The sequence below is a fragment of the Amblyomma maculatum genome, chromosome 9 (assembly GCF_055883805.1).
Source record: "Amblyomma maculatum isolate TAMU_Amacu chromosome 9, ASM5588380v1, whole genome shotgun sequence".
Taxonomy (NCBI): Eukaryota; Metazoa; Arthropoda; class Arachnida; order Ixodida; family Ixodidae; genus Amblyomma; species Amblyomma maculatum.
Window position 1 is genome coordinate 51,542,904 of NC_139352.1, and position 72,089 is coordinate 51,614,992.

At 48.0% G+C, this 72,089-nt stretch overlaps 1 protein-coding gene across 1 annotated transcript; it reads right to left on the minus strand.

Annotated features, from left to right (window-relative positions):
- Positions 1-37,475: 37,475 nt before the first annotated feature.
- On the minus strand, positions 37,476-41,353 carry LOC146179058 (DNA-binding protein inhibitor ID-1-like). Its single transcript, XM_084579839.1, has 5 exons — positions 40,859-41,353; positions 39,413-39,775; positions 39,200-39,276; positions 38,572-38,675; positions 37,476-37,962 (listed from the first exon to the last, which is right to left on the minus strand). Exons 1-2 carry the CDS (start codon positions 41,192-41,194, stop codon positions 39,692-39,694), a joined length of 420 nt encoding a protein of 139 aa, XP_084435965.1. The 5' UTR covers positions 41,195-41,353; the 3' UTR covers positions 37,476-37,962; positions 38,572-38,675; positions 39,200-39,276; positions 39,413-39,691.
- Between the last annotated feature and the right edge of the window lie 30,736 nt (positions 41,354-72,089).

Here is a 72,089-nt window from a genome sequence, read left to right on the forward strand (position 1 = left end):
CTTGGGAACAGTAGTCGAGCGCCGTAATTTCACCTTTGGGATTCACCTAAAATATTCAATCAGTAGATTTTCAATGACGTAATCTGGCAAGTTTATGTCAATATGAAAAAAAAAAAAAAACTTCAAAATTTTCAATCACAATCGCAGGAATTCGGCTCCTCTTTTGTGTCCTCCCATCGATTTGAATGCGCAGTGGAATTTTTCGCATAGTTGAAAGGCAATGAATTATGAAGGCAAATTTTAACTCACTACTTCCTCTCATTCTACATTTCCTTACTCCCTCTACAAGTTTTTCATTTTGACTCCTGCCTTCTGCTTGTACCATCACAGCAACATCAAAACATAACAGTTGGCTTAACGTGGAGTTCAGAAGTTAACACTTATTATATGACGCGGTCGCTGTATTTTCACTATTTTACCCTTTATTTTTATAATAATAATTGGTTCACAGAAAGGGAAAGGCGCAGTATCTGTCACACTTGTTTCTCTGGACATCTGAACCGCGCCGTAAGAGAAGGGAGGAAGGTGGGAGTGAAAGTGGAAAGAGAGAAAGTGGAGTGGTAGTGGAGGTCTACGGAGTAATTTTGACCACCTGGGAGTCTTTAACGTGCACTCACATCGCACAGCACACGGACGCCACTTCGTTTCGCCTCCATCGAAACGCAGCCGCCACGGTCGGGATCGAACCCGGGTACTCCGGCAGAGTAGTCGGGCGTCTTACCACTGCACCACCGCGGCGGGACTACCCTTCATTTTTTATTTTCATAATGCGATACCGTCGCCCACAAGGATGTTCGTGCTAGCCTCTGCAGCGCCACAAGCCGATAAAACTCGCGGCTTTTTGCTCACTTCGCAGTGACTGACGCCCTCTGACGGCTGCCAAGGGAGTCTGATGCGCGAAGTTTCTAGCCTCCGAGATTACTAGCGGAGGAAAGTTTCTCGGACGCCTTGGTAACTGCAATCAGAAAAGACGATGGCTTGTACGGTGTAGGAATTGCACTATACATTTGGGGAGGTTGTTTCCCGGGGTTAATTTTGAAGCTTGCGAAGCGAGCCGCATTAGCCGCATCAGGTGCATCTGCGCGTCAATTTCATTATTTATGTTCAAATGCCCAAACTCACTGCCCAAATCAACACTCACTACCCACAACTTTTATACATGAAGGGCCACTGACAGGGTGGTTGCACCACGTCCAGAACGGGGCACGTGGCGGTCCAGTCGCTTTGGCATTCGGCTCTTGACTGCAAGCACGCGTATTTGATCCTGGGTGTACTGGTCGTGTTTTAATATCGGTGAAATGTAAAAAAAAAATAATAATAATAAAAAAAAATAAAAAGCACTGCGCAACGCGATATTCAGCACACGTTAAGAACCCTAGGTTGTTCAAACTATCCAGTGCTCTCATAGAGTTCACGAGTCGCCAAAATGTATTCACTGAAGTATCTCACGTACCTCTTTTCCTACCTTCATCCTACCTAAGACCTGTAATACTGATCAGTGAAAATGAAATCTTTGGTCCTCTGTTTCAGTTATTATGGAGTTAACACTAACTTTTCGGCTGCTGGAAAAAGGCTGCACACCTGCTTTCCACATTGCCCTTCTAATCGTGACTCTGTAACACCTTGTGCACGTAAGCATGACTAAGTGGACATTCGTGAAAGCCATTATGCGTGAGCTACGTCTTCTCAATTGATATCTTGCCTTCCTGAGGTCAGCACTGTAACGTACCTGTAATCTCGCTGCGCGCCGTTTTTGGGTGCTCTTTGCCTCATTTACCAGCCACTACTATCCGGCAAATCCAGCGGCTTTCAGACAATGTATGTTTTCCGGATTGACCATCCCTGTCGAATCAGTTGTACCCGTCCAAATATTCATCCAGAAGAAACGATGTCTTCTCGCTCTTGCGTTCGAGACTACACTCGTTAAAGTAGCAAGTTACCTCAGCTTAATGAACCGAACTTAACCGCAGCAACGAGGAATCTCACAGGGCTGTTCGGCTACACATCACTTGTTTGCGACACTTTCATAAACACCATCCCCCTCTTTCACCGCTCCTCCGCTTACAAGGCTATCGTATCCTCAGTAGACGATGTGGGTAGGGCATAACCGGTCCTACTTGCAGTCAGCAGCGATAGATCTGCCTTTCAGTCATTTTTTTTTTTTTTTTTTTTTTGGGGGGGGGGGGGGGGGGGGGGGGGGGGCAGGCTCCTCCAGTGTGTTGAAGAAGCCTCTATAATGTATAGCTGTAATATATTTAACAGTTGTGAGGAGGAGATGGCAGCGAGCCTCACTACGACACCGGAGAAATGTTTGCCGAAGAGGTCAAACTTTAGGTCTGCAAGGTCACATATAAGTTGCATAACGTAGCAGAGAAATTCCTTAAAACAGACGACTGTGTTAATTAACCTATCGCTTCAACCATCTCATTTCGAGCATTCCTTGCTTTTCGTTATTTGTTATTTTCTGCTCTTGTTCGTACAGCTCCTTTTTAACCTCAAGCCGGCTGTAGTCATAGAGGCTGCCCTCTTCCGGTTACACAATAATACCCGTAATTTAATTCGGATACCTTTGTTCAGAGACTACACAGATCGTATAGTTGGCAATCTTGTTTACGAGAAGAATTACGCCTAAATAAAAAAAAAAAACTGCAGCAGTGCACAACACGAATACAATAATAATACACACTTCAGCAATACACAGATCAACGCAAATTATTCATCGTGCACCCGACCCTCTGTCGACTTGAGGGCGCTGAAATGGCCGCCCCGAAGCCACTAGGCGCGCGCTTTTCGTCGCTGAACCGTTTACTCAGCAACAGCCGACCCGAAAGTTATGCACTAGCTCCTTCATAAAACCACAAATGTTTAAATAGCATTTTAAATTGTTAACAATAATAGGAACATTTGTCACCAGGCTTTGGCACAGTGTCTCTTGGTAATTGATTGCTCAATAATCTTTTTCTGTAATTCATTGCTGTTAATCCATTGCTTTTCGCGAGAAAAAATAAATAAATAAAAAATGTAAGAGTACTTTCACACAAAATGTAGAAAGGAAGGCATATAGAATAAGCGTCAAACTGCGCGTTATCGCGGCTGCCAATATGGCGCTCCGTTTCCTTTGTGCAGCCGCCGGTTCAAATCGTCGTCGTCTTCCTAGCTCCTCGCGCTTACAAACGCATACGCGAAATTTCCAACAAGCTTTTCTACCTATTTATTTATGCCAGTGCTGCAGGCTTAGCCACCTCTTTGAAGAATTGGAACATCTGCTGGCATCTGTTACAATTCCTCGATTTAAATCCAGTGAAGCATGACGTCAGGTGCTCCACCAGCTCTTGGCCGAAGAATTGAACCGGACGCCCTTGTTATCGTTCCACGCAGGAAACCGCATCTGATGCTCCCAAGAAAACATGTACAGTCCTAACAACGAAGTCCAGCGCTTCATAGATGATGTATAAATATTGTCATCGAAGTATCCCGTAAATACGAGACGATGCGCAAGGTGTCCCTACTGTAGCGCTCTCATTGAGAGAGTGTTCGGTGCAGCGGCTGACGTCTTTACGAAGAAAAGTTCCAAAATCAACGACAACTTTGAAAAACAACTGCTGATGCGAATTAACAATTAATGGGTAAAAAATTCAAACACAGAAGCAATTGCAGCTGCGAAGCCGCACAGTTCTAGCCAAGTTGTAATTGGTTTGAACGCGACTCGCAGTTGGAACGAGTAAAGTCCAGAGCAAAGTAACACATAAGTAATCGATTAGTGTTTTGTAATTATTCAATTACTTTTCTGTGGCTGCAATTGACCCCTCTAATCAGTTGCATTTCAGATAGAGTAGTTGTATCTATAATTGGGGACTTATTTCCTGTAAAGCGTACAAGACCGGTGTGGCGCATCGTTGTAGGTGCGAAAGCGCGGGCGGTCATGAAAGAGTGGGCAAAACAGTGAGAGGGAGAGGGGTGTTGTTGCTGTTCCACTGTTCGCGGAAGTTGCGACAACTGTGAAAAAGCAACCCAAAGGATCTTTCACGGGCGCCCGCGCGACATCCACCCCAGGCACTCTGGCACTCTTCCCAGGCAGTGAAAGCGGAAGAAAATAGAAAAATAGTAGAAGAAAAGCAGAAAGAGAGCGTGTAGAAACAGAGAAGGAAAGAAGGAGAGAGTCGTCGGGCGTCGCCAGTCTGTCTGGAGCGCACCTGGGCCGTCGGCGAAGGCGCGCCCCCCACCGCTTTCTGGGAGGGAGGAAGGAGACTGGCGCGCCGGCATGCAGTGTGTTCGGTTGGGTCTCCGCGGGGTGGGAGTGGTGTGGGAAGACGATGATCCCATCGCGCGGACAAGTGTTTTCCAGCAGTCAGTGACGGACGGACCCGCTCTCAGGCACCAGGCACGCGTGTGTGCGTGCGTATGTGCACCCTCCGAGGGCATATTCTCTGGAATTCTGCACGTGCAACGAGATCATGCTCTCTTTCGTTTGCGGCGAGGTCAACAAAGGCCGCGGATCATTTTTTATCTGTTTCTATAGTTGCTTGAACTACTACAGAGCGAGGCGCCTGCGAGACAGCTTGATTGCGTTTCGGCGCGTTTAAGCTAATCGTGAATGCCAATCAACTTTGGGTGCTTAGAACAGGTGGTAGCGTTCCGCTTAAAGTCGATTGCCTTTTCGGTTTTAAATAAACATCACAAATGCTACGCGTCATCGGCATCTGGGCAAGCTTCGCTTTAAACAGCGTAGAAAAGACGAGCTGCGCAGTGGTCTTCGACACCGCCGCGTTTAAATATATACTGCTCAAGTAGAGCTGCGTTAAAAACAGTGTTCATATCAATCACCCATCGATATGTAGGCTAGGGAAGACTAATATTTTTGTTGTCGGTATGGTACCTTGCGGAAAGAATTGAGTGAGTGCTAATTTGATGTGTGAAAGCTTTGGGTTGTATAAAGGGAAAAGGAAGATTTCGAAGAGGAAACTTTCCGCTGATATGGCGGAAAACCGGTTAGAAACGCGTACTTCGGCGATGTCAATCGCACAGCAGCATATTATTAAAAAGTAGGCTCCAAAAAGAAAAGGTCAAGCAACATAAGCAAACAGGATCAATGTGAAAACACAAACACAAAATATGTTTTGTGCATAGGTGCCCAACCAAGAGCTATTTTTTTTTTTTAATTCGGAAACTCTACCAAAACAGAAACTCAAAAAAAAAACAGAAATGCAATTCCTCATGTACCATATCTGTCGCCAAGTTAGAGTTCCTTTCTGCATGCCTTTCCAAATAAATGCATTTTCATGGGCAGTGCATTTACGAGTAGTGAAATACTGGATATTTGATCAAGTGGCCGATGGTTGAATCAAAAGTCGGAGCACTTTTCAACGTTAAGGTCGAAATCTTTTTCCGAACTCACAGGTTTTTTTAGAAGGTTTTGTGTTTGAAACGCAGTAGTTTTCTGTTTATGAGGCCTACTTACCGTTGTTAACTTCCACAAAAAAAAAAAAAAAACGCACTTTTTGGGACGGGATTAACGCATAGCAATAGCTCCCCATACTAATGACGAAGAGGGCCCAGGGAACTTGCGATAATAAACGGTTTCGCAAAGACGAAAAAAAAAACGTTTTGCGTACACTTGTTCCACACACATTTACACCGCCCTGCAGACTTGCATTTTGCAAACAGTTTTTGTGGCTTAGATTTTTGTTTACACAGGACATGATAAACGACTGGGACGCGCGCTTGGGTGCACTAGCTGTTCTTTCTGACACTCTCGCAACGTGCTCCCGTCCCAAAAATAGCGTTGCCTGTTTCTTGTTAGGTTACTTTTCCATTCAAACTTCACATTTTTACTTATCTTCTTCTGCGGCCGCCGACCTGCAGTTTCCTGGGAGTGGAAGAGGATACAGACGATCGTTCTTGAGCCGAGCGGCATCATCTGCGATGCGTTCGCGTGCACGTGTTTCTCCGCCACGCTTCGTTCATCACACCAGGCGCGTTGCAGGACGTGAAAGCCGTCGCCGACTAGATGTACACGTTAGAAGAAGAAAAAAACGGCTAAGGGGGAGGAAAGGAAAGGATGAACAAATAAAAAGCAGTCAAAAGGCCACAAAGATCGAATAGCCGGGGGGTGACGCTAAATCACAAATGTTTTCGTGAAAGTCGGCGATAGGGGCAGAAAGAAAATACGTTAGATGGCGTTTACTGTCGAACAGTGTGTGGCGATGATGCGTACTCCCAGATCGGATGTGCAGAGAGCATGTGTTTGAGCAGGAGATGCAAGCCAGACCTGCTTGGGTCGTCGCCTTCAACAACACGGCGCGCTGTCGTCTGCTACAGGCAGCGAACGAGCGAGCCGGATGCGAACGTGCACAGAGCCGTAGCTTGACTGCGATCCTCGGCTCGGTCTTGACCTTGCCAGTCAGGCAGAGAGGTCTGCATCATGCATGGCAGTGCTAAATAGCCGCTTTTATATCGCGCAGCACCGCGCAGGATGAAGAAGACAAAAATTTTCGTTAGGTCCACGGCACATCACGAAGCTTATAACGCCTGTTGGTCGTATATGAAATGCATAACACAAAATCGCACAGTTTGTAGTTGCCTTTTTTTTTATATATATACGAGGGCATTACTTCGCTATGTTCACAGATTTCTGTCCGCAGACCACGTCCGCAGGCCGCGTCCACAAAATCGTGTCCGCAGCCGTTTTAATTGAGAAATGGTAGAGGTTAATGAGTGGTGTCAATCGATAGAGGGTGACGTAATGTTTTAAGATGAAATAGAGAGCATAATGGGGCCCCAATATACTTTTCTTTTTTTTTTTTTTTTTTTTGCTGGGCTAGTTGGTGTGATATTGTGTTTAGCCAAAGGAAAAAACAGCGCTAAATATTAGACAGAACACACAGAAAGACGAACGTTTTTTTCTGTCAGTCTGGCCTTTGCAGGCCATTAGTTGTTCGAAACTTTAAGCCCTCGAAGGAGCACAGCAGGGTTAGCAGAGCCTCTTCCAAACGCACACCCCTGAAAGAGCCGGGCGCCGGGTCGGGGGACGCTTGTACCCAATTTTACCGGTGGGTGTCCGGCGGCGGGTTTCGAACAGATAACCTCCCGCAGCCGAGACTTATTTTAACTTATGTGTCTAACATTTAGCGCTGTTTTTTCTTTTGGTTAAACACAAAGATAATTCCTGTCTCACGGGATGTCAGCAGTCGGGACAATATGTGAGACAATGCCTCCGGAACACCAGGCATTTCGCTCAAATGTTTTTTTAAGAAATTTTCTTTTTTTCTGTGAAAATCTATTATCATTTTAACTTATTTGATGCCCCGCTTTTGTCAGTATATAACATCTGTTGCACATGGTGAAGTACGTTGGGCTCCCGTTAAGCAAGGGCTCCCGAAATCAGGTTTTCCCCTTGCTTAACAGCCCCGCCGGGGTGGTGCAGTGGTAAGACGCCCGACTACTGTGCCGGAGTTCCCGGGTTCGAACCCGACCACGGCGGCTGCGTTTCGATGGAGGCGAAACGAAGAGGCGTCGTGTGCTGTGCGATGTCAGCGCACGTTAAAGATCCCCAGGTGGTCGAAATTACTCCGTAGCCCTCCACTACGGCTCCTCTTTCTCTCTTTCCACTTTCATTCCCACCTTCCTCCCTTCCCTTACGGCGCGGTTCGGGTGTCCACAGAGCAAGTGTGACAGTTACTGCGCCTTTCCCTTCCTGTGAACCAATTTAACTTAACTTAACTTAACTTGCTTAACGCATCATGTATCTGCTTTGGTTTATTTTGGTTTGCGGGTAAAAGCAAATTGTTCGTGTTCCTCCCTGCGCAACGAACCAAGCGAGAAGATAAACTTGCACACAATCAGTGTACTGGCTGTTGTTATATGTTGTGACCCAAACAACCTCAGCATCACCATTCTTTGAGATCCCGCGAACCCTCGTCACTCCCGAATGTTATTCCGCGGCCGAAGCTGGACATTTGCGTTTCAAAACATCCTCTTCCATCCGAAGGAACACGAATAACGCTTCGCCTAAACACCCAGGTCCCATTCCTCTCGTTCGGGAAGGTTTTGGGCAGTCTGTCCAACTGTGACATCGTTGTTAGCTCCGCAGGGATCCGCATATTGGAAGGCGGAGCACTAAGAATCCAATGTGCCGCCGGATGCCTTCGTTGAATGCCCTCTTTACGCTCGGATGAACCCGGCTCGCCCACAGAATCACACGCCCAGAAACTCTGCCGGCGAGCTGAAAATGCATACACGCCGGCTTCGCAATGGGCGGCTTTCACTGGGAAACTTTCGTGCGCTTCTTTTTCCTTCTATTCGCAGGGCCTGCTTTGCATTGTCCGAGGAGGTCCGCGTTCCGGGGCCAAGGGACAGGCGGCGACTCTTGACCGCGGAGCCAGTGGAGAGGTCGGAGGTCGCGGACTGGTGAAGCAGGGTCGTGGTTCCGCGAAGGCTACGGCTTGAATGGCAGGTGTGCTTCCCAGGTGGCTCTGAGAGGCGTCTCGCCGCCATCGCTGAATGCGGGGGCCCCTATTGTGGCGGCGTTAAAATGAGGCTCTCATGCCAGGCAATGTAGCTGTTGTGTTGTTGACCGTGTGCATCCAGATAGCCGGGTGTGAATGCTGTTTACATGTCAGACTTCCACGGCACAAAACTGCAGACATAGAAGGTTGTAAGCATATAGATTGCTGCAGGCGTAGAATGCTGCGTTCCTAGCCTGCAGCATATGAGGAGCGATTATGCATAGGTAGTATCTGTTTAGCAGTATCTGCTAGACAACATTATTAGCATAGGTGTTGTAAGCATGCAGTAATAAAAGGAGAGAACAAGAAATAAAGAAGGTAAGAAATGAGAAAAGGAAGGAAAGAGAAAAAATGAATGATGGAGAGAATGAAAAACAAAAACAAAAAATAAACAGCGAGAAAAAATGAAACAAAAAGAAACAGAAAAACGAAGACAGAGGAAGAAAGGGATGGAAATAGGAGGCAGCAAGAAATGAAGGAAAGTAAGAGGAAAAATCAAAATTAAAGACAAAGAAAATGAGGGAAACGGGGAAGGAAGGAAGGAAGAAAGGAAGAAAGGAAGGAAGGAAGGAAGGAAGGAAGGAAGGAAGGAAGGAAGGAAGGAAGGAAGGAAGGAAGGAAGGAAGGAAGGAAGGAAGGAAGGAAGGAAGGAAGGAAGGAAGGAAGGAAGGAAGGAAGGAAGGGGAAAGGAGCAAGGAGAGGGAGGGAAAAAGGAAGGAAGGAGGAAGAAACGAAAAGGAAAAGAAGGGAGATAGGGAGGAAGGAAAGAGAAAGAAAGGAAAAGGGAGGGGGGAGGAGGGAGGGAGGAACATATATTGAATAAAGGAAAAGAGAAGGAAAGAATGGCAAAAACATGACTGAGAACACCACCAATGTACACGTCGTTCGTATCATTGGTACGTTGCCTCGCCTTCGCCGCCTGACTGCATAATCTGCTTGCCTCAGCTCAGCAAAAACGCTGCCACCGACAGCAGCGGTTTCGCCGATCGACGCGCGGCTGACTACCGAGTCACGATCGGCGCGCGCCGTGTCAGCCCCGCGTCGGATCGTGGGCGACCCCGACTGCCCTTGGCCGCAGGTGAAGTCGTGCCTCTTCTTTAGACAACCGCGCGGAACCTTGTCCAGAAGAAGCAACGCAAAGTGAGACGGGGAACGGAGGGTGCGAGAGGAGACGGCGGACGTGGGAAACACCTGAAAGCGGATTGTATGGGGCCCACCCTCTGACGATCGAACACCTGTGGACCGGCTTCAGTCGTTGTTGCTACGTGCGATTCCTTTACTCCGCGAAATCTTTTCTTTACCTCCATTTGTCTACTGGCCTTCCACAGATCATGGCCAAACACTGACAATGAAATGGTACAAGAAAAAAAAAAATCAGGGGCACTGAGTGGATCCCAACTAGCATTGCGTCCAGCGCATGTGCTCTCTCTACTGCAGCAGGGTTTGCAGCCAGTCGCCTGGTATAAAGCTTTTCATAGCCCCCCAGAAAGGAGGATGGCAGCCCCAATGAGAATACGAAAGGAGCGCGGGGACATTCAACAAGTCAGGGAATTTTTCATTTATCTGTTTTAGTGGCTGCGAATATTTGAGAACTTGAGTAGCGAAACGAATAACCACCTGTTCCATTGTTTGAACGAGTGAAATAGTTCGTAATTGAGCTTATTATATATGAATCGTATATATACTAATTTTTGGGGTACCTGTCGAATAATTTTCACGGTATTCTGATAAAATTCACCGCATTTTTCTTCGACGAATATCCCAAAAACAGCGCCCTGATCAACGGTTCGTGCTATCGTTCTGCGGTCAGTCTCGCGGGAGGAACGTTCAGCGACGCGTGATGAGATTAACAGCGTGCGCAGGACGAGTAGAAAAGGCCACTGGTTATCAGCACGATTCTCGTGAACTGTTTGACAACAGCGACTAGCAAAGACTCTGTGACTAATGGCATGCTGGTGGTCGCGGTGCTCGACCAGTATCGCCAACTTGGCTTTTCACTTCCTTTATTTGTCAGCCTTTTTGAACGGTATTTCGGCTAAAAACATGTTTCGTAATAAAGCCTAAAGGGTAACATGCGCTCAAGGAATGCATAAATTGTTTTACGCGCTGCTTATTGCATTGTGTCAATATGTCCGTACTGCAACAGTTGGCGTCGCCTTCTGGCGCAGCTATGCGATCTGGCACAGCTTCGCATGCAACTGCTTTAACGTCGTACGAGGTTATTGTTTTTCACGTCTTATCTCGAAAGCTCGTTGCCAGATTTACACTAAGCGCGGCCTAGAACAACGGACAATCTGTTCTTCGACAACCGTCGAGCACGCTGGTTGCTGTCGCCACCGCCGAAATGTTCAGTTCTTTGCAGACGCAAGCCTCCCAGCACGCTGTTTGTTTTGAAAGCCTTTCGCTCTTTTCTTGACCCTCGTACTATTATCACTCAGCACATTCTATCTGCTTCAGAGAGCGAACAAGTTCAGATCATAATAAAGAAGTCATAGGAGAAATAATCACCTTAAATATCTTTGTCAACTTCGGGCGTTCTAAGATTTTAGAGAACCGCTGCCGATAATCTCTCGAAGAAATATACATGGAGCGCAGAGCATCACGCTACTTTTCAACATCATTGTCATCAGTATCAGTCAATAGACTCAATATATACGTCCACTGCAAATGCCATTGCATGTGGTCCCTACCTCCTCTTCTGCCCTAGTCATATTCGACCGCTCTATCATGTGAATCTTTGTATAATATCCTTCGTCCACTTCGCTATCTTCCGTCCCCTTCTGTGTTTGTATACTGCACGTCTTGGAATCTGCTATGCTGCCAAAATAAACAATCGCTCATCTCCATTTATATTACATAGGTCCTGTCCACACATTATACGAGGCCGAAAACGATCGAGAGACTATAAAAAATTTCTTGACATTAAATTCACAATAGTCCATCAAGATATAGAAAGCGAAATGGCTCAAGAAATACTAAAGGAGTATTTAGTACAATTTATCGCTTTCGAGTTCTTCTTTACTATCACATGTTAGGCATTGTTACATATATATTACAACAAGGTGTTGAATGAAACCACAAAACACGTTACGACCAAATTTTCTTTTAATGAGTTTCAGTTACACATATTCAACCGCCACCGTTGGTGATGACGTTAAGGTTAAGCATACATCGCACGAGGCAGAAGAAAAAAGTCATGTAATCGTTGCTTGGTCGTTTTATTCTGCTATAGCTTATCTGGCTGTCTAAATAGTCGGAATGATATTAGAAGAAGGATGAAGCATTCTCATATCAGTTTTTGTGTGTGTGTGTGTGCTTTGAGGCGCCTCTACTCTCCTTTGATAGATAGGGATGAGGATGGAAGGCAGGGATGTTAACCAGAAATGCCCCCGGTTGGCTACCCTACACTGGAGAAAAGGGGTAAGTGGATTAAAGAGGGGAAGAAAAAGGGGGACGTGGAGCACAGTCAGAACTTGTCACTCAAGCCTTTGGCTGTTAGATAACTAAACAGTGCTCTGTATGCCTTGACTGCAGGAGCCACGGGCCTAGGATCTTTTCCGCTGTTAAAGGGCGAGTATCGAGGCGGTCCAGCGCACAACGCAGCTCATGCCTTTTACTCACAAATGTAGGGCATTCGCATAGGAGATGTTCGAGTGTCTCTTCACAGTCGCAATTATTACACGCAGGGCTTTCGGCTGTCCTTTGAAGTTAGAGTCATCGATAAGCTCTTGAGCCCTAAGCTGAAATGATATAGTGTAAAAAACAAAAAACAGCAGTGAATTATTTATTGATTCCTGAGAAATATCATATGGTGTCCGAAGCAATATTAATGTCCTTCCGTGTCATTTAAAAAAACGATACGCATACTCAAACAGCTTCAACAGAACATGTTGCGCAGGCCCGTGCCTGTCGCCTTTCAAATACTTGTGTACCTTTAATAAATACTAGTTAAGAAGGATTCCTTTCGGCACCTTCATCACCGATAACCAACCGCCCCTGTTCCATACCAACTTAGCAGTGCTGATATCTCGAGCTGGCGGGGTTGTTGAGCGTGGTGTAACACGAAGCACATTTCCACGCCTGTAGCTTCGGCATCCACTTGGGTCTAGGAATGTAATTTATCAGTGTTCTTACGCGTTGGCCCTTGTAACGTGGCTTGAGAACCACGCCTGTAGCTTCGTCATCCACTTGGGTGTAGGAATGTAATTTATCAGTGTTCTTACGCGTTGGCCCTTGTAATGTGGCTTGAGAACCCCGGCTTGAAAAGCCCACATGTTCGCCACCTGGACCTGGTTTGCACCGACCGTGGCAACGAGGAAGATCACGCGAACCAAAACGAGCATTTAGCCTGCGTTGTAAAAACAGACTTCTCCAACCTTTTCACAAAGAAACGCCATTGTCTTGAAAGCAACCCAAGCAGCTGCCGAAAAGATGCGTACATATCATCGTCCACCTCCTGTAGCAATTTCACGCTAGTATGACTCCCGCAAACACCCGCTGCCTCATATCAGCTTGTTCCCAGAACTTTTTAAAAGTGAAAAGGACAAGGACGCATTTTTGTGCCATGCCGGAAACGAATACCTTCCGGAGGTGAGGAGGCAGCGAAGGGGGGGGGGGGGGGGGAGGTGTTACGTCGAAGTATGCTCCAGGAGACCACCGGAAGACGGTTCGAAGGGAAGGGCAGTGATCACTCAAAAAGCGACATCTGTGTAAACAAAACATGTGTGAGAAAATTAAGAAACGGAACTATAGCAAGCAAGCAAAATCAAAGGAGAGGAGTTGCGGACGTTTACCGGACAAAGGCTTCGCTCTGTTCCTTTCAAAACAGGGTGCTTCACACTGCCACTGCAAAGTTTGTGACGTAGATGAACAAACTGCAAGCCACGCGCGAAAAAGTAGTTATTCGAAGAGACACAGAATGAGAAAAAGACGAATGCCGCCTACTTTTAGTTGGTTGGTTGGTTTGTGGGGTTTAACGTCCCAAAGCAACTCAGGCTATGAGAGACGCCGTAGTGGAGGACTCCGGAGATTTCGACCACCTGGGGTTCTTTAACGTGCACTGACATCGCACAGCACACGGGCGCCTTGCTTTCTGAGGCTGGGATTTGATCCCGCGTCCTTGGGAACAGTGGTCGAGCGCCGTAACCACTGCGCCACACCGGCGGGGCCTACTTTTCTTTACATCTCTCGAAGACCGCGACCGGTCGAGGTCGATTGTGGGGAACCAGAGCCAGGCGTCGTTGCACCGAGTGGCGAGGTTAGTGCACGAGCAGAACTGTGCGCCGTGCAAACAAGCATATGTGGGAAAAGGCAGTGACCAAAGAAAAGTGATAAAGAAGCATTCACTTCAATCGAGAAAACCTAAACACCATTGCTATCACTTTCAATTTTTCGGCAGATGTAAGACGCGTTATGCATATACACGGCCTTTGATAAGTTGGCACGGATGAAATCTGAGAACACTATACTTCTTCGTAATCACTGCAACTTCGGCCCCGTCAGTGAACACACCTCACGCCCACCAGCACAAAAATGTTTTCTGCAAAGGAATGACGATTGAAATACATCACGGCTAAGCGTTATATCAGTTTAGTATGTAATTTTGTGGAAGAGATTGAACAGTGTTTCGAAGGCCACATTCTCGAACTTCGCGCTCGGATGAGCCCTTAGGGATTAAAAAAAAAAAAAAGTACACTCCTTTCAATGGCACTCCAGAAGTGTTTCCGAAGAGAGTGAATGAACATATGTAACACAGACGCAGAAGGAATGTATAGCTGACACAGAGTCTCAACAACCGCACGAGTATGATATAGCTCACTAAGTGGTGCACCTTTGAATGTTTCAAGATTAGGCGTGTAAAGTTAGGTAATCTGTAATAATCTAAGGTAGAAATCCGGTAAGACGACTAGTTTTCGACCGTATTCGATGTTTTCTATTTCCATCTCACCATCCCAGCTCACGGGATGTTCCAGAGTTGGCCGCTCCTTCCAACTCGGCCATGTCACGTGGTCTTGTGACGTCACACAACCCGACGACCAATCAGCGCCCTGTCCTATCACCTGCCAACTACCCCCTACCATGCACATACATGCTCACGATTTCTTGCCCCTCAATGCCAATACGGACAAAACCGACGACGGATTTTCTGCAGAGCGGGTCCTTACGCCTCATCGCGCTCAAAGTTGGCCCTTCCTGAAGTGAATAGCACTTGACGACTATACAACGCTGAGAGAGCAGGCTGTTAAAACTGGTGACGTTGACCCGACTTTTTTTTTTTTTTTTTGACATCGATCAGAGAGAACAACGGGAAAGTTCCAGCTCAGAAGAATTTCACTGCACCACAGTTTGTTCTTGCAGTCCTCTCAGCATTGTGCATATTTAGAGTTATGTGTGCGCAATGTTCAAAGCATCTATCTGCAATGTCTCCCTTTGGTTTCCCCGCTATCTTTGCTGTTGGGAAATTCAGAGACTTCAAACTGACGCTAGTGCATTTCGCCTTGGTCTATTACATTTGCTTATTTACCTATTTTGTTAGAAGTAAAATCAGCTTAACCAAAAATAAAAATAAAAGGCGTTGCTCACGCGGGAATCTTTTATTGTGTCGCAAAGTGTAATTTACGGTGCAAAAAAAAAAAAAAAAAAAAAAAAAAAAGCCTACAATCGAGCAAGCGTGTCTCAGTTCATTTTACGAGCTGGCTACGAGTGTACTCCTTCTCTGGACCTTTGGCCCCTGAGGTTCCCCCGTCTCCGGTGCACTCAGTAAACCTCAAGCGAACCGACTCCCCGCTAACTTTACAGCCTGACTTCAAATCTAATCTTTGCAGAAACGACAAGTGGACTCCACGTTCTTCAACAGTATGGGACATAGCTTCCACAAAAAGCGTGTACAAACCATGAGCCGCCAATAATGGCACGTTAGAAAGCCTTCATGTGCGCGCCTTCTTTTCAGAAAAAGGCGCACGAAGGATCCCTGGGGCAAGTGAGCAGAGGGCTAGTTCTCCCTCTTCTGATTCCGTTCCTAGTTCTCCTTTCGCGTCGTAAAACTGCAGTGTTTGACCTCAAGACACGGCTTTCCGTCTTTCCGCGTAAACGCCACAGGCTGCATGGTAAGACGAGCATGCAAGGCCCTGTCTACTTTGTTGACACGCTGGGTCGTACGTATTTGTCTTCGCCGCTGGCTCGTACCTTGGCACCCCGCCGCCAAGATCCCCGCGGCGCCGAGTGAGTGCCCGTGGGAGCAAGGCGTTTCTCAGTTCGCGTTAAAAACGTGCAGCGTATGTAGAGCGATCCGGCTGGCGTCTTAGAAACAGTAACTGCATGCACAACATCTAGCTCGTATTAACATTTGTTAAGCCGCACGTGCGTCCACAAAGCCGCATTGGACGATGTTACAATTTACTTCATTCATGTCCAAGCACTTATTGCGACTCAGGGTTGGGGACGCAGTTTCTACGCACACAGCACAACGCTGTTTCACAGAAACTGACTGCAACTGTCCTGGTGGTGTCTTACGCGCGGTAAACGCCCCCTGGTCGGTTCTGGGTCAGCGCTCACGAACTCCAGCCACGCCCGGAGACGGCGCTCGCTTTAGAAGCCAGTGACCGACGACAAGTCGGGCGTGACGGGCCACCGTGTATTCGGTGTGAACTCGGCAAGAACGCTTATTTTGCATGCGATAGCACTGTCGGAGACTTTCGCCGATGTGGAAGGCGCAGCGCGGTGTGGTATGCAATAGTCGAGGGCATCCATGTTCATCTACGCCACGTGAACAGCGAGCAGTCTTGAAGGCGCGTTGCAGAAAACGAGTCTCAATTGCGATTATTTCATCAGTACTGTAACTGGTTTCAGGGGTCAGCCAGTGACAGCCACACGTTGCGGAAAGCATCAGCACAAATGAAGGAAAGTAATCAGTTAGTTTGGCATAGTGCAAATGCAATAGTGTAGACGTATGTCAGTTAACTAGACCATGGCCGGTCTCGAGGCGAGACCGGCTGTGACCAGACACCTCCAGTGCAAGCTAGAGTGGCATATAGGAGATACCAGTCGTCCGGTAAGCCTGTAAGCATCTAGGCTAATAGGTCTGCGGCGCCATACATGGCAAAATTACTTTAGAAAAAGAATTTAATGACATTACTAATTAATTTGCTGATAATCGCGGAAATCTAATTAAATTACATTACTAATTATTGTTACGAAAAGGGAATGAAATGGCATTACGATTTCTTTTGTTGAGTAATTCAATTACTTCTAAATTACTTTCTAGTTTTCATTTATGCGAAAACTAAGTACACCGAGTAAACAAAACAACTTCTCTCCTGACAAGACACACACATTCATTCGTATTCCCGCCAAATTCTGTCCCATGCAGCTATATCCCTCCTTCATTATTACAGCACGTGTCATTACAAGAGTAAGACGCTGGCAACAAAACAAGAGTAGAAGCATGGTCGAACGTCGCTGGGCCAGAGCTATTTCCGCTGTTTGAAGTCCCCGAAGAAGATCGTTATTTATTTACTGCTCATGATTTGGCCCCTGGAAAGGCGATGTAGTAGAGTAATATTTTTTTTCTGTTCGCGTTGCTTCGTTCGTGTAGTTCTTACAAGCTAAAATATCTGGTAAAAGTATAATTTACTTCCTATAGGCGTTGATTCATCTTCCCCTTGGAAGATACCAGGGCCAGCTTTTTTTTATATTTTCATTCCGTGGCTCTATATATTCTACGCTCAATCAGCTGTAGCGATTCTATGATTAGAGCCGCCTAATCATGTTATCTTTGTGGTTGGTGTGATGCCCGGCAGTAGGCCGATACCACCCCCATTATGACCGAGTCGTACGCACGTAAATACAAAACAACTGAAAACAAAATAAATATGAGCATAGTCCAGAATCTTCCGCGCTCTTAAAGGAATTACAGGCACTTTCCTAATTAGTTGTAGGTTTTCCGCCTGTAAATACTGTGTTGTGAAACACTACTACTCTAAAAAACGCCACCTATGCCCCAAGCATTTCTAAGAAATTCCTTCAATACCGATATCAGCAGGGAAGGTTACATTTCCACCGAGCACCAAGAAAAGAAGAACAGTGTTTCTAACTTTCATAAAGTAATGCTAATTTCTCGATCTAGAAGACCGTAGCTGGTAGCAGGAGAGTCAAGTATACGCGACCCAAAGTTTATGACACCTGCAAACGGATGGACAAAAGCAGACCAACAAAAAACCAAGTGGTTTGCATTGGTTTCATTGGACGCTGTAGTGGAAAACGTACAAATTTTTTACTACCTAGGCTTCTTTAGTAGACGGGCGGACGCCTTGTATTCGCCCTCATTGGAATGCCGCCGCGGACGGCACCGATAACGGCTCTCCGCTGGTCGAGCGCCCCGACTACTGCACCCTATTGGTGGGGCGATATCGAAATAGCTTCAGGTGCCTTTCTTTTTTAGCTTTGATTTTTCGAATTAACAATCGTGGGAGGTTTTAATTAGGCACTCCTTTCTGGAAGCGGAACTGATCGAGCAACGCCAGGATACATAGCATAACAAAGGAAACTAAGCGATAACGTCCGAGCACTCCGGCGCTCATAACATCCGCATGCATGCGCTTGTAGTGCCCGCCCCCTACATAGAACACGCAGGTGTTCAACCGACCTGTACAGCTTTGCACATGGAAGTCGAATGCGGTGATCAGTTCCTGCTGCCAAAGCTAATGGAGCCTGCGTCTCGCAGTTCGTTCTGGAATAGCCACAGGTGCGCATATGGCCCCCACGGCAAGCTCGCCGCAAAGTGGGGGACCGACTGCAAACGAAACAAGAAAAAAATGAAACATTGAAGAAGACCACAGAACAGACACGCCCCCTCATGACCGAGATGCGTTTTTCTTTTTACTGCAGTTGCTTCTAGAGGTAGAAAACTGCACGTTTCTTTTCTGGAGGTAGTAGGGGGGAAGGAACGGCCTGGTTACCCCGCTAATAGATCCGGTAATTGCCGCTGGAGTCGGAGGACCGTTGCTCTGCCACTGCTTGCGGTACAAGGGGGACGGACCCAGTGAGGGAGAGCTCGCTTAAGTTCACTTCAAAACGTTCTCGATGCGCCACGTGCATGTGCCCTCTCACTAAATTAAGGATCGTCTCGGTTCGAAGCTCCACAAACTAGCTCGGGTAATCAGAGAGTGAGTAAGTGGTGCAACCAAGAAACATCCGTGTTCGACTTCTGCGTGCGTTGTTTTTCGGCCTTCGTTTCGTTTTCCCCCTCTTGTTGGTTTTATTTTTATTTTCAAACGGTGGTCGTCTTCCTAAATATAAGCGCGCATACATTACTCAAATGAGCGACCATATATGAGGGGCAAAGTAAGTGCAATGATCGCTGACCTACATACGCGCCGCTTAAGCGTGGATTGATGCTTGCCAAAAGCGTTCCTAGCGATTACGATCTGGCTATCTTTTCGCTCGAAACAAGAACCCATGTTGATGTCCTCTTTTATGGGAAGTGCGCGGATACTAAAGCGCAGGGAAACATGCATGACATAGCAGGACTGAAGTAAATACAAAAAAAAAAACAGCTTCAATCCTGGTTTCTGGGATGGTGGCTCCCTCTCCCCGAGAATGGTTTTTTCGTTTTGTTACACATGAAACGACTATATAAGGCAAGGCTGACAGTCAAGAACGCGAGAATCCTTTTTGAACACGACGTTTCTGCGAGAGGCAAGCGAACAGTAGGCCTGCCATGTTACCTTCTACTTAAAGACTTCCCCGCCACCTCCGCCCGGCGCATTTAGGTATCTTTAGAGCATTAGCTCTAATTCGTCCATTTGTTGCTTTTGCATTATTCCTGGGCCGACCAGTGACCTCGGAGGTATACTGAACAGAAAACATCAGTTATAAAGAAGATGCATGCATGTGACAAAGGATATAACGAATACCTAATCTCGGTTAAAAGTTATAACGAAGATGCATGCACGTGACAACGGATATAACGAACTTATGACCTCGGTTATAATGAAGATACATGCATATTCTTCATAACGGAAGTTAACTAACATTGAATATTCATGTTCATCAGCGTGCAACTGCTCAATTGTTTTATGTTTTTATTTTCACCTGCTGCCTTTCCGCGATCTTTCTCTTGCGTCTTTGACTTTACTTGAGTTTTATTTAGACATCAATAAAAACAACAGTTCACAAACTACAATCAAGCGCGTGCCATCAAACGGTTGCGACAGGTGGAAAGCAATACAGCGGGGAAAGAAGGCACAAAATGGATTCCAAAGTGAATTTACTCATGTACGTATTATATACAGGACAATGAAGGAGAATCAGATCGTTACACGCCTTTCGGAACAACTTTGTTTAAAACGGCAACTTCAACGTGGAAAATATCTGCGAATGCGAAAAGCGCTCATTCATAAAGTAGCAACATTTCGCGACACTTCCGTGACAGCGACAGGCAAGCAGAAGCAGAACGTTGGCGCCCAACCAGTTTGTGTTTCCGTTCTACCCTCTATTCATCAATTAAAAACAATGATTTAAGAAGGCGTGTTTGAATTGGCTGCACTTGCTGCGCTTTTTGCGCAGTTGCTGTGGCTGTAGGAAGAAGGAAAAGAAAATGCGCGGGCCTGCTACTGGCTCTGTAGCTGAGCCACATCCACTGCGTCGTGCGGACAGAAGAGAAAATAGAGAAGAAAGAAAAAGAAGAGGGAGAGGAAGACGCGCGCCTCAACAACAGCCGTCGTCCATCACCGAAGTGGTGGCGGGTGCAATGACGGCCTACAACAGATAAAAATTTGGTGACTGGCTAGCCCCCGCCGCAAGCGGCGTTGACCTATCGTCCCAGCCCCGTAGGGCCCTTTTTGCGGAGTGCAGCACTTGGTAATATATGTTCTGCCAGTGCCAGCGCAGCGCGCGCCGTCTGCGGTTCCACATTCATATCGCGGCAGTGCGCGCCCAGTGCAGCACGTGTTCTTTGCTGGCTTGCACTTATCGAGGAGAAAGCCCACCTCAAGTTGAATAAGATGGCTGCGCCCCGGATTTGGTCGGAGAAAGTACGACCGTCTTCTTAAAACAGTGGCAGTGTTTTCGGGATCAGAAGGGGCGTTTTTAAGGCGTCACTATATTGTCAACCAGAGGGATAAAATCAATCTCCCTGGGCAGCATTTCAGGGGGTATTTGAAAAAAAGTTATGTATGTGTAGCGTATGGAGCAGCCTTATTGTTGAGAAAATCTAAGTTTTCTTGGCCTTGTTGATGGCCACAAATAGTATCATAAGCAGGATTATTTTCTTTTTTCCTTTTTTTTGTAGCACTTCAGGATGTTCAGGCCCATTGATGCAAGCGCAACGAAACTGGCGGCGACACAATTGGGAATAGACGAATTTAACCTTTATATAAATGACATTGTCAATATCAACCAGGTTGCCAAATTTATCATATACGCAAACGACACTAGCATATTTTTCTCTGGTAATAACATCAATCACCTTATCTCTAATTGTAATGACACAATAGTTCAGCTAGAACAATGGTCCTCATATAATTCTATGGAGGTTAACGAAAATAAAACAAAAGTGGTTACCTTTCGGGCAAAGAATAAGCCACTCCTTCCTCATGCCGATATTGTTTTTAACTCTCGTCCTGTTCACATAGTTAACCCTTTCAAATGCCTTGGTGTTACATTTACTGCACACATGTCCTGGGAACCGGATGTGAACGTACTAGTGACAAATCTAGCTCGAATAACAGGAATAATCGGTGGTCTCAGATACATTCTTTATGCAAAACATAAATTATTGGTCTATAATTCGTTTTTTGCTCACATGTTAACTATTGCTAATATGTCTGGGGTACGACCACATCCTCCAACCTACAAAAAGTTTGCGTTATTTAGAAACGATACCTACGCCGTATGTACAACACTGGTTACAATTCAACAACTGCAGATTTTTTCATAGAGCTCATTTTAGTACGGCTCACAATCTATACCACTATCGTTTGAGTACTAGGTTCAAATATGAAGTCAGGTATAATATACATAACCTTGATACTCTGGCGCATTTTGAAAAGAATGAGCAGTATTAGGCTACCAGACACGGAGAATATTGGAAAGTCGTTGTACCCCATTTGAGCTCTGGCATTGAGAGCTTATGTTATTCTTTACCATCACTGTTCAACCATTATCTGTCTACTAACTTTGATTTATTTATCTGCGCCATTGCGAAGCTTCGATCTATGTTGACAGAGGATGAAAACTGATTTTGCTTACCTGGGATTTCGTTTTTCGGGCTGCCCTGTTTTACTTTTGTTCTGCACGGATCAAGTGTTTTTCATTTGCTTGACTGTATTTCATCGCTGTTGCCCGAACGCCACTCATTGAGTAGGGCTGCGGACTCGTCAAGCCGCCTATTGGCAGCTTTTTTTCCGTCGTGCTCCATCTGTGTAATGTGCATGGTGGAAATAAAGATTTGATTTCAAAAACTTACTAGACCGTTTGTTTCAGAATTTTGGAAAAAGCCAGAGCCATGCTGCACTTGAACGGAATGGGAAGACCATAATATCGTCATGCACTAACCTATAGAAAAAGAAAATGTTTACATCACTAATGGAATCCTTTTCGAGAGCTTCTGAATACAATTTTCTTTTTTTTTTTTTTTTGTATTCGTATCCTTCCTTCCTTTCCACCGTCCTGGGTAGCTGCGGCGAACGAATTCCCTTCTCTCCTCTCCAAGTGAGAGGAGGACGACACCGAGCTGTCTGGCATGCACCTGTGTCGGTGCTGCAGCAGGAGCCGGTGTTCACAGATTCAAGCTTGCTCGGCAACTAAAACCTCTCTCTCTCTCTCTCTCTCTCTCTGAGTAGTCTCTCATTCCCCTTCCACCCCGCCGGGGTGGCGCAGTGGTTACGGCGCTAGACTACTGTCCCCAAGGACATGGGATTGAATCCCGGCCTCGGCGGCCGCTTTTCGATGGAGGCGAAAAGCAAGGCGTCCGTGTGCTGTGCGATGTCAGTGCAAGTTAAAGAACCCGAGGTGGTCGAAATTTCCGGAGTCCTCCATTCCAACCATTCTCCTTCCCCGGCGTGGCGCACGGTGCATCGAGCTCCAGTTCCGGACCGGCGAAGAAGGGGAGGTGAAGACGACGCACCTAATTTGTTCCTAAATATTTTGTTCCCAGGCTCGTTGGAAGGCAGTGTGTTCGCCAAGAAAGTGTGCCTCGCTAACTTGCCGGAGAGGCCTATTTTCGGCAGGCGAAAGGCCGGCCCTTGGAACTGAAATATGTATTACTCTTGCTATTTTCAGTAGCGGTTCTTTCAGATAAAAAGGAAGGAATTTTATATCGCTTTATAACGATTTATTTACTTTCTCATGCACAGATAGCGTCTCTTACGGTCCTTGTGGTTATTTCACCGTGATAATCTTTGAAGTGTCATATTTGAGTTCGCGACATCGTTATTGTAGAAGTTGCTGTTGTATAATGTTGGTGTAGCAGTGGTAGCAGAAGTAGCACGAATATTAGTAGTGATAAAAGCTGTAATTGCAGTAACACTATCAGAAGCAATAGCAAGAGGGGGGGGGGGGGGGGACTATTTGGCGACCCTCTCAGGAAGTGGAACTAAATGTCGCTAGCACTGGGTTGAGCATAATTCAACACTGCTTAGAGCAGGGTGCACAACTAAAGCAATCCCATTTCATTGCCACCGTGGAGTGCACTTGGTGCACTATGGTGCAATATGGTGTCATATTGTCTTTCTTTTTTGGTATGGTATGGTATGGTATGGTATGGTATGGTATGGTATGGTATGGTATGGTATGGTATGGTATGGTATGGTATGGTATGGTATGGTATGGTATGGTATGGTATGGTATGGTATGGTGTGGTGTGGTATGGTATGGGGGGGGGGGGGGCATACTGTCGGTCCCACACATGGAACTCCAGGGGATTTCGAAATAGTTCGATATATCGACAATTCGATAAATAAATTACGTCAATAGATGAGATTCTCTAATCCAGAAGTTTGCATACGGTGTACCCACGAGCTGCACGCTTCCTGCTGCGATACGCGTCCAGCCGCATGTTGACAGCCGACGCGTACGCCACGGGTGCGATTTCTTGCGTGGTGCACGCGCGCGCATCCGCGCGTCAAGCGTCACTTCCCACCAGGCGTTGGAAAGAGGGGCGCTCCTCTGCATGTCGCTTATAAGGACATTTATATGGACAGATGGGGGTGCCAGGGCTCGCGTCTTGCGCCGCGTGGCACGAGAGTCTTTGTGGTTGGTGTTGCGCATCAAGCTCGTGCACTTAGTGTTTCTGGAAAATCCATTGCTGATCACAAGAGGTATAATTCTGATGCTGGTACACTATAAACGCAACTCAATTACGGTACAAAATATTTATTTTCCTCATTGAGCCACAAAGCAGGCCACGCGTGAGCCACCGCAATCTTTCGGTCCGCAAGGCTGGCTTCGCTGCACCACCATGCATCAAACTTCGGCTTCTCCGTATGGGAGCAGTGTCGCAAGCATGTCAGACCGAAAGCTATTTTCAATCGGGCTCGCAGTTTTAGAGCTTTAACGCTGTCGGCAAGCGGTCAAGGCTGCGCAGCCAGCCTTACTCCACGCGCGAAAATTTATCGTGGATCACCATTACCAGATGCACTATCTGGAAATCAACACGCGGTTTCATTTATCGAATGTTCCGTTGATCAGGATTTTGATAAAGGCGAGCATCATTCCTACATGGGATTTTCAAGAAGATATTTCCAGAGTTCGATATAAGCAATAACTCGATATATCTGGGATCGACTGTGCTATTGTCTTGCATTGTATTGTATGCTGTGGTGTGGCATGATATGCTATGGTATGATATATGATTACTATGGTATTGTAAGGCAAGGTATGGTACGTATATTACATGCCGTATAGAATGCCACAGCATGGATGGTATGGTGCAGTATAGCATGGTATGGTTTGGTAATCTATGTGAGGATCAAAATTCCTTTTTCATAGAGACCATGTGAGGCGCTATATAAGCAGTCTTCTGATTGCTTAACGAGTAAAAAAGTACCGGAAATGTAATGAATACAAATTTTCCTCATGCGGAGAAACCTGCAGTATGTAGCCGTATCACTGCATCAAATGTCAATTAATGGCGAAAGTAGCCCACAATTAGTGGCCCAAAGCACCACACAGCATCCACTACCAGCCCGAACAAGCTGGGCCCACAATCTGTCTAGCTTACTCAACGACCGCTTTCGCCCCGTTTTTTCCCACGATGAGTCTCGCATATGGTCGGTTAACGTAAACGGAAGGGAAGTAGAGAGTAAAGAAAGCACCGAACACTATCAAGCAGGAAAAAAAGCGTATCAAAGAAAGCTAACGGTAGAGCTGGCCGCGAGAGTAGCAGGCCACCCGGCTCCCCGTCATACCACCGCGTGTAATCTGCACGTGCAAGACTCCTCGAACCGGCCGCAGCTTGCGGACGCGCTGAAGGAAGTGGGGAGAAGTCCCGGCGCGCACACATGCACAGAAAAAACAGCAAAGGGCTCTGTCCTTTTTATGGGCCACCTGCACGGACGATGCTCCGTGCAATATAGCGGCAGCCTGAGAGAAGTACGCAACCCGCCAGCCTGCTTCTACCCCCCCCCCCCCCCCCCACCTACTTACCGCCGCGGTTTTCCAGGCGATCCCCGCACCTCATTTTGACGCCACCTGGGGTGCACATTGCGTCACCGGGACAACAACAGTGGCCCTTTGAAGATTGAGCGCATGTGCGCCGCCGAACAAGCACAGGTAGAACCAGCAGGGGGGCGCAGGGGGACGGTAGATACGACAGAGCAAGCCGACAGCGTGCATGAACTGCCGACGGAAAGTCAACGGGGAAGAGTCGATGATTCATCAATGCCTGTGGAATAGAGCTTTTTAAGTTTGTGCGGTAGGGCCGATGCTTTGCTTCTTTAATGCATCGTTCTTGCCTCCACTTATATTGCCCCTTTTTCTTTTTTCAAGACTTGATCACAAGTTCTTTCTCCAACGAACGCGCTGCATGTAGCTTTCGTTCTAGTTGCTGCAGCTGTAGATGTACTGGTGACATTCTCCTGGATAACCACCTCCGGCGTCGGCGCAGTCAACTATATAATCGAAAACGCCTTCTCTCTCTGGGCAGGTGGGAAAAGGGAGTAGACGTTCTTGTGAATGCTAGCTGCGGGGTCATGACAGGCTGGTCTACAGTGTGGACGTCGGAGTGCCATTCAGGCGTAAAAGGGTGTATGTAGTTAGGTACAGAGTACTCATGCATGCTGATGAAATCTTAGCTGAGCTGCCTGGTAGCCCAGAGGCGTTCTCCTTCCTCTTTTCTTCTTTTTCTATCGAATATGTGTTATTTTCGAGTTGATGCTTACTTCCGTGACTGCAGAGCAACCGGTTACCCGCCAAATTCCGCCGCGTCCGTATTTCGCGGCCTAACTTTGTTATGTGTGAATTGAGCAATGTCCGTCCTCGTGCGTTCTTAAAACCCATTTTGTCATGCAGTAAGACAGGACTGTGAAGGAGCAAATAAAGAGATAATTAGCAAACGAAAGTATACGTTTTTTTTCTTCCTGGTGGAGACTGAGAAACTATACGTGTAGACCGGGGTAGCAGCTAGATTGCACAAACACGATAGCTCCCCTTGATCAGACATCATTTGAGAATGCGACAGCGACAGAATCATCCCTGACGGTGAGCAACTGAATTAACGTGGTAAAAGTTATGTTTGCAGCAGAATGTGTATCTAATCACCCCTCCGCACGGCAGAGAATAAGTGCGAACGTATTAATAATTAACGCTTGGCTTCGCTAGATAATGGCACGTAAGCGGCTTACTTCCACGTAAAAGGAATTCTGATTTCGATGCATCAAGTATTCAGTTGGTTACGGTGGCACCTTGTTTATAAATACTTAAAACTGCGCATTTATTTTTTTATACTGATTACGCACTTTTTAAGAGAATCAATATCCCTACGCTCAGCTTCAGGTTTAGTATCGAAATTCGCGACATGATTTATTCTCGCGTCCCTAAATAAAAACTTCATTCGGCACACTATATTTTGAAATGAACGGGCCCACAAAAACGACTCATTCAAGGATGCTGAATTTTTGCTGATGATTGTGTAATATTTCGGGAAATAAATAACGTTATAACGATACTGACACTCTCCAGTCAGACCTCAATTTGGTGTCAGACTGGTGCAATGCATGGAATATGGAATTAAACATTAATAAATGTAAAGCTTTGCGTGTTTCCCGTGCATCTAACGCTCTTCCTTCATATTATCTTAATGGCACTCCTTCACACATGATGTGAATTGCTAAGTGCACGCGACACACTATTCACATCTATTTTAATTAATTTTTCTTCGCACCTTACGTCCCCGCCGTCTGTCGTCCCTCACTTGCGTCCACTATACGTGTATCAGGAGGCGACGAGTTCCTGAGAACGCGGTGGCCAAACTCTGCATATCCCTTTTCCTTTTATTTTTAAGTACACATCAGGCGGATGCAAAGAGCTTAAACCAGGTGCAACAGAAGCGAAAGAGAGGAAGAAAGAAAGAAATGTTACCGCTTCAACTGTGTAATGTTCGCCAGGAGACAGCGAGCAGGGGCGTTGACCGGATAGTCGCGGCGGCTGAGTTGGAAGGGACAGAGAGGATTCTTTCCGGGCAGGTCAGCGATCCGCAGTGTAACCATTGCTAAACCGGCTGCGGCGCTTCGGTCGAGCTCGCAGGTCGCCTTTAACCTGCATATAAAGGCGGTCGGAGTACTGGAGGAGAGCAGATGAAAGCGTCTGCGTTACGCTTCGCTGAACCTGGCTTCCTCGAAAAGGTCGCCCCCCCCCCCCCCCCCCCCGATTATCTCTATTGCGCGCCGCATCTTATAGCTGTATAAGAAACCTAAAGGGGTTTTACGCAATTTTATACATCGTTGTTGTCCGCCACACAATTAGCTGACACCGATGATAATCGAAGCATTAGCGAATCATTTCCTCCGCGCAAGCGGTTGTTTTTCTTCTAGACTCTAATCGACTTTCCTTAGTCCATAAGTGATTACACTATTGTTCTCCCATTAATGAACATTACTACAGGTTAAGGGACAAGTTATGACTGTGTCCTTCACCCCTTCCCATTTTTAATCCCTATATGCCTCTTCCCCTGTGCAGGGCAGCCAACCGGGCCTTCTTTCAGGTTAACATCTCTCCTCCTCTTTATCTGTCTATCTCGCCCATAAGGTTTATACAGGCACATTAAAAAGCTTAACAATCTGCCATGCTTTCCTTGGTTCTGCTTCCGTTTCGGTTGGCTTCCGTCGTATGTCTTTCTGGTACCCAGCGTATCATGTTCATGTTTTCATGTTCTCCTTTGCCTTAATGGGATATTTATTTCTGCGCCTCTTAAAAGATGACGTAAATTTATCTGGCGTTGAAATATTCTTGCCCTGTATCACCACTGATCAACTATACGTACATAGCCAACTGCATTAGGGGGAGCATGCATGCACATAGGCGTGCATCACGTTCTCCATTAGGGAGAGGAGCCAAGTTCCAGTGCAGCTGCCCCCCCCCCCCCCCCCACCAAGGCCCCTACAACCCCAGTGCAGCGCAAATATGAGGAATGGTTAAATGACAGTTATTTTGTTGTGATGGAATTGCAACATATACAAAACATTTAGCGCTTAAAAACAAACCGAGCTTCGCCATGGATGCAGAATTCAGAATGACGCACCTCACAACGGTTCCTCGAGTCTCCGGCTTTCCGGAGGCAAAGGTGGAAATAGATATAAGCACTTCTCGCAACATCCCGTGTTCTCAACCACTATTACTGACAACAAAACCTGCGTGGCGTGACTCTGCACTTTTTAAACAGGCGGCAGTGGTTCGACAGAGTAAAGGTAGCGGACAAACTTGGCGCCCACTTAGGTTTTGGAAGGGGAGGGAGGAGCGGTACTCTCCTGCCCCCCTCCCCCTCCACAGTTTTAAAGCATGCCTATGGCTATGTGCTACATCACATATTGCTCCTGCACAGCTTGGAATGACAAGTCTCCCTGCTAATTCTTAACAAGACTCCCTCAGATTGCCCCAGCCAATGCAAAGCTGCTATTGCTCCAGCACAGCTTGGAATGAGAAGTCTCCCTGCTAATTCTTAACAGGAATTGCCTCAGATTGCCCCAGCCAATGCAAAGCTGCTATTGCTCCTGCACAGCTTGGAATGACAAGTCGTCCTGCTGATTCTTAACAGGAATTGCCTCAGATTGCCCCAGCCAATGCAAAGCTGGTATTGCTCCTGCACAGCTTGGAATGACAAGTCTCCCTGCTAATTCTTAACAAGAATTGCCTCAGATTGCCCCAGCCAATGCAAAGCTGCTATGCTGTGTTTGAACTCCTTTGAAGTGCAAAAATTCTATCCAGCTATATATGATCTCCGTCTGGCTACTACGTATACATTCCGTCAATTTCATCTTCTTAATCTTGTTATTATATCATTTCTCGGAGTACATAGGTAACAGTTCTTTCACCTCGCGTAGAACACCACACGCGCGACGACTGCAAATGCAGGCTGTAAGTTTACATGGAATTACCATTTACTACCTCAAGTAACATTCCTGCGCTCTTTCCGGCGCAACAGCAAACAGCAGGTGAAGCCACCAACCTAAATATGGCCCCGTGTCAATTTATCCACCGAACCGAGTGAGCCGACCTCCATGGGGCACACACCAATGCATGCCTTCAACTAGACCAGTCGCCAGTATACGATCTAAGACCTTTTTCTCCCCGGTCACTTATTTGCCACTCGTACGTACAGGGCGCGATACATAAGCTCGCGCCCAAAGCAACTGTGTAATCCACTAAGCCTACTTTGGGGGCACAATGAAGGGGCACAAGTTATAAGGGTCTTCGAATTCAGCCGCCCAGGCTACATGTCGCACCCGTACAACATGGACTTGTCTTCGACGCCGACAGCGGCCCCCTGTGTCGAGCGGAGCACTGCGAGAGAAAGGCACGCAGGATATAAACGACCGGCAGGTGCACCTGCACGCTTTCGCCCGACTCCCGGTCGTTGGCTGCTTCTTGCCGTACCGTACTTGCCGCGCGGATGGAGGGTTCTGCGTCTCTGCCATGCGAGCCCCGCCTGCGAGAGCAATCTGGGGCGTGTTTAATTCCTCGATCATCACGCCACAAGGCATGGTGCCGCTTGTTGCATCATTTATCAACGGACAACTGGGGACGATACTGCCACTATTGGGACGTGCCTTGAATGAGAGCATATATGACAGACGTGCCACGTCCTGCTAACAAATTACACTTTTCAACCGGAGAAGGAGACAAAAATTTTTGCAGTGCTTATATGTCCGAACATATACCATTCGGCTGAAGATTGATGTCGTTGCAGACAAGGGGCATCTTAAAGCTTACACACTAAAAGATGTAATGCCAAAGTTTGCAAGGACTTTAAAGCAATCCGGTTGTTTGAATGTTTGTGCAATTATATTTCATTGAATAATAATTATGTAAATGCTTGAAAATAACATTAGTTCAAAACAAAAATATTAATAAGTGATTGACACTATACATTCAGTGAGCAAGAAATGGGATGCAGCAACTGTTGAAAAAATTCCGAAAGCACTGTGGAATCTACAAAGCAGAAATGCGAAAGTCTGGGTGTTGGTGGTGCACACGCTGCATGACGTTTGCTCTCATTATCAATTAAATGCACCGTCATTTAATCGCTAATGTCATCATTGTCGTTATCACTAACTGCAGCGTCTTGTCATCGCTACTATCATGCTCACGGTAGACAAAGAGAATCCATCCCTAGGCTGGGGATCCGAGGGATGGAAGTACGATTCCCGGTTCAAACTGTCAATCAATTAATTATTAATAATTAATTATTAGTATCGGCCAATTATTGTTATGGTATCCCTAATACTGAATTACGTCGATGACGTCATAAATTTGACCAGACTCCTGATTACTTAATTTTAGAAATTGCCCCTTAACCGGATGTGACCTCACATCAGCTGTATTGTGAAGGAATTGTGTGACAGATACGAGGCCGACAGTATGAGCCGTCACATCTTTCGGCTTAAAAATTTCGCCGTTACCAAAGGATTGAGGTAGAAAGGTGTCATCGCCCATAGAAAGGATAAAGAACGAATACTATACATATGTGTGTGTGCGCGCGCGCGTGTTTGTTTGTTAGTGTGTGTGTGTGTGTGTGTAGAGAGAGAGAGAGTAAGAGGGAAGCAACGAAAGCTTCGAGTGATGCGCTGTGGATTCTTGACAGCGTCGCAAGGCAGGCTAGAGCCACTCACTGATAACTTGCGGTAAAAGGCAGTTTCTGAATATGTCGTGGCGAAATCTGTACTCGTTCAAGTGATTAGCTTATTTTGTTACCGCACTGCGTATAACAATATAACATTTACTAGTCTTACCGTTTTTCAAGCTGCCATTAAAACTAAGGTAAACAAACGTTCTATTGCATCTAGAAGGAAGGTCTGCTTTCTTTAAAATTTGCTAAGCGAGTCGATTGTGGCGACATTTCTTGAAGATTCCTCCATGGGTTAATTTCCGCTACATGCTCTCATTTTTTTATGTACGGTTTTCGGCAGGAGGGTGAACCCATTCTTCTCTATTACAAAATATGAACAGCGTATAGCTGATTTCTTTGTGTACTATTGCATCACAATAAAAAATATCGTTTACTTGTGGTGCTTAGAAAACCATAAGGTCTTGGTAGTCAGTGTACTCGTACGCCGTGGGCAAACAATGCACACACGTTTCCACAGAGCGAAAAACACTGAAGCGAACAAAACATTCACTGTTAAGGTGGCAAAACAGTACAGAAAGCTCTATAGAGCAACATAAAAATGAGAAGCAAAGAGAAAGAATATTGCTTAACAGCGCAATTGTTCCCGCCGCGGTGTTGCTATAGAGAACCCTACTGCAGAGCAGTGAAGCTCGGGTTTGATCCCCTTCGCGGCGGCCAAGTTTCTGTGGAGGCGAAATGCAAGGCATTCTTGTAGTGTGTGATGCCGGTGCATATTATAACTACTGTAGGTGACGAAAATTATCGGAAGCCCCACACATACGGCGATCATCACAGACTGAATCGCTTTGGGGCGCTAAACGCTATTCACTAATGTAAAATATGTCACACAGTTTAGTTTGCTAGCGGACACCAACTTTTTTTCTATAGCTTTGAAATATGTCTAGACGAACGGTGCAAGCATTACATGAAGGCAGTGATCTAGGTATGGGTTATGAAAGGCCTATTTAACTGGGCACTTTGTTTAGAGCGCAGACGTTATGAATATTAATCACGTCAAAGTACGAAAGGTCACCATCAACCAGCTTGTAAAGGAAGACGACATCTGTCTGAACTTGACACGACCGCACTGAGAGACGTCCCAAATTCGAAAGACCACTTGTGTCGTTTTTGTGGAAGGTCAAACGGGGCGTGCAAGTGAACTTATTCTGCGCCCTTTCGGCTAATGACTGCTTTACCTATGGTTTGAATTCTAAACACCTCGAGAAGAGGTATAGGTAGATACACGTATATAACTTTAGAAAAAGAAGGGGGGCCCAAAGCTCTGATATGGCTTTCAAGAGTTATAATTTCTTTCTTGGAGGTGGGATAGAGCAGTTTTTGCGGTTCGTGAAGTAATAGAGCAATTTTTTTCATCACATTCCAAATTATATCTTTTGTAGTACAACTGATGGAATCAGGTGTAAGCATAGAGAGCGTTTTATTGTGACCCTGAACATTGCGCAAGTTTTTCAATATTCTATTGTGCTCGCAATAGAGCGAAAGCGAAAAGCTCTATATGACAGCAGCTACATAGCTTATGAAAAAAAAAACTATAAGGAAGAAGACCCAATGCAAACACCTGTGGCTAATCGTTCGCTGCTTTGTACCAGATGCCTGTTCATTAACACCGGTACATATTTATATCAATCTTGGAAATACACAAATAGGAGCCGCAAAAGAAACGTGAAAGTCTGCGAGAACATTGTTGTTAAGCAACAAAGTACGGTTTACTGTATCGAAGTCTAAACCATGTTACACATAAATACAAAAAATCTCAGAGACATTCGAGACTGCTCACGTGTGTGAATACGCATATGCATTACTCCTTGTGGCCGATCTTTGCACGCAAATCTTTTTGCATGCACTGAAGTTCTTTGTGCGAATTTCTGGGTCTACGTATTTGTTGCGCGCCAGATCGGAAATATTCGGGCCTTCTCTGGCAAAGAAAAGGGCGAACACATAGAATAAAAACAATGGAGCGAACCAGACACAGGATAACATCGACATAGGAAAGCAAATACGTCGGGCCTACAGCTGCAGGAAAGCTGGTCATATGACAGCGCTGGTTTTATGTTCACCTTCTCATTTATTCTCGGCCTTTTGCGCAATTGCATTCCAAGGTACAGCGTGCGTACCCTGGAAAAACGTTTTCAAGTTGTTTCACCCCCATCATTCCCGTCACCGAGGCCACGCTGTTTGGCCTCTGAGCCTGCCTGTCGGATGCCTGCAATAAGCTGCAACGCGCCAACTCGAGTGCCCCATCGGCCCCCTTTTAGGCGCCCAAACTCGTTTCCTTGACATCGCACGCGATGTCGCCCGTTTTGCACCTGTCGTTGAAATTCCTACGCGAAGGTCTTTGCCGGCTCAGACCCACTCCCCCGGAACGAGAGGCTTTATCACGCGGACACTTACTTCTCTCGCATTTTCTACTTGCGCACCTTTCTCTATCTTGATCGGTTTCTTTCGACCCGGTCCCGGATGATTGGACGCCGAGTTCGCGGTGATATCTTGGGGTCACCGGCTTTTCGCGGGAGCCAATAACACGGCCACCCTCCTTCGCCCCTCGATCGCCTGCTCTCGCTGTATATGTGTGTGCGTGCTTCCTCGATGTAATCTGGACCGTTCGAGATGCGAAACAGTGGCAGGTGTTTTCTCCTAGAAGGAGAGGGGCGCTCAGCGGGGTGAAGTCAGCTCGCGGTCATTGCTTTATGCAACGCGTGTACATACACTGGGGTCTTCGTATCATCGACCAAGGGGTTACCGACCAAATTGGTGGTGGGCGACCACGAAAGATTGCTGTCGAGCCCGTGCATTGAACTCGATAATGTGGGTCCTTCTGCAGCGTTTATGGCTTTACATTTCCTACTGTGTACGGCTCCGCAGTAATTAAGTTGCAGCTCTAATAAGGGAAGGGATTAAATGAGCAGTTCAGGCTTGCAAGCTTCGCAGTAAGTCGCTACACTATAAATGAAGACATTACGAGCAATTCAGTTTAGTATTAGGTGCTACTCTCTTCTGTAAGGGATCTGAAGAAATATATGTGAGCTTAAGGTAGCCGGATGATTACACCAAGTTGGATAGCCATTTTTCCTAACCTATACCTTCTCTAAAGTGTTTACTTCGTTCTACCAATATTTTACTTCCCATCACGATAACTTCATGCTTTCGCTACTCACTTTCCCGAGAATCGCACCCAAGGTCTCTTCTTTTTTCTTTGAAGAAAGGAGGGGGGGGGGGGGGGGGGGCATTTTGTTATGCCCAAGTTCTCTACTTCATGGCGTTCTGTGTATTAGCATCGCTGATGTCTAATTTACGTCATTCAGAATATAAATTACATTCCTTTATAGTCAGCAGGCCTTAATGGGCTGGGACAAATGCACTTATTGCCGCTAATACAGCCACAGATCGCGGAATTGTATTCGGTTGAAACAGGTTACATATACAATTTAACTGAGAAATACTTTGGGAGCGCACGTTAAAACAAAATTGGCATCAATTTGTACGGGCGTTATAAATAGGTAATAATGATAGCGCGTATAAAAAGATAAATCTTAACAAACCATGTCATTGGTTACATGGCACACATTTGAATCAGCCGCGTTTAGATGGTCTACTCGATCTATTTGAGCCGCAAATAAAAATTTGCTCCCTTCTACCATCGAAATTATTTCATAATGCCACACCACTGACCATCTTCTGGCGCCACCAAGTGGCCGAATGTCTTGGCACGTGGCTAAGCGTCTTCTCACGGTCTCGCTCGTCAACCTCTATTTGCCAATATCCACTGCGGAGGTCAAGGGACGAAAAGTAAGTGGCATGGCGAAGGCGATCGAGGGAATCGTCTATGCGTGGCAGGGGGTACACATCCTTTTTCGTGACGTTGTTGAGGCGTCTGTAATCCACGCAAAACCTCAAGGTTCCATCCTTCTTTGCGACGAGGACAACAGGCGAAGCCCAGGGGCTCGTCGACGGTTGGATAACGTCGTCCTGGAGCATTTCTGTTACTTGGCGGCGGATGGCATCACGTTCTTTTGAAGACACGCGGTAAGGACGCTGACATAGTGGACGTTGGTCATCGGCAACTATAATTCGGTGCTTCGTTAGTGGCGTCTGTCGGACCTTGGAGGTTGATGCAAAACAATCTCGAAACGAATTGACAAGATTCTCTATGCAGCGTTTCTCACTGGGCAAGAGGTTCGGGTTCACATCAGTCTGAATGGCTGTAGGCGTCGCATTGTCGGGGTCTGACGTGTTGGATAAAGCGTACTGGCCTGTACATTCTCTGAGTTCTTCAAAATAAGCGACCGTCGTGTTCGCCGTCAAATGTTGGGGTTCACATGTGAAGTTTGTCACTAGCACGTTGGCTTGGCCACGGACAAGTTCGACAAGGCCGATATGATTTCTATGTATGTAGACGACGATCATGGGAACTGGGACCGAATTTTGCCGTACATCACGTTCGCATACAACACTGCACTCCAGGAAACAACACGCTTCACTCCATTTCATTTGGTTCATGGACGCGAACCCTTGACTACGCTGGATGCTATGCTTCTTCCAGATTCTGCTCCCTCCACTGTCGTGGGGGCTGACGAATTTATTCGTGACGCAGAAGCTGCACGCCAGCTTGCCCGACAGCGAATTCGGCACCAACAAGTACACGACGCCCAGCGCTACAACCTGCGACACCGAGAGGTGACTTACACGCCCGGCGACCAAGTCTGGGTATGGAGCCCAATACGGTTGCGAGGGCGCTCTGAAAAGCTTCTGCGGCGATACTTTGGACCTTATGAGGTGCTCCGCCGACTCAGCGCGGTGAACTACGAGGTGCTACCACAAGGCACTGTACGCTCCTCTCGGCAGCCGAAATCTGAAATAGTTCACGTTGCAAGAATGAAGCCATACTACAATCGTTAAACCATTTCAGGGTCCAAACCAGAGCCAGAGACTTTCCCCTATAACTTGCCCCGCTTTTCGACTATTCCCCTACGCTTGCGGCATCGGGTCGATGCCCCTTCGAAGGGGGGCAATGCCACACCACTGACCATCTTCTGGCGCCACCAAGTGGCCGAATGTCTTGGCACGTGGCTAAGCGTCTTCCTCGTCTCTCTCGAGTTTTCGCTTGATTAAAAAGGGCCAGCTCGGTTGTTGTGCTGCTTGCTACGTGTGTTGGTGACAATATGAATATTATCGCTCGCTCTTTGCTGATGTTGAAAGGCCGTGCGAAAATGTTCTTCATCCTGTCAGTTCCACTTCAGTTCTAGCATGCTGTAATTTAAATACCAAGACCCATTCCGGGCAAAATGATCAGATCACCCTTACGGCCATCTTGAGGGCAAGTTCAAGTTACAGCATATTTCACTTGTCATGAATCTTATCACTATCAAAAGCAGAGATAGAGAGACATAGTCTCTTCAAGTAAGAAGTGCAACATCACACAGTAGCGCTGTCTTTTCGTGTATTAAAACAGTGACGTAAGAAATTTTGGTGATACATGCACAAGTTATGCCGAGGATGAACAATTATTTCTTCCTATTTTTGCTTTTACCTAAGAGACTGATGCGTAACTTGAATAGGGAGCAATATTTCAAGCTTAAAATAAGCCCTGAGAGCATTGTCTTTTCTGCTTTGTTTTCGAGGTGTGCAATGGGGAAAGCTAGGTTTCGATAAACTGCGCGACTGCATTTTCCAAATGTGATATAGTCCATTCCACCAATAATACGCCCTTCGTTGAGGCTGTATCAGTTCCCACCTCGCTGCAGACAATGCTCGTGCTGTTCATCGATGTATGCACAAAACGCCTTCACCTTCAAAGCAACGTCTACGCAAAACAAAATATATTGTCCTGAGCGGTTTCCTCTCCCGTGCACAGGTGCGGCATCAGTTGAAAATGACCTTTCCCACCCTCTGCCGGAACTTGTTCCTAGTACCAGGCAGAGCGGGAGTTGCTTGTGGAAAGATACATGGTTAAACTACCCTCATCCCATTCACCAGGGGGCCTTCAGTTCGAGTCACTTCAGGACCATTCGAAAAAAGAAAGGCGGGGTCTTTTTGAGTTGCCTAAGCATGCATACGGTAGGTGGTGACAGCAAGATAATTGCAAGTTGAAAAATTGGTCCCAGTGTGACAATTGTGTCTGGTCAGGCGCCGGACAGTCAGGCTCCCAGCTGGAACCTTTTTGGGCCATCTTGCCCTGGCTGGCGCACAAGCCGCACTGCAGCTTCTAAATGGGGACATACTGCAGCTGGTCATCAATGCATGGTGTGAAGGGAGTATGTATGCCATTGTTGCTTGGCGAGGCTATTTGGACTTGTGCCAACAAGGGTGGACTGTGTGCGATTACGGTTGGAGAAATCTCTGGCGTGTCCCGGTTTTGTCGCAGTTTGGGGTACGACCGTTTCAGTAGGCATGCTCTGGTATTATTACGTAATTTATTACATTATCATCCATCGTTTTTGTTCAGCTCCTCACCAGAGAATCAGACTTCTGCATGGCAGAATATCGGAATTGATCTTCCATCGATTTACCTGCTAACGGAAGAGTATGCTACGAGCCCTTCCAGCACAACGGTGTTACTTGTGGATTCCTCTGCGTACAGTTAAATATAGATAAGATATAGATAAGGAGGTGCGCGGGGAGCTTATCTGGTATACATTTTGCCACGACACCAAAGCGGTGCACCAGAAAGCGGACTCTGCCGGCAATACACCACTTGCGGGCATGTGATCGACGGGGGCGAATTTCGAGAAAGTTGAGTGTATATTTTTTTGTCCACAGGAAGAAATTTCTCACGCCCCGTATTTGCTTGGACAAGATGAATGATCAGTCAGAAAAGCACTCACTTCTGACGCAGCAAGAATAGGCAAGCAAAACCGGCAGCGGCATACATGCAATGTTCAAAAGGAAAAAGCAAGAATTGTCAGCAAGAATTAAGCCTCTCTTTTTTTTCCTTTATACAATGGTCAACTGTAGGCGATTTTACTGACTATTTTTTTTATTCGCCTAAATATTAGACAGGTTCAAGGCCCGAGGTGGACCTGGCGTCTCCGTTTTTCTCTGGCTGCTCATGGGTGGCTTGGTGTCATACGGCGGTAGGCATATGTTCCACATTGTTCTTGCCTCCTTAATCAGGGCGGCAGCCTGCAAGAGGTCAAAAGAAACATGTAAAGGTCAAAGAAGAAAATTCGCTGCTCTCCGAACTCGAACGCAGAAGGATGTATTTAGGGTACTAAATGCTGCCCTCATGCACAAAAAATAAGGAATTTATTCCTTTAAAAAAATAATAATAATAAAAAAAAACCTCCACCCCCAAACTGTGCTCCTGACATTCACTAAGAGATTAAAGTAAGAAGTCGCGCCGCCTAAGCTGAAAAAAAAAAAACAGTCAATAGCCTGAAATCGTCATCGTTTCTAATGGTTTACAAAAGCATGGTTTTAGGATGGCTCGCTAGCGAACAAAGCTGGGGGGCAGTGATCTTTACAATCTATAAACACACATTTAAGTCTTGACGTTTATATTTGTTTGGGTCACAGCGCTTCTGTTTTTGCGCAGTCAGAGCTTAATTGATTTTATGCCAGTTGCACCCAATAAAAATTCTGGCATTCTATCTTAACAGAGCTGCTGCTTGGACCAGACATTCCATTATAAATAAATGTCCTAATTCATGTCTTATTTGACCTTATATGAGGTGATTGTGTCAGTTTGTTTTACAAATTGGGAAGAAACGATGTAACAGTTATTACACTTACCGCTGAGTGCAACACATGGACGTTTGTTGCTCAATCCAGTGACTACCGCCCGACTTGAAAGACTATGCCACTGGTAGGGTGCCTTTGCTGTTGCTGTGAGGTCACTGGAAATTAATAAGCAAAATAGCACATAAGCAACAGCATCTTTTAGGAAAAAAGATTTTAACGTTGTTATCACACAGACAGGCCTCATGACTTTCTAAAAGAAGTGGACATGGTCTCTTAAAAAGATTATGAGGAACTTTAGCGACTATAGTAGTGAAAGGCGAAAGTCTGTGTACCGCATTCCGCTACACAACTGACGTAATTAATTATTTTATGAATTACTTAACCAATCATCGATAGTAATTCATTAATAATTGGTCATTGATTGACATATGTGGCCATATAAGGCACACATTCGCGCATACAGTGGTAGTGCTCTCTGATTGGTCGAGAGCTCTATGACGTCATCCCTCCTCGGCCAATCAGAGCCGCCGCAAAAGCGGGACACATTTTCTCATGAATATGAATCATCAAAAGCTCTCGCCTTAAGCTTACTTCATGGTAACCTCAGTTAGAAGGGCCATGATAATAGAACAAACGCAAGCCGCGCTTTGAGTTGCACAATGGAGAAAGCAGTGCTCACCTAGGTGGGACGCTCCATTGGTGTCATGGCCAGCCAGATCAGCCATGTTTTTCTCCTTGGCGGTATCAGTGCCGCACCTGAGAATCGGAATAAAACGTGAAAAACGCGTGTTAGGAAGTGTAAAGTGAATGCCTGTAGAACATAATACCAGGCACCGAACATTACGCGCCATGTATACGCCCCAATCTAACACAAAGAGATAAAGATACTAACCTCAGCGCTTGGACAAGTCGTCATATGCCCGGCAGTCTGCAGAACCCCGGTGTCCGGATTTGCTTGGCTGAGTGTGGTTGCCTTCTTGTGATGGCGCTTGTCTGGGGGAGGCTTAAGGTCAGAGCATTCTTTGCCTATGAACCAGCTGCTTGGTCGTCTTCGGAGCTGGACGTCTTGGTCCATACTGCCGAAGCGAATGGCCAGCCTTGCATGACCCGGCCCGGAGCTGCCTTGTCAGGGACTGCAGAGGCATGCTCCGAGCGGACTGAAAAGGAGGTCCTAGCAAGAGACTGGGCGTGGCGACGTTACTGCTGCAGACACCAACTCGCCGAGGTGGCCGACTGCCTTTTCAGCGTTCGTTACCTGCAGGTGCACAACAGGAAGAACGAGATGATCAGCAGTGAACTACCGAACAAAAACGTAACGCGTGGTAAACATCGCTTTAGGCGACATAATCACTCCAGACCAACCCACATGCAGACTTTGCGCACAAAGTTAGCAGGACAAGTATATGACAAAAAGCTATTTTTCTGTTATGCAAATAAACGTCCTTACTATTGCTAAAAAGGGCATATTCGTATAGACTACCTTTCAAAAATTAAAAAAAAAAGCAAAACGTGGTGGTGAAGAAGACTCAGTAGAGATACAACATATTTTTGTTAGCTTTGGTGTGCACAACCAGCGAAACAAGATGAAGAATCAAGCTGACATCTCGCTACAGTCGCATACCCTTAGCTTGCCAGAAACATACCAATTCATGCCGAACGTTGGGTTGAAGGGTTCCAACGTTTATAATAGCAAGTGAAACGTGTTTTTGGCTCCAGTGCAAGACGAAGAAAACACCGCACGGTATCTACGGCAAGTGCCTATACAAGAGTTGATCGACCTAAGAAACATCCAAGTACGACGTCGGCAGTGTCATGACTTGTTGCGAGCACACTCAACTGCAGTCTAGTCCACTAATGTCACTCCACAGAGAATGACGCTCGAAGGCACTTTGTAATTAGCGTGCAGATCTTTCCTTTGCATATCAACGGTGCTGTATGGGAGCTAAGAACCACACTCGTTACACGTGCCGCAATCGCTACTCACTTGCAAACTGCAGCTGTCTCCAGCAAATTCAAGCTCAGGTTACCAAAATTGCGGGTACGTACAAACTGCTGGTGTGAATTAGAAACTAGGCACGCCACTTTACTTGCATCATCGGCAGCGGACGAAGTTGATCCACAACGCGACAGAACAAGCCACAGAAACGTGCAGAGAGCAACAAAAAGGCCTGTGATCACTAAAAACTGTTGGCAAGGTTCTTCACTATTCATTCGACTTTTTCAACCCCAGTTGTGAAGTGAACACTTATAGGTTGCAAGAAAAGTTATTAACTTAAAGCGAACTTAGTGGGGAAAAAAAAAACGAATAACAGAGAGCAATGGTGAATAGAAGGCCTACCTCCAGCACAGAACAGGTGTTGGCGGTAGCGTTGGTGGATGGAGGGAGTACGCCCAAAGGCTGACGCACTGGAGTGGTGCCCGCAGCCAGCGCGAGTGAGGAGCGGTTGGCGGGATGAGATTCGAGCGCCAGCTCCAGGTCGAGGATGTAGTCGATCACGTTCTGGATGATCTCCAGCTTGGAGAGTTTCTTGTGGCGCGGCATGGTGGGTACCAGTTCCTTGAGCTTGACCAGAAGCGACTGCATCTCTTCGTGGATCAGGTCGCGCTCCCTGCGACCGACGCGGCCCTCGGTGACTTTGGCCAGGCAGCGGCTGATCGCTTGCTGTGTCTTCATTGTTAATCCGGTCGTCGCTAGACTGAACAGTAATCCGAGAGTAGAACTCTGGCCGACGAACTGGCAAAAGCGCTGAAAACTTCCTAAGGCAGCAAATTGAATGAAGGCGGGAAACGAAACTCAAGCGCGAGCTGTCCACCACACTTCGACCCTTCAGAAGGTTAGTCGACTGGTCGGAAAAGAAAAGTGCGCGAGCTTATATACCGGCAAGAGGGCGTCGCACAAGCTCAAGTCTGTGGGCGGGGTATTGAGGAGGTGCAAGCCAATCAGAGCTCGACGTCCGAGAGACCTGTAGTTTTCTGTTTTGCAGCCAGGTGGCGCCACTAGTTCGCTTCGAGAATGAGCCACATGCCGCTCTCGAAGCATCGGCTGTCGTAGCACCCTTGCGAGCTGTTACGGGGCAGTTTTCCAAAGCTTTCATTTAATTTCTCTCTTTCCCTCTCTCTCTATATATCTCTCTCCCTCTGCCAGTCGTGAGCGCCTATTCTCTTGCCGCCACACTCGATGTGGTGGCGGTGGTGGCGATCCAGCTGTCTGGACGGTGCCGTATGACTGCCTTCTGCACCGTGCTCCCGCTCTTCGATGAGTCAAGCCTCTCAGCTACACCTGTGCGCGGTGGGATCCCTTTTGTTGGGGACCACACTTCACTAAACAGCGCCGTGTTTTTTGTCTTTTTTAATCTCTTCTCCTGATTGATGGTATGGATATGACCGATAGTAGAGTACCGTTCCCGAAACCCTGCTTGATCCTTTGCTTGATTGCAGTCTAAGATTGTCCTGATTCTATTAGCGATTACCTTAGTAAATACCTTATACGTAACAGACAGTAAGCTGATTGGTCTGTAATTTTCAAGTTCCTTAGAGTCCCCTTTCTTGTGAATGAGGATAATGTTTGCATTCTTCCATGGTTCCGGTACCGTCGATGACACCAGGCACTGCTATACAGGGTGGCCAGTTTTTCTAGCACGATATCCGCCCCGTCCTTCAGCAAATCTGTAGTTATTTGATCCTCTCCACGTCCTTCGTCACTGGTAGAACGTCTGACTGTTTTTCCCTACCGCCAATCTCATTACGGTCCTGACTACTTTGGCTACTACAAGGTCATACTCGTTGCCTGGGGTAACTTGTGAAATGATTTGCGAGTGCTGTGCTAGACAGTTATACTTAATACCCATTGTTCGTTGCAAAACTGTTAAGAAGTGTTGAAGTACCAGATGGTACGTAAATTTTCTTTAGAATTTTCATATGCATATACTCACTACTGCACTCTATCATTCTGCATTCATTACTCCTTTGAGCGCAGAAATAGGAGTGAGCTTGAAATGGGGGACAGAGCTGGGCTATTGTTTAAGTCAATATATTGAATGCAGCACAATAATTAAACGACCCCCCCCCCCCCAGTTCCACGCATACACACACAGGTGGCACTCCTAAGTGTCCTCACGAGTCACGGCTCACGAAAGCCCTGAAGTCGTTTTCGAAACAGGTGAGAAATTACAAACACGTGCAGGAATCACCTACACGGGACGGCCGTTGCACCCTTTAAGCAACAGCTTCCAATTAGCGAGGTTGCACTTCTGGAGACCCAGTTAAGCTATACGGGAATTAGAACCTATCAACCGCAATGAGGAATGTAACACTGGAGGGACGGACACAGCGTCAGGGCGTCCGCCTTCTTTCTGGAACTGCGCGAATGGCATCGGTGTCAGAGACTGCACAAACTTGTGCTATTTAAGTTATTATTTCGCTCTCTGATCCGATAAAGCGCTCGCACGTCTAGACCTGGCGCAATGTTTAGGGGAATGCCCGAAGACGGAGTCAAATTGCATTTTAAGAGCGGGGTAATTATTCATTGGCACACCAAAGACAAAAGACGAATTTTTCTTCAACTACAAATTTTTTTGAGAAAGCTGTATTGCTTTCCTTTGTAATTGTTCGGCTGCGATTTCATGATTGATAAATAGTCAATCACTTCCGCATTATATCTGCGCCTAACAAAATTGATATAATCCGTTTATTTTCAATTATTGGTTTCAAATTTAAATACTACGCAATACGTTTATTCACAGTGGTCTTGGGAACATTGACAGGCATCAGGTCGCTCAGTGTTAATGCGCCTAAAAACTATGAAGGCTATCAGCGTGAGACGTATATCGGTGAGAAAGCTATTAAATCATGTTTTATCCTGTCATTAACATCCTTGATGGTAACAACATGTAACAATCTTGATGTTAAATAAAGATATTCGTATTTGTCTCCGGCTCAGTATTCATCAACTTGTTACCGCGGTACAATATGCGACAAAACAAACACGTACTACTCACGCAAACAGAGTTCTCAACGTGTTTTTCACAACTCGTTTTGAATATCCTACTTATAGGCATCGTTTGACATAGCTTTTTACTTGCAATTGTGACAGAATGATTTTTGACGCACCGCGTACATAATCAGCAAATACGTTTTCAGCTTTTCATTGCATGTGAGCCCTTTAGGCTGCCATACAAATTTAGAGCTGCGTTAAACGGCATTGATGAATCTTTGTAAGTATTGAGGCGCATCATTAAATTAGTATGGTATATAGCACTTGCACCTGTAGTGCCCCGTACAGTTTTATTCGGATCAAGAAGATTTTTTAAGAATGAGTATATGTGTGTTCAGTGAGCAATTCTGTGGTGTTTTGCGCTCAGTGGAGCTTAAATCGTAACACATTCTGATGATGACTGCGGTGTAGCATGACTTGACGATGACTTGACCAAGAGGGACAATCACAACAGAACAAAATACTTCATCGTAAAGTTTTTCTCGGCTACAGTAGAAAAATACCGTTTTTACTTTCTTATATCAGTTATGAAACGACTCGTAATAAATTCACATTAGACGACGTGGCAAGTTGTAAGAGGAAAGAGAATAGAATCATTGCGGGTAGCCTTGCAGTCCATGCCGTAAAATTGATAGCTGTCACCGTATAGGAATTATATCTATGACTCCCACGAGCAAATTTGTCGGAAATATGCTTATTGCTGTGGCAGGTGCTTCTGCTAAACGATCGAAGTAACTTAATTGGGGCAGACTGGACAAAAATGGGTGAGATACTACTGACAGTATCGGTTATCGCTCGCTATGGACAGTTGGTGCGACGGTGATGACTAACCGTGGTGTGAACGCGGTTGTCCCCAAATGATCTTAGTTTTCTCTGATTCAATGTACAATACGATGCATCCAGGAGTATGTCAGTTTTTGCATATATATATATATATATATATATATATATATATATATATATATGGAACGATCTGCGACAAGCACTAAGCAGTAAACGCGGCTGTCAGAGTCGACAAGAAGCAAACAGTGCACCAGATAATAACAAAAGAAAAGCTCTAGGAATAGAAAAGCGCAAGCCACACTGATCTCCGAGGAAAATAAAGATCACGGTCCGTAGGACACGACGTGCCCATAAATTTCATAGTGACATCAAGTGACTGGGGACCGAGCGAGGCGTCAGCCCACAAGTGAAGGGTATACACAGCCACAGCATGTGCCAGTCGGAACTCGCCTGATCGCCCGAATTCCAAGCAGGGGCTGTAGCCCAATCCTGCGTTTCTGCGTCGATCACCATTCGTTGCCGGATGCCGCAACGACGTTGTTGGAATTTTATTCTCTTTCAAGCATTTATATGTTATAGCCGTATTGTGAAGTAAAACGTACGTAAAAAGACAACAAATTTTAGGGTTTCTCACTCTATTTCAGGCCTTTACCGACCACTAACCTCAGTTTAATTGCATACTTACACTCCTCGGGAAAACGAGTGCTACGTCGTGTTCTATTTGTCTTGAATCTTTCTGTTCTTTTTTTGCTTGCGTTGTTTTTTTTTTTTTGTTTGTTTGTTTTTTGTAGCCCAGACATATCCTGAGCGATGGCCTGGAGCTGCACGCTACGCAACAGTGCGCTAGTCGATGGCGCGAGTGCGTTTTGAAGTGCCCGTCCGCTGGAAGCGTGGGAAAGTTCAATAAAACACGAGAGCCTGTCCTGCGCAGATTAGAAGCACCTTCCTCCGTGACATCAGAGTGGGTGCTCTATCCGCAGAACAGATAACGGCAAACAACCTACTGAGAGGAGTAAACAAGTCTCGTGATTTGGCTTCTCAATTTAGATGGGCAGGCCCGGCTGAGTGACGGTAAGAACACGTGTGTGTTTATAGATGACTTTACATCGAAGAGTAACACCATCGGGCTACAGCTAATTGCAGGCAAGAAGGCAGCTGTTCTATGTCGCTGCAGTGTTGCGACTGCTGCAAAATGACGTACCGAGCCTCCATTGATAGCCACCTTGACGGCGATATGAAAATAAAGCGTATAGCGTGTGCGTTGAACAATATGCACTCCGGACTAATTAATAAAGCTAATTGGAAAGTCATCGTTTCAACTCGTTTCCATGCACGCCGTCGACAGGGGAAGAGTTGACTCCTTACCCCTCGTCGGAGAATAGATGGGTGGGGATGTGTGATGGCCTCACTTGAACTATGGGTTCGTCGAGCTCTCCTCATCGAAAAAAAGAAAAAAAAAAGAGAGAAGTGGGCAAGGAAAAAACGCAGATTTTCTGTGCAGTATTTCTTACTTGAGTCCTCCCTTCCCCTTCTCCTCTTCACTTAAGCAGAACACAATTTGATGTATCCTATAGATGTTAACACACATAAAGAGATGTTTGGACGGTGATCACTGAAAAGAAAATCGTAGAGGACGCGGCAAACAATAATCACATCAGTCAGTCGCACGCTTTACTCTTCGATTATTTATCTGAATCATCCTCCCAAACAATGCAGCACTTAGCACACGTGTCCGCTGATTGGCACGGATGCGGGTCTTGAATGCTTTCGGAGTATTTTATTCATAGGTGACGCCTGTCGCAATGCCCGCTGCCAGAAGAAACATTTGTTGTCGCTAACTCGAGTTGGTGCAAGCAGAATTTTTCGGTACACACGCTTTCAGCAAGAAGTTAAATGGAGGCTGCGCAGGTCTGTTGTTAGCAACCACAAAAGGTTAGGCCTCATTCTCACAGCCGGTTTTTCTCTCCTCCGTCGCCTCCGTCGCCTCGGCGCTCGCCCGAGAAGAGGAGTTAATGGTGCCAGTACTCCCCGAAATCGGGTGGCCGGCGCCGTGGGGTTGGGGTTTGGCTCCAAGGCGCCGCCGGTCCGGCGAGCGGCGGACTCCGCCCCACGAAAGACGGACCAGTGAGCGCGCTCGCTTCTCTCACGTGACTCTACGTCACGGCTTGCGTGTCGCGACCGAGCGAGCGCTGGCGGAGCGGCCGCGCGGCCATCGCGGGCTCGCATGCAGACGGCGGTGGGCGAACACACACAGAGAGAGAGAGAGAGAGAGAGAAAAGCGGGGGTTGCCCTCCTGTTTGGTGCCCCGCGAAGCACGCGCTGACAAGAGACAACAAATGCCGTTTCTTTTTTTTTTTTTTCATTTTTCAATGCACCGGGTGTCGCAGCTAAACATGACCTCCTACAAAACTTAACGGTATTTCAGTTGTTTGTTTGAATGGGTGTATCGAAAGAAATTTTGCAAGTTCTGGCGACCCATTCCTTTATTGATGACAGGGTTATTATATATGTTCCTATAGATTTCTTCGATTTCGCTGACTGCCATGAATAATATTATAGATGTGCGCATTTATGCTGAGCTTGGACACTGGCTTGATATATATCCGTACCCATTTGTTGTTCCGTAGTACGTGCGGTGTTTGTACTGAGGCTGACATAAGAAGGCGTTCCAACTCTGAACTGCTGCGAGAAGTCGCGACACTAAAAGCGGAATATAAGAGACGGGTATTTTTTTTTTATCTGAGATGCTGAGGTAACACTATTTTCAAGTAGTAGATTTGGAATTTCACTCCCTTTCAATTTGGAGCTACGCAAACGGTACCTCGTTGCAAATAGTTAATCTGGTAGTTTTTCTCGCCAACCTAAGTCGATCCAAACGCAGAACAGGTTCTTGACAAATTGAAATCATGTAAAGTATGTGGCTCACAAGTTGAGCTAAGAGCCATTATATAGACACAACCAGAACCAAAAACAAGTACGGAGTGGCAAACAAGGTTCGAGGCAGTAAAGATTTGGATGGACGGAAAACCTGCTGGCTAGGCAGGCGAAAAAGTCAGAACGACTGCCGCACAGGTGAAGAAGGGAAAGGAAGAGGTATGGGCGAGGTGAGGAAAGGAGCAGAGGAGAAAACTGAACAAAGAAAAGAGAGAGAGAGAAAAAAAATGCAAACAGCGGGTAAATGGCGCGGCAAGAAAACTCAGTCAAGGGGAGGAGGTCTAAGAAACTAAGTAAAGAAAAAGCATATGAATGGGGAAAAGAAATGTAAGAAAAGGCCGCAATCTCCCCGCAAGACAGAGAACCCTTAAAAAAAAAAATAGCTGTGACGAAATTGCGTTTCAAGAGCAAGCCACCGCTTTTGAAGCCGCATTGCATGTACTTGCAGGTGATAGCAAAATATTAAGTGCTACCTAAATATCACGAATGGTGGTATCGACAAGAACGTTTCATTGCTGGTGAACAATGCTTATATTGATAGCAGTCTTGAATTGCGTGGAGTTTCGTACAGCTACTGAAGCACCAAAGCACAAGAGGCTAACAAAAAATGCCGATTGTATTTAATTTTGCAATGTGCAGGACGTCACAGCTAACCTCGACTTCCAACAGATTTGCGTGAAATATTATTTCAGTCGGCGCCATTCTAACTTGATTTTTTAACGCTTGTATCAAAACCATCTCGCCATGTTGTCGCGAACAATTCTTTTATTGATAGAATAGTTCATTACGTTTTCTGTGATTGTGCTGATTGCGAAGAATAATTTTAATGGAGTGAGCATAACTTTTTGCGGTTTAATACATGCTTGCTATAATTATACTCATTCGTTTTGGCGCAGTACGCGTGGTGTTTGTACCGTAACCAAAGCTGAGATGAAAACGCTTTCTAGCTCCAAACTGCTGTTAGAGCACGTGAGACAGCACGCTTCTTTTTTTTTTCCCCCGTACGGACGCGGAGTACACGACTTCCACCGCTGCAGAGAGGGCAGCCGCCCTCCGTATTTTTTTTTCTTGCAGGAGAAAAAAAAAAGCGCTCTGACGTAGAGTCGCGTGGGAGCGGCGAAGCCCCGCCCGAACAGGTTTGACGGCGTCCGGCGGCCCTTTATGTTTGAACATCGCGCCGCTCCATCCGTCGTGCGGTGTCCCCCGCCGGTGCCGCCGCGACGGAGAGGAGCACCGGCTGTGAGAATGAGGCCTTACTCGTGAAAGGAGCGTCGTGGGCACACTAGTGCCGGCGGCTGCGCTTGACCAGTTTGGTGCTCGTCTGTACCTCTGCACCGCGCACACTTTCCGGGAAAGCCCCGCTCCGTGAGGTCAGCCTTCGGCCTCTGGTGGCCTCCTATTTATCGAAAGGCTGCGTAGCGAACAAGGCGTTCCAGCGGGGGGCGGGGAGGCAGTTAGCGGTAAAAGACCTGGCGGTGACTGAACGGTCGTTTGGCCGGTAGACGGCGCCGAAGGAGTTATCGGGGAACGAAGGATAAAAAATGGAGGTGGCCCTTTGTGAAGTGAGCACTTTAGAGCGGTGTGAAAAGGGAGGCCGCTGGCGCCGCCCGCCCGGAGTTGCGGCGGCTAGACTGCTAGACGCCGCCTGTAAGAATGCCCGGCTCGTGGCATCGGCACCAGTGGCGTGATGCCGCGATGTCTCTCCGTGAAGGAAAACCGGGACGAAAATTGCCCTGTTTGTGTTTCTATGTGTGGCACATGGGGGGGTTCTTCGAGGCTAGTTTGTGGCTCGATTTTAGAGACGCCCTCATAGCTGTCATCCCGTGCGAGGGAAGGGGAGAGTGTATACCTGAGGCGGCGTTCATTCGTTAACATGCATTTAAAACCCAGAGAAATGTACGACTCAGAGAAAGGAAATAGAGTGATTCGTCTAATCTCACCATTATCTTTGGATAAGCGCTCCGTAGAATCGCTCAGCCATTTCTCTCTCTCTCTCTCTCTCTCTCTCTCTCTCTCTATATATATATATATATATATATATATATATATATATATATATATATATATATATATATATATATATATATAGGAGAAATGACTAAGCAGATGTTTTTGTTAAGTATAATAACGTTGCCACTATTTGTAGCTCACGGCATTAATTAACCGTCTTTCTCTTTAAGGCCATGATGTCGCCGTCCCCATCGCCGTCAAGTATATCCGAAATGAGAAATTTCGCTTTTCTGTCGTGAAGTGCGACATGCGGGCGCCGCTGTAAAAGCAATTGCTCCATAGAAAATTACCACAGGATAGGCGGTGTTTCCTTTCGCAATGATTTCCACCACCGCAAGCTCACATTTATTTCGGCCAGATGCGGAGCTGCACACTGGGATCCTCCTGCTATGACGCTTGACCGGCGCGTATTCTTCCCCCACTGTTGGGGGCGCGGTGTGTCGGCTTCGCCAGACACTTGTTCGAAGACATCGCTACAGCGGTGGCGTGTGCTTCGCAAGACGCCGAGAAGCGCTGCCCTGCGAGGGCAGTGATCCACCGTTTGCGAAACTCTTCTTCCATTTTCTCCATCTTCTGTTCTCCTCTCTCCCCAGTTCCAACACACGACTGACACGCACAGATAAGCGACATAACGCCTCTTAGCAGGTACTCCTGTTGGATCGCGATCATATAAAGACGACTCGGGAGAATACAATCCAAAGCCTTGAGTGTATACATTGGTCTAAGTTCTCATCTATGCGGTAATTTTAAACTTCCTCATGCGGCAGAAAATTGGCTAGCGCTGTCTCGTTTCTAATCAATCCCCGGCTCGAGACAGCATAAGAACACCCCTTTCGGATCCAGCGGCGTGGATAATATGGAGCCTGCTTAGATCTTGTCGCGCATGCACCATTACGGGCTTTCGCTCCCTCAAACATTTTGTTACCTGACAACGATGCAGCTCGGGCCTATTTAACACTTCATTCTCCCTCTATAGGGTCCCTAATTTTCTATTTTACCGTCAATCGTGAGTCCACTTTAATCCTCCGACTCGGCTATCGGCAGCTGCACGGACACGCACCCACGTTCAACCCTCCTTCCGTCGCCCTGAAAGGCAGAGGGCGTTACTGCAAGCAGCCGGTGAGCACGGAACCGAAGGCTCGGCTAGAGGCTTGGTTCTTTAAGCATCCATGCGAGTAGGCGACGACTGCGACGACGAAGGTGCACACAGCCGCCTCCAGGCCGAGCCCCGGTCAAGCACCCCGCGTGTTCTCGCCCGGAGCAGACACAGAGCGCTAGCGTAGTGGGCGACTTGCGCGCCACTTGGGGAGAGCTCCTGCTCTTGTTCTTTGTAAGAGAGGCGTTGGTGTTGGCCAGTAGACGCTCTGCATGTTTGATATAGAGCAGTGACCGCGCGCGCGCCCGCGACCGTCTTCGGCGGGCGCCAACGCCCACATCCCAATCGCCGCCGCCGGTCAGTGGCAGCGTATACACAAGAATCGCCGCCCGCGCGTCGGCGGCGGTACCAGCACATCACCGTAAAAAGCACGATAGTTCGCCCAGGCGTGTAACCCATGGGCTGCAGAAATCGTAGGGGTGAGGCGTCGCTAATCGACCTGGCCGGCAAGAGGATCCTCTCTCCGCTCCCATAAACGCGCTCCTCCAGATGGACCGTGGGCGCGTTGTCTCGCGATTAGTTCCCACGCTGCCACTGGAGATTATTCGACGCTCCACCTTTTTGATCTCGCTGGGGCATCCCTTTATTAACTTCGGGCTGCGTAGGAAGCGCGGTCTTCTTTGAGGCGCCCAACGGTGGTATAAATTGTGGCTTAAAGGCGTGTTGATACCAGAACTGTATATGCAGTTACGTGCAGACTCTGCGATTTTGCCTTGCAAACAAGGATACCTCCGTGTTAGAAAAAAAAAAAAGAAAAAGGCTGGTGCTGAGGCGTGCAAACTATTCGGAAAGAATACAGTGATGCGGAGTAATCTAAAGATCGATAGTAACTTATCTTTGCTTGCTGCGCGTTGGTGAAGAAGTCTATAGGCTTACGACAACAACAAGCAGTATATACCTTTCTCCGGCATATGCCTTTTAAGCGGTGCAATATGACCTTTGTGATCGCAGTTCAGGTGCCTGCCTTACTATTCTGAAGCTTTTATTTTGAAGCTGGCAGTTTGGCAATGAGGCGAATACCACCACTGAAGCAGGGGGTCTTCGAAACTCGTCAGATCAGGCTAATTTCGAGAAGTAATTAATGTGTGGCTTCTATGCTATACTGTATATGTAAAAAAAAATGCACTGATTGGAGCCTTCAAAAGATAAGTTCAGTTTAGACATTCTGAATTGAGCATGCAGTAGAGGGAGGGCTGAAGGGAAGGGGAAAAGAAATCGAGCACTCAGTAAGCCGTCATTCGTCAAACAAGTTATTTCGCCTCCTATGCATCCTTTTCTTTAATAATTCTTCCTGCAGTTGCGGCTCTTGAAGTTGCTTCACGTTTATAAATCAACTGTTCTTTATATTAATATAACCATAAAAAAACACTAATATAAAAAAGTATAACAGTTTAAATTGCACGAAGGAACGTAACATGAAGGCAATAAGTTTTAATAATCTCAGGAAATCAAATGAAACCAGCTTGCTTTTGACCTTTCAAAGCCGCTATAAGTCATTATTTATCGCAATGTGAGTATGCAGAATGCATGCCTCTCTCTATGGGCTTCAGAAGCCATACGCATTACACGACAGTTGGTTGTTAAAGTCGCCGAGTTGCACACTGGTATACATTACACAGGACGAGCTCCCACCACGTCATCCATGATGACATCGCAGCTATTTTTTCGATACACGCGTATTACTTCAAGTAGCATGAAAATAGGTCGACCAGGCAACCGCATTCGTAACGCCGGAACTCTGTGCTGCAGCAGCTAATTGCTGAATGTTATACAGGGTTGATGACTCCGATTTTGGGTGCGGTGACTGCTGTCAAGCAAAAGTGGCTTGTTTAATCTGCGCCCCTACCCTGTAGGGCTCGTGGCGCGCCGCGCATTCGAAGGCCGCGCCACTTCCCAATGCTCCCTGCGCGCGTGCCTGTTTCCCTCTCCCCACTCGCGCGGGGATAACCGGTCCCGCGCGAGGGGGCTATAAAAGAAGGCACGCGCCGCCGTCGCGCTCTCTTCTTGGTCCCTGGCGCTTCCTGGTCCCTGGCTCGTCGCTCCCGCTTCCCTCCCGGCTCTCCACGGAAACGACCCGCAGCCACCCGGACGACAAGATCCCTGTGAGATTAAATATGTTTGTTATACGGCCCACTGTGTGTTTGTCGTGCGCATCCCTCGGGCAGAGGAATCGCCCACAACTGGCACCCAACTGGGGCTGAATTAGCACCCATGTGGACGATTTTTCTGCCAACGTGGCAGCGCACGGCAACACGACGGGCCGGTCCTTTGTGTGTTAGGTACGACGCCATTTTGAGTTTAGGGCTAGCGTGTGTGCATATGAGGCGGAGTGTAGTATAGTGGTGCTTGTACAGTGTTTTAATTTTGTTTTGGGTTATGTGCGTGTTTTTTAGTGTCGGCCGGTTTGTGTTTTAATTTTTTTTTGCATATGTTAGTTTTATGAAGTGTTTAGCCTTTGTGACTAGCCTCTTGATGCGGGCTAGGTGGTAGTCGTGCGCGTTTAGGCTCCCGACCGGCCTTAGTTGTTGAGTGAAATGCCTCCGAGAAAAGACGTGCCAGATAGGGCCGCCGCTTCGGACGCCAGTGCGTCCGGAAGTGAGGTAAAGGACGCGGTAGAGTCTGTGCAGGTTACCGATGCGGCCGCCTTGATGAGGCAGATGAACGAGGTGTTGTCGGTGTTCGCCCTTCAGCTCGGTTCGGTGGCTAGCGCCAACCAAGCCACAGCTGCGGCGGCAGTCTCGCGTCCGCGGATAAATGTAGAGGTTCCCTCCTTCTCCGGTTATACGGACGTAAAGTCAGTCCACGAGTTCCTGCAAGAACTCGAGGATTATCAGACGGCACTGGGTTCCCCAGACGACGTGGTGCTAGCGCAGGTAATCCCCGTGGCACTTGTTGAGAGCGCGGCGCGGTGGAGATGCTGCCAGCCGGCCTTCCAGTCGATGGCAGACTTCACAGATCGCTTCCGCGCCGAGTTCTTGCCGCCCGATTACGAACGCCGGATGCTTGAGGAGCTAGCGTTGCGCACACAGCACCCAGAGGAGAGCCTCCTCGAGTATGTACGCGCAATGCAGGAGCTCTACAAGAGGGCAGATCCCACGGCAACCGATCTTGAACAGGTCGCGCGCGTGATGAGGCAATGCCATCCGCGCTTCAAGCCGTATTTGCGGGGACGTGGTTTTGCAAACCTCGAGGCCCTAGCACAGGAAGCGAAGGTAGTACAGGCGGATTTACTCGCTGAATTGCGCTACCAGCCACCCCCCAGGCCAGCCGAATCGCTAGAGCCGCAATGCGCCTGGGCCGGAGGCCATGACTCCGCGCCGCGCGCCAGGGGCGCAGACGTAATGACGGTAGGGCAGGAAAGGCCAGCGGAAGGCTCCGATATTCCTCGCGCTCTTGACCCGTACGCGTTCGAGCAGCGGCGTCGAGCTGGGCTCGCCAGCGACGTACGCACAGGCGCGGAGAGAGGGGAAAGACGTCCCCAACAGCTTCGTGGAACGCGGCATCCCCCGTCCGCGCGGCAGGTGAACGACCGGCTTTGCTGGAATTGCAACCAGCCGGGCCACGTGGCACGAGAGTGTCAAGCAAGGCGTATGCAGGGAAACGCGGACCGCCGGCGGCCATAATTGGTAACACCAGCCTGTCGCCGTCGGCGGGAGAATTTCGTGGTAGCCACGGCGGAAACTGGGAAATGTACTCCCACGCCGCGTCACCGGGCGCTGAGGCTTTTGTCCCCCTCGCCTGTAGAGCGCAAGGAATGTTGTCGCGCTCGAGCCCTTTTATGCTAGTGCGGTTAGTTGGTCAAAGCTACTCGGCACTCGTTGACACGGGCTCAACTCTGTCATTGGTCGGTGATGATGTTTTCGAGGCCTGCCGTAGATGTAACATCCGTGTCAGGCCAGCAGAAACCCCTTTGAGCTTAGCAGCAGGGACAACAAAAGCAGAAGGAGCGGTGCGTCTGGTCCTGCGTTTTGACGGCAGGAAGCGGAGGCATCGCTTCGTCTATCTGCCCGGCTTAGCCATACCAGTTATTCTGGGAAGAGATTTTCTTTCGAGCGAAGGCATTGTGCTTGACATGGGAGAGAACGGCTATCGATACAGCCCCTTCACCCCTCTCATTCCCTTTGTTAGCGCGCCCAAACAGGAATGCGTCGCTGAGCGAGCGAGCGTTCACGCTTTTGTGGCAGAGGGCTCCCCCGCGACAATAAATGGTAGCCCATTAGAAGCAATTATCGCGTCCTTCTCGGGAACCGGTAGTCAGCGCCGAAGGCTCGTGGAAACTTTACTCCCGTTTTCGGATTGCTTCACAGAGAAACCAGGCAGAACCGACTTGCTTCAGCACGAGATCGAAACGGGTGATGCGCGCCCTTTCAGATGTAACCCGCGGCCGTTAAGCGCGCATAAGAGACAGCTTCTCGACAGCGCCCTTGACGAGATGATTGATACCGGCGCGGTGAGACCCTCACAAAGTCCCTGGGCGTCCCCAGTGGTTCTAGCGCCAAAGAAAGATGGTTCGGTCAGGCTGTGTGTTGATTATCGAAAACTCAACTCACTGACGCCTACGGTTGCGTACCCTTTCCAGTCGATCGAGGCTGTGATGTACGCGTTAGGGAACGCAAGGTTCTTCACAGTCCTGGATGCAAGCAGAGGGTACCTGCAGATTGAGGTGGCGGAAGGTGACATTCAGAAAACCGCATTCACCTGTCACCGCGGGCTCTTCGAATTTACTCGACTCCCGTTTGGCTTGTCTAATGCACCGAGCACGTTCATGCGATTGATGGACATCGTGCTGGGCGATGCAAGGTTCAACTACGCGATGGCGTACCTCGACGACGTCGTGATATTCTCACAGTCGTTCGAAGAGCATCTCATTCACTTGAATTCCGTTCTTGAAAGAATGAGACGTGCGGGTATAACGATCAACCCAAAGAAAGTGCAGTTGGCATCGAAGAGAGTGAACCTCTTGGGATTTGTGGTTGATGATGGCACTTTGAGACCGAACGATGACAAACTGCAGGCAATTCTGAACTACCCCTGCCCGACGGACGTGAAAAGCTTGCAGAGGTTTTTGGGAATGGTTGCCTTCTACAGACAATTCATCCCTAGTTGTTCAGAGCTCGCTAGGCCGTTGAACCAGCTGTTGCGAAAAGGCTCGAAGTGGGTCTGGGGCAAGGAGCAGAACGACGCTTTTGTTGCCTTGGCTCGCGCGATAGCGAACACCGCTAGTTTGCGCCTCCCCGACCTGAACAAGCCGTTTGTCTTGCAGACAGATGCTAGTGATGCCGGTGTAGGAGCGGTTTTGTTGCAGGAACACGAGGGCAAGCTGCGCCCTGTCGCGTTCGCTAGCCGCACGCTCACATCAGCGGAGCGGAATTACTCCGTGACCGAAAAGGAATGCCTGGCGATAATGTTCGCATTGTCAAAGTTCGACATGTACCTAGACGGAGCGGTTTTCACCGTGCAGACAGATCACCAGGCACTTTCGTGGTTAAAGAGGCTGAAAAACCCCGCAGGCAGACTCGCGAGATGGGCGCTGACGTTGCAACGTTACGCGTACGCCATTGAGTACCGCCGGGGCAGCATGAATAAGGTGGCCGATGCGTTATCGCGCGCACCGTTGAAGGCTGGCAGAAGCGCAGAAGAGGCGCAGACCAGCATTGCTGAAAGCGGCGTCGCCGCTAGTGGAGAGGAGGAGAGGGCGGACGCGAGTGTCGCGCCCTGCGTTGTTAAAGAGAGAAATGAGGCGGACAGAGTTGCCGCGCGGTGCTGCGAGAGAGAGAAGGCGCAGCAGCTTGTGGCGGCGACTACTCGCCTGCCAAGAAGCAAGGCAGAGAGAAATCTGTCATGGGGAGTAGCGGTCAGTAGGGAAGAGCTAATTGAGGCCCAGAAAGCAGACGGTCTATGCCAGCGGGTGCTGACAGAGCTTGCGAGTAGTGCAGCTTGCACCGGGAACGCTGAGGGCAAGTACGACGCGTATCTGCTGGGCGATGATGGCTTACTGCTCCGCTACATCCCCCAACTTGACGAGGAAGAGGCGATTGCATCCCCCTTCCGAGTCGTGGTCCCGAGGAAGTTGCGGAAACGATTCCTCCAGTACTTCCATGACTCAGCGCTGGCAGGCCATGGCAGCGGCAGTAAGACTTACGACAAGTTATGCCGTGTCGCGACCTGGCCAGGTATGAGAAAGGATGTGCTGGGTTACGCCCGTACATGTCCTGTTTGCCAGGTAGCCAAGCCTCGGGCGGGGAAACCCGCTGGCATGATGAAGCCGGTAGTTAGCAACTATCCGTGGCAAGTGGTCGCGTGCGATATCATGGGACCCCTCCCTCGCTCCGCGCGCGGACACCAATATATCCTGGTAATAACGGACCACTATTCCAAGTGGGTTGAGGTTTTCCCCCTTAGGAAGCTTGTGTCAGAACGGATTTGGGAGAAACTGTTGGAGACATTCACTCGTTTCGGTTTCCCCTCCGACCTCATTACAGACAATGCTTCGTATTTCACAAGCAAAGTCTTTGTTGATTCCTGTCGGGCGCTTCAAATCCGCCACAGGAAAACGAGTCCCTACCACGCTCAGAGCAACATAACCGAGAGAGTGAATCGGAATGTTAAGAGTATGCTGATTGCGACGACCGAGCAGCACAGAGATTGGGACGCACGGTTGTCCGAACTGGCTTTCGCCACTAGAACAACCGTGAACAGGTCGGTGGGTATGACACCTGCTTACTTGAATTTTGGGAAAGAGATCGCTTTTCCGCTAGAGAACGCCCTACTTGACGCGGCGGGGCCCGCGCCCCCTCCGCTTACACAGTACGCGGCAAAGCTCCGCGAGCGCCTTGAGGCAGCGCAGCGCGCGGCTCGTGAAAACCTCGATGTCGCGCGCATGGAGCAAGCGGATCAGTACAACAAAGGTCGTCGTCACGTCGTTTTCAACACGGGCGACTTGGTACTGAAAAGAACGCACCCGCTTAGTAACGCAGCGCGTGGTTTCGCCGCGTCGCTAGCGCACAAGTGGGTTGGACCGTTCGAAGTTACGGCACGGACAACGCCACTCACCTACCAGCTGCGGTTGTTGGCGAGCGATGAAACCGCTGGTCCGGTGCACGTCGCAGACTTGAAAGCTTACCACCTTCGCAAGGACGATAACTGCGAAGCGGGGGAAGCTCAAAACGATGCAGGTAGCAACCCGGTTCGCAACCGACGCTATAACCTAAGGCCAAGGTAGTGCACTACTTTGTCTAACGTCTTTGCTTCTTTCAGAATGCATTCTGATAAGATTTTGCAGCAGCCAGATGAACCACCGTCGCTGGGGCGGGAAACCGCACCGAGCGCTTGGTTCAAGGAGGGGCCACTTAAACAGGGGGTACCCCCTAGTTTGTGGCCCATTATTGTGACCAGCGCGGCCATGCTGGCCGTCTTCAACGCGTCTGGAGTGGAGCCCGCTGCCCAGGCCTGGAGTACGGGCCTCAGGAAGCCAGGTGTGCCCGGGGCGAAAACGCCTGCTGCAATGTACATCCAGCACGGCGCCACGTGGCAAGGGGTCCACGATGCAGAGCAGCAGCTCAGGGCCGCTGCCAGGCGTATCCAGGGCCAAGCCCAGCTGCGCTGTGACCCCGAGGATGTGGCCGCTGCTGGAGAGGGACCAGCCGGAACAGCCCCGCCATGCCTGCTGCTTCTCCCGTCCCACGGACCAGCTAAGATGGCATCCCGCCAGAGCCAGGCGACAAGCCTTCATATTTTACGCTGACCCGGGCTCGGACATGGACATGGCCCGGCTGTTGGCGGAGCCCGGGTCGGACGCTGAGGGGGGGGAAGATGTAGGGCTCGTGGCGCGCCGCGCATTCGAAGGCCGCGCCACTTCCCAATGCTCCCTGCGCGCGTGCCTGTTTCCCTCTCCCCACTCGCGCGGGGATAACCGGTCCCGCGCGAGGGGGCTATAAAAGAAGGCACGCGCCGCCGTCGCGCTCTCTTCTTGGTCCCTGGCGCTTCCTGGTCCCTGGCTCGTCGCTCCCGCTTCCCTCCCGGCTCTCCACGGAAACGACCCGCAGCCACCCGGACGACAAGATCCCTGTGAGATTAAATATGTTTGTTATACGGCCCACTGTGTGTTTGTCGTGCGCATCCCTCGGGCAGAGGAATCGCCCACAACTGGCACCCAACTGGGGCTGAATTAGCACCCATGTGGACGATTTTTCTGCCAACGTGGCAGCGCACGGCAACACGACGGGCCGGTCCTTTGTGTGTTAGGTACGACGCCATTTTGAGTTTAGGGCTAGCGTGTGTGCATATGAGGCGGAGTGTAGTATAGTGGTGCTTGTACAGTGTTTTAATTTTGTTTTGGGTTATGTGCGTGTTTTTTAGTGTCGGCCGGTTTGTGTTTTAATTTTTTTTTTGCATATGTTAGTTTTATGAAGTGTTTAGCCTTTGTGACTAGCCTCTTGATGCGGGCTAGGTGGTAGTCGTGCGCGTTTAGGCTCCCGACCGGCCTTAGTTGTTGAGTGAAATGCCTCCGAGAAAAGACGTGCCAGATAGGGCCGCCGCTTCGGACGCCAGTGCGTCCGGAAGTGAGGTAAAGGACGCGGTAGAGTCTGTGCAGGTTACCGATGCGGCCGCCTTGATGAGGCAGATGAACGAGGTGTTGTCGGTGTTCGCCCTTCAGCTCGGTTCGGTGGCTAGCGCCAACCAAGCCACAGCTGCGGCGGCAGTCTCGCGTCCGCGGATAAATGTAGAGGTTCCCTCCTTCTCCGGTTATACGGACGTAAAGTCAGTCCACGAGTTCCTGCAAGAACTCGAGGATTATCAGACGGCACTGGGTTCCCCAGACGACGTGGTGCTAGCGCAGGTAATCCCCGTGGCACTTGTTGAGAGCGCGGCGCGGTGGAGATGCTGCCAGCCGGCCTTCCAGTCGATGGCAGACTTCACAGATCGCTTCCGCGCCGAGTTCTTGCCGCCCGATTACGAACGCCGGATGCTTGAGGAGCTAGCGTTGCGCACACAGCACCCAGAGGAGAGCCTCCTCGAGTATGTACGCGCAATGCAGGAGCTCTACAAGAGGGCAGATCCCACGGCAACCGATCTTGAACAGGTCGCGCGCGTGATGAGGCAATGCCATCCGCGCTTCAAGCCGTATTTGCGGGGACGTGGTTTTGCAAACCTCGAGGCCCTAGCACAGGAAGCGAAGGTAGTACAGGCGGATTTACTCGCTGAATTGCGCTACCAGCCACCCCCCAGGCCAGCCGAATCGCTAGAGCCGCAATGCGCCTGGGCCGGAGGCCATGACTCCGCGCCGCGCGCCAGGGGCGCAGACGTAATGACGGTAGGGCAGGAAAGGCCAGCGGAAGGCTCCGATATTCCTCGCGCTCTTGACCCGTACGCGTTCGAGCAGCGGCGTCGAGCTGGGCTCGCCAGCGACGTACGCACAGGCGCGGAGAGAGGGGAAAGACGTCCCCAACAGCTTCGTGGAACGCGGCATCCCCCGTCCGCGCGGCAGGTGAACGACCGGCTTTGCTGGAATTGCAACCAGCCGGGCCACGTGGCACGAGAGTGTCAAGCAAGGCGTATGCAGGGAAACGCGGACCGCCGGCGGCCATAATTGGTAACACCAGCCTGTCGCCGTCGGCGGGAGAATTTCGTGGTAGCCACGGCGGAAACTGGGAAATGTACTCCCACGCCGCGTCACCGGGCGCTGAGGCTTTTGTCCCCCTCGCCTGTAGAGCGCAAGGAATGTTGTCGCGCTCGAGCCCTTTTATGCTAGTGCGGTTAGTTGGTCAAAGCTACTCGGCACTCGTTGACACGGGCTCAACTCTGTCATTGGTCGGTGATGATGTTTTCGAGGCCTGCCGTAGATGTAACCTCCGTGTCAGGCCAGCAGAAACCCCTTTGAGCTTAGCAGCAGGGACAACAAAAGCAGAAGGAGCGGTGCGTCTGGTCCTGCGTTTTGACGGCAGGAAGCGGAGGCATCGCTTCGTCTATCTGCCCGGCTTAGCCATACCAGTTATTCTGGGAAGAGATTTTCTTTCGAGCGAAGGCATTGTGCTTGACATGGGAGAGAACGGCTATCGATACAGCCCCTTCACCCCTCTCATTCCCTTTGTTAGCGCGCCCAAACAGGAATGCGTCGCTGAGCGAGCGAGCGTTCACGCTTTTGTGGCAGAGGGCTCCCCCGCGACAATAAATGGTAGCCCATTAGAAGCAATTATCGCGTCCTTCTCGGGAACCGGTAGTCAGCGCCGAAGGCTCGTGGAAACTTTACTCCCGTTTTCGGATTGCTTCACAGAGAAACCAGGCAGAACCGACTTGCTTCAGCACGAGATCGAAACGGGTGATGCGCGCCCTTTCAGATGTAACCCGCGGCCGTTAAGCGCGCATAAGAGACAGCTTCTCGACAGCGCCCTTGACGAGATGATTGATACCGGCGCGGTGAGACCCTCACAAAGTCCCTGGGCGTCCCCAGTGGTTCTAGCGCCAAAGAAAGATGGTTCGGTCAGGCTGTGTGTTGATTATCGAAAACTCAACTCACTGACGCCTACGGTTGCGTACCCTTTCCAGTCGATCGAGGCTGTGATGTACGCGTTAGGGAACGCAAGGTTCTTCACAGTCCTGGATGCAAGCAGAGGGTACCTGCAGATTGAGGTGGCGGAAGGTGACATTCAGAAAACCGCATTCACCTGTCACCGCGGGCTCTTCGAATTTACTCGACTCCCGTTTGGCTTGTCTAATGCACCGAGCACGTTCATGCGATTGATGGACATCGTGCTGGGCGATGCAAGGTTCAACTACGCGATGGCGTACCTCGACGACGTCGTGATATTCTCACAGTCGTTCGAAGAGCATCTCATTCACTTGAATTCCGTTCTTGAAAGAATGAGACGTGCGGGTATAACGATCAACCCAAAGAAAGTGCAGTTGGCATCGAAGAGAGTGAACCTCTTGGGATTTGTGGTTGATGATGGCACTTTGAGACCGAACGATGACAAACTGCAGGCAATTCTGAACTACCCCTGCCCGACGGACGTGAAAAGCTTGCAGAGGTTTTTGGGAATGGTTGCCTTCTACAGACAATTCATCCCTAGTTGTTCAGAGCTCGCTAGGCCGTTGAACCAGCTGTTGCGAAAAGGCTCGAAGTGGGTCTGGGGCAAGGAGCAGAACGACGCTTTTGTTGCCTTGGCTCGCGCGATAGCGAACACCGCTAGTTTGCGCCTCCCCGACCTGAACAAGCCGTTTGTCTTGCAGACAGATGCTAGTGATGCCGGTGTAGGAGCGGTTTTGTTGCAGGAACACGAGGGCAAGCTGCGCCCTGTCGCGTTCGCTAGCCGCACGCTCACATCAGCGGAGCGGAATTACTCCGTGACCGAAAAGGAATGCCTGGCGATAATGTTCGCATTGTCAAAGTTCGACATGTACCTAGACGGAGCGGTTTTCACCGTGCAGACAGATCACCAGGCACTTTCGTGGTTAAAGAGGCTGAAAAACCCCGCAGGCAGACTCGCGAGATGGGCGCTGACGTTGCAACGTTACGCGTACGCCATTGAGTACCGCCGGGGCAGCATGAATAAGGTGGCCGATGCGTTATCGCGCGCACCGTTGAAGGCTGGCAGAAGCGCAGAAGAGGCGCAGACCAGCATTGCTGAAAGCGGCGTCGCCGCTAGTGGAGAGGAGGAGAGGGCGGACGCGAGTGTCGCGCCCTGCGTTGTTAAAGAGAGAAATGAGGCGGACAGAGTTGCCGCGCGGTGCTGCGAGAGAGAGAAGGCGCAGCAGCTGGTGGCGGCGACTACTCGCCTGCCAAGAAGCAAGGCAGAGAGAAATCTGTCATGGGGAGTAGCGGTCAGTAGGGAAGAGCTAATTGAGGCCCAGAAAGCAGACGGTCTATGCCAGCGGGTGCTGACAGAGCTTGCGAGTAGTGCAGCTTGCACCGGGAACGCTGAGGGCAAGTACGACGCGTATCTGCTGGGCGATGATGGCTTACTGCTCCGCTACATCCCCCAACTTGACGAGGAAGAGGCGATTGCATCCCCCTTCCGAGTCGTGGTCCCGAGGAAGTTGCGGAAACGATTCCTCCAGTACTTCCATGACTCAGCGCTGGCAGGCCATGGCAGCGGCAGTAAGACTTACGACAAGTTATGCCGTGTCGCGACCTGGCCAGGTATGAGAAAGGATGTGCTGGGTTACGCCCGTACATGTCCTGTTTGCCAGGTAGCCAAGCCTCGGGCGGGGAAACCCGCTGGCATGATGAAGCCGGTAGTTAGCAACTATCCGTGGCAAGTGGTCGCGTGCGATATCATGGGACCCCTCCCTCGCTCCGCGCGCGGACACCAATATATCCTGGTAATAACGGACCACTATTCCAAGTGGGTTGAGGTTTTCCCCCTTAGGAAGCTTGTGTCAGAACGGATTTGGGAGAAACTGTTGGAGACATTCACTCGTTTCGGTTTCCCCTCCGACCTCATTACAGACAATGCTTCGTATTTCACAAGCAAAGTCTTTGTTGATTCCTGTCGGGCGCTTCAAATCCGCCACAGGAAAACGAGTCCCTACCACGCTCAGAGCAACATAACCGAGAGAGTGAATCGGAATGTTAAGAGTATGCTGATTGCGACGACCGAGCAGCACAGAGATTGGGACGCACGGTTGTCCGAACTGGCTTTCGCCACTAGAACAACCGTGAACAGGTCGGTGGGTATGACACCTGCTTACTTGAATTTTGGGAAAGAGATCGCTTTTCCGCTAGAGAACGCCCTACTTGACGCGGCGGGGCCCGCGCCCCCTCCGCTTACACAGTACGCGGCAAAGCTCCGCGAGCGCCTTGAGGCAGCGCAGCGCGCGGCTCGTGAAAACCTCGATGTCGCGCGCATGGAGCAAGCGGATCAGTACAACAAAGGTCGTCGTCACGTCGTTTTCAACACGGGCGACTTGGTACTGAAAAGAACGCACCCGCTTAGTAACGCAGCGCGTGGTTTCGCCGCGTCGCTAGCGCACAAGTGGGTTGGACCGTTCGAAGTTACGGCACGGACAACGCCACTCACCTACCAGCTGCGGTTGTTGGCGAGCGATGAAACCGCTGGTCCGGTGCACGTCGCAGACTTGAAAGCTTACCACCTTCGCAAGGACGATAACTGCGAAGCGGGGGAAGCTCAAAACGATGCAGGTAGCAACCCGGTTCGCAACCGACGCTATAACCTAAGGCCAAGGTAGTGCACTACTTTGTCTAACGTCTTTGCTTCTTTCAGAATGCATTCTGATAAGATTTTGCAGCAGCCAGATGAACCACCGTCGCTGGGGCGGGAAACCGCACCGAGCGCTTGGTTCAAGGAGGGGCCACTTAAACAGGGGGTACCCCCTAGTTTGTGGCCCATTATTGTGACCAGCGCGGCCATGCTGGCCGTCTTCAACGCGTCTGGAGTGGAGCCCGCTGCCCAGGCCTGGAGTACGGGCCTCAGGAAGCCAGGTGTGCCCGGGGCGAAAACGCCTGCTGCAATGTACATCCAGCACGGCGCCACGTGGCAAGGGGTCCACGATGCAGAGCAGCAGCTCAGGGCCGCTGCCAGGCGTATCCAGGGCCAAGCCCAGCTGCGCTGTGACCCCGAGGATGTGGCCGCTGCTGGAGAGGGACCAGCCGGAACAGCCCCGCCATGCCTGCTGCTTCTCCCGTCCCACGGACCAGCTAAGATGGCATCCCGCCAGAGCCAGGCGACAAGCCTTCATATTTTACGCTGACCCGGGCTCGGACATGGACATGGCCCGGCTGTTGGCGGAGCCCGGGTCGGACGCTGAGGGGGGGGAAGATGTAGGGCTCGTGGCGCGCCGCGCATTCGAAGGCCGCGCCACTTCCCAATGCTCCCTGCGCGCGTGCCTGTTTCCCTCTCCCCACTCGCGCGGGGATAACCGGTCCCGCGCGAGGGGGCTATAAAAGAAGGCACGCGCCGCCGTCGCGCTCTCTTCTTGGTCCCTGGCGCTTCCTGGTCCCTGGCTCGTCGCTCCCGCTTCCCTCCCGGCTCTCCACGGAAACGACCCGCAGCCACCCGGACGACAAGATCCCTGTGAGATTAAATATGTTTGTTATACGGCCCACTGTGTGTTTGTCGTGCGCATCCCTCGGGCAGAGGAATCGCCCACAACCCTAAGCATTCAGTGAGCTCGGACCACGCCTGGCAGTTGTCCACTTTGCACGATTCGTAGTGACGCCCATGCAACAATGTAGCACTGAAAGCACAGAATATGTGTTAGAAATTATGATCTCAAGATTGAAAAGAGTGAAGCAAAACTTTGAGATTTGTTAATAAAATATGGTTACATCACGTTTAAGAATAACGAAGATGATATTTACATCTTTCCGCAGTGCCAAACTTGGCGCCAATATGAGGGCGAACGCAATGAAAGCGGATGAAATTAAGATTAAGATGGTAAGCAAACCATGAAAAAAATTTACCTGTCTCGCGTTCAGGTTTCCTGCTCCAGGTCATTAACTTGTCTTTCAATAAGCCTGCTGCATCTAGATGAGACGGACTAGCACTTCGACCTTGTTTTGATAAATGCTTCAGACAATATCTATTCCTCAGAATAGTAGAAATTGTAGTCTTGCCCGCAGATTTATTGACATTAATTCGTTTATTTATTTTGGGAGAAGAAGACCGCTGCGGGGGAGGGCGGAGGGAAGTAGGAAACGAGTTACATATCGAATTCCGAGTTATTGCAGTGTCCATTTTGATATAACTGCCCGTAGAAATAAAAATTATTCCCATTCTTGATCTATGTGTTACAGGTGATACTGTGACCGTTATGGGGTCAGCGATCCCAAAGATTCAATCCATTGAAGAAAAATCTGTTGCAAAACTCCTAAAGCTAGCGCACACGCAAACACCGCAAACATTTCTTTCTGACTTAACGAATACGCTTCAAAATATGCGACTTCTGAGTGGACCCGTTGAGTAATGCATATGGTTAGTTTGACAGGGTCCTGATCCGAAGCGATGTGCAACTTCTCGCTTGAGACGTCGGCTGTGCAACGAAACGCTCCGCTCGCACACTTACTTACACCAACACCGAGGAACAACTGCAGAACTCTGACGTGCGGAATGTGCGAATAAGAGGGCAGTGTATTACATGACAAACACTTCACAATTTGTTGAAAAGACTTGTGGCTATTAATATCCAGTGAGTTGACCAGAAAAGAGTCTTTCCCGTTATTATACAGTGTGGCTATTAATATGCAGTGAGTTGATCAGAAAAGGCAGTCTTTCCCATTATTGTACAGTGTGGCTATTAATATGCAGTGAGTTTATCAGAAAAGACAGTGTTTCCCATTATTGTACAGTGCAGATATTAATATGCAGTGAGTTGATCAGAAAAGACAGTGTTTCCCATTATTGTACAGTGGGGCTATTAATATGCAGTGAGTTGATCAGAAAAGACAGTGTTTCCCATTATTGTACAGTGGGGCTATTAATATGCAGTGAGTTGATCAGAAAAGACAGTCTTTCCCATTATTGTACAGTGTGGCTATTAATATGCAGTGAGTTGATCAGAAAAGACAGTGTTTCCCATTGTTGTACAGTGTAGATATTAATATGCAGTGAGTTGATCAGAAAAGACAGTGTTTCCCATTATTGTACAATGGGGCCATTAATATGCAGTGAGTTGATCAGAAAAAACAGTCTTTCCCATTATTGTACAGTGTGGCTATTAATATGCAGTGAGTTGATCAGAAAATACAGTGTTTCCCATTGTTGTACAGTGTAGATATTAATATGCAGTGAGTTGATCAGAAAAGACAGTGTTTCCCATTATTGTACAATGGGGCCATTAATATGCAGTGAGTTAGACAGTCTTTCCCATTATTGTACAGTGTGGCTATTAATATGCAGTGAGTTTATCAGAAAAGACAGTGTTTCCCATTATTGTACAGTGGGGCTATTAATATGCAGTGAGTTGATCAGAAAAGACAGTCTTTCCCATTATTGTACAGTGTGGCTATTAATATTCAGTGAGTTATCAGAAAAGACAGTGTTTCCCATTATTGTACAGTGGGGCTATTAATATGCAGTGAGTTGATCAAAAAAGACAGTCTTTCCCATTATTGTACAGTGTGGCTATTAATATGCAGTGAGTTGATCAGAAAAGACAGTGTTTCCCATTATTGTACAGTGGGGCTATTAATATGCAGTGAGTTGATCAGAAAAGACAGTGTTTCCCATTATTGTACAGTGTAGACATTAATATGCAGTGAGTTGATCAGAAAAGACAGTGTTTCCCAATATTGTACAGTGGGGCTATTAATATGCAGTGAGTTGATCAGAAAAGACAGTCTTTCCCATTATTGTACAGTGTGGATATTAATATGCAGTGAGTTGATCAGAAAAGACAGTGTTTCCCATTGTTGTACAGTGTAGATATTAATATGCAGTGAGTTGATCAGAAAAGACAGTGTTTCCCATTATTGTACAATGGGGCCATTAATATGCAGTGAGTTGATCAGAAAAGACAGTCTTTCCCATTATTGTACAGTGTGGCTATTAATATGCAGTGAGTTGATCAGAAAAGACAGTGTTTCCCATTATTGTACAATGGGGCCATTAATATGCAGTGAGTTGATCAGAAAAGACAGTCTTTCCCATTATTGTACAGTGTGGCTATTAATATGCAGTGAGTTTATCAGAAAAGACAGTGTTTCCCATTATTGTACAGTGGGGCTATTAATATGCAGTGAGTTTATCAGAAAAGACAGTCTTTCCCATTATTGTACAGTGTGGCTATTAATATTCAGTGAGTTGATCAGAAAAGACAGTCTTTCCCATTATTGTACAGTGTGGCTATTAATATGCAGTGAGTTGATCAGAAAAGACAGTGTTTCCCATTATTGTACAGTGGGGCTATTAATATGCAGTGAGTTGATCCGAAAAGACAGTCTTTCCAATTATTGTACAGTGTGGCTGTTAATATGCAGTGAGTTGATCAGAAAAGACAGTGTTTCCCATTATTGTACAGTGGGGCTATTAATATGCAGTGAGTTGATCAGAAAAGACAGTCTTTCCAATTATTGTACAATGTGGCTATTAATATGCAGTGAGTTGATCAGAAAAGACAGTCTTTCCCATTATTGTACAGTGTGGCTATTAATATGCAGTGAGTTGATCAGAAAAGACAGTCTTTCCAATTATTGTAGTGTGGCTATTAATATGCAGTGAGTTGATCAGAAAAGACAGTGTTTCCCATTATTGTACAGTGGGGCTATTAATATGCAGTGAGTTGATCAGAAAAGACAGTGTTTCCCATTATTGTACAGTGGGGCTATTAATATGCAGTGAGTTGATCAGAAAAGACAGTCTTTCCAATTATAGTACAGTGTGGCTATTAATATGCAGTGAGTTGATCAGAAAAGACAGTCTTTCCCATTATTGTACAGTGGGGCTATTAATATGCAGTGAGTTGATCAGAAAAGACAGTGTTTCCCATTATTGTACAGTGTGGCTATTAATATTCCGTGAGTTGATCAGAAAAGACAGTCTTTCCAGTTATTGTACAGTGTGGCTATTAATATGCAGTGAGTTGATCAGAAAAGACAGTCTTTCCTATTATTGTACAGTGTGGCGATTAATATGCAGTGAGTTGATCAGAAAAGACAGTCTTTCCCATTATTGTACAGTGTTGTTGAATCTAAAGATTCGCTACGCTACAGTGTGCGCAGCTGCTGCTTCTATACTTGTAACTTTTGTTCGCAAAATTTCGGCCACGGCGAGAAACAGTGGAAAGTCATTCTTTCGTACTTGCCAAACTCGGGCACATATGTTTCTGCACTAATTGAGGCTTTGGGCTTGCCGGCGGTGCGTGCTTTAAGAGGATCCTAACAGGGCTCCTCCAATACGAATTTTGAATAATTTTAACAATATTCAGGTTTGTTTAAGACCGAATAATCGAGCGCTTAAAAATAAGAATTATAAGTTTGAAATCCTTCCGGAAACATAATTTTCGGCCCAAAGAATGCATTTCCCGACCTGCTTAGCCTGGTAGAACACGCTGAGTTATTCTGCTGCTTTGTTTTCTATCCACAGTGATCGAATATGTGTACTACATCATCGTTTAATCACCCAATATATTTCGTTTGTGCTAGTTAGTTCATGCTCATGTTGAAAACTGGTAGAAGAGGCCCAGTACTGGCGTTGATATCCTTGTTGAATATTATCTGCCAGTTTTTTCTTACATCTAGGGAGGCCTTATCGGGACGAATGCACACAATAAGGAAGAATTTCATGACAGCATATAGCATAGAAAAAAGTGTATAATTGATCATACACAGCGTGTTGCCTTTATGATCTCCTTCGTAAGGATCTTTTCTTTATGGGAAGCAGCAATCACATACGAAATAGTGCCAGCAACCAGTTTAATCATGAACTGGGTGTCCCCGCTCACCGAACAATCTTGAGGCGGCGTCTGGGCGCCACGGCGGTGATCCGGTGCTTGAGCTGAGAGATGATAACCATAGTCTCAGACAGCGCAGACGATGACGGTTTTCACGGCAAGGGCAGAACTACAGTGAACCGTCTTCCCATTCGCGGGCTGTAGTTCTTCTAGAGGCGACGAATCGACCTTCTCCAGTCCGTCTCTCGCTCCTGTCTGCACTCATTTTCGGAGGCTTTCATTGTCCCCTCGGGTCTTTTCTTCCCCTTCTCATAACTGTCGCCGCCACCCCCGCAACAACGTCCTTCGTCAACATGTCATACTTGCATTGCTGCGCGTCGATCGCAGACCTTTCCAAAACTACGCATTGGTCGTGGCTCCATGACTCGCCACGCAGCCCAGATCCGGCTCAACTCGTATTGGAATCAAAGGAAACCATTTCAGGTAGGACCACAAACACCAGTAAGCTGCACTTTGACATTTTTGCCCATGACTTGCAGCAATCACGCTGTAATTTACAAGAGAAGAGAAAAAAATGCAAAGAGAAATTGGCTATTGCGACCTTTGTTTGATACGTACGTTTCCCTATCTTTCAATAGCAGCAAGTGGGTTAACTTTCAAAACAAACTCATCATGAGTCTAATCCTTCTAGCCCCCTCGAATGTATCCAGACCAGAACCACGCCGCTCGACTTACTTTCGAAGACTACTTTCACCATAAAATGTCACAGCGTTCAAGTTTAAAGAAAATATACAGGCTCAGTATCTTTCGTGGGTTTTATCAAGTAATTATTATACCACCGACTAACCACCATTATACTGGTGCGGTCGAGGCATATAACATCGATATAACTCCGCATGCATGCACATCATCTCGCTAAGCGGATCACGGTGCGTGCATCCCGTTCTCACTCGCTTCACTCGCTAGCGGCGTCAGCGGCATCAATTAGTCGCTGCTATCTGTTCGTCGCGCAACGTTCCTATGGGCCCACGCGCTGCCTCCCGCAACCTCCAGATAACTCAATTGCTCTCTTCATTTTTCTCCGACCACAAAGCTTCTTTCATGACAGCCAATAACTGTTAGTGGAGTGTTTCGTGAAGGAATATACGTTTGAAAAATTAAAAAAAAAAGTCTGTAATTGTACATACGTGCCTTGCTCGAAATATTTGCCTTATTTTGTCGAAAAGGTGAAGCAGCTAATGAGCTGCGCTCAAATTTCGCATTAGGTAGTAACGTAATCGTGGGCAATTTTTTTAAAGAGATATCCAGTCACTTCACTTATTCGCGCACCCTTACATTCATCGATCTAATCCCAGCTCGCACTCGCTGCCATCTCAAAGCATGACTATTTTAGCTGTCAAAAGTAAACAAAACAAAAATCAATGACTTTATTACTCCTTTTTCAGACAGTCGGGAAAAGTATCCTGCAAGTGCATACTGCACAGGTAAACAGTTAAATATAAGAGAAGCGTGGCAGTCCTTTCTACTTCGCTGGACACCTGTGACTACGAGTGTGTGTGTGTGTGTGTGTGTGTGTGTGTGTGTGTGTGTGTGTGTGTGTGTGTGTGTGTGTGTGTGTGTGTGTGTGTGTGTGTGTGTGTGTGTGTGTGTGTGTGTGTGTGTGTGTGTGTGTGTGTGTGTGTGTGTGTTTGCGCTTGCGTGTGTGTGCGCGCGTAGAAACACGCGCACACGCGCATGCCTCACTCCTTTGCTCCGAACGTAACCTTGTCTGAGAGTTGCTAGCGGAGGCAACGACAGCAGCCGATGTTTACGTGGCGACCGATAAGAGACACTTGGATCGATCTCCGTTCCCACGGTCGCCGATTGGTTGGACTCCGTTCAGCGTTGCTGACGCTGAGGGAGAGCACCCGCTGGACGGCCTGCCAGACGGCTTCGCGACCTTCCTGGACACGACCCGCGTCCTGCACGTCGGGGCGGCGATGTCCGGAATTCCGAACGACGAGGGTGCGCGTGATGGAATGAAGAGTATAGCGCGGTTGCGGCCAATTACTGTGGTGTAAGTTGCTCGCATTTACCGAATGACCAAGGATGATTACAAGTGCACCTGTGTCACGCAAACAACCAAATCATTGTAAATGTTCCTCGTTACTTCGTTCATAAATACCCCTACAGCCCTTACAGCACCAGGACATATTCCTTACATGTCCATGTTCATTTCCACATTTAACGCCTACTGCAGCACCAGCCCACCTTGAAGTTGGAATTCATCAATGGCAGAATCTTGTTATTAAATTCGGCACCGCTTCCCACAAGTCATCGTTGGCTTTATATTGACCCTCCAGGCATTTGTGCATTTATATGCGAACCGCGAACAATGTGAGACCAGCTAGGAATTATTTCGAACAACACTGGTTTTCATGCCGTGTTTTTGCTTATATTTCTTTCCGATTGTTAGCTTTTCTATGCTGTTGTAGTCATCGCGCATTTTTATTAAAACCACTCCGACTCATCTAGTAGCGTTGCTTTTCGCTTTCGTAGCAGTCCTTAATTCCGTGCCCCTTGCGCTTAATGCATAGGCGTGAGCGCAAGAGCCGCATATTTGGTTTCCATGCACGAATTCCTATCCTTTCATTAGACACTAGCTTGTTTCCTTTTCTGTTTTGGCGCGGTGTAAATTAACTTTTCCAACTTTCTCCTCCTTTCCCTAACGCCCCATTCAGGGTTTAAAGGATTGTGATATAAATTAATCAACGCCATCAGTCCAAACATACGTCCACTGCGCTAGACAAGGGCTTAATTATCTCGTATATCCACCCCTCCCCTCTTCCCCATTTAAATTTGGCCTGTGCCTGCTGCCCCATCATGTCGCCGCAGACTATCTAATCTAATGTAGTTAACTCTCCGCCACCTCCTGCTCCACCTGGATTTCTGTCGGTTGCCCTTAGAGATCCATCGCTTAATTATCTTGTATTCGCCTTATATGCCCTTTACATAAGTAAATAAATAGAAACATATCATTGTCTTCGTGTTTTTCCCCGCCACTTTCGATCTCTCCCTTTCTTTTTTTTTTTTTTTTTTTGCGTTGCATTGCGTGTCTGTATAGCACATCCTTCACGAAATATTGTTTGGCATCTCTACTTGTTCGGGTGCATTAGACTAATAATGGAGAGTGGTGGAAAGTGCCATACTAGGTAATTCGTATTACTTAGAGTACCTAACCGCGTTACCTAACGTTTACACGAACAGAGTTGTTAACTTGATTAAAAAAAAAAAGGCGCAAGAGGAAGGAATGGAAAAGGTGGGAGAAATGGGAATTCTTGTGCATTCCAATCAACCCTGCATCCT

Bases quoted from the DNA above. Each gene is read 5' to 3' on its own strand.
- LOC146179058 (XM_084579839.1), bottom strand. From the start codon at position 41,194: ATGAAGACACAGCAAGCGATCAGCCGCTGCCTGGCCAAAGTCACCGAG. The intron at 39,776-40,858 runs GTAGGCCTTCTA...GTGCACCTGCAG, and splicing joins ACACCTGTTCTGTGCTGGAG to GTAACGAACGCTGAAAAGGC.